The sequence below is a fragment of the Dermochelys coriacea genome, chromosome 2 (assembly GCF_009764565.3).
Source record: "Dermochelys coriacea isolate rDerCor1 chromosome 2, rDerCor1.pri.v4, whole genome shotgun sequence".
Classification (NCBI taxonomy): domain Eukaryota; kingdom Metazoa; phylum Chordata; order Testudines; family Dermochelyidae; genus Dermochelys; species Dermochelys coriacea.
Genome location: NC_050069.1, coordinates 167,963,488 through 168,035,576, shown reverse-complemented (window position 1 = coordinate 168,035,576; position 72,089 = coordinate 167,963,488). Strand labels below are relative to the sequence as shown.

At 40.9% G+C, this 72,089-nt stretch overlaps 1 long non-coding RNA gene across 1 annotated transcript; it reads left to right on the top strand.

Moving 5' to 3' along the window:
- Positions 1-41,292: 41,292 nt before the first annotated feature.
- On the top strand, positions 41,293-57,153 carry LOC122458527. The gene is made up of 3 exons (XR_006278568.1): positions 41,293-41,304; positions 56,539-56,544; positions 57,024-57,153. It is a non-coding gene; the product is annotated as an uncharacterized LOC122458527 (long non-coding RNA).
- Positions 57,154-72,089: the final 14,936 nt, after the last annotated feature.

Here is a 72,089-nt window from a genome sequence, read left to right as displayed (position 1 = left end):
TTAGCAATGAAATATTGTTATCTCCAATACACTTCTGCAACTGGCCTCTCAAGTACTGCAGTACTTAACAAAATACAGTACATGTAAGCCTTGTGAGGTTAAGATGACCTTTGTCTTCCCTTTAAATTAAGATAAAGAGAACATTGTTCAACTTTATGGAAATTTGTGTTTTAATTAGATCAAGGGTAGGATGCTTTGGTCTCTTCCTGTTTTTCAGGTGCTCCTGAGAATGAAGCTGCAAAATAATGCTGCAGCAGAGAACTTTGCTTCCCTCTCCCTGCTCTGACTCTAAGGATTTAGGCTCAGCTCCTCAAAGGTATTTATGCTTCTAATGTCCGTTGAAATCCTATGCAAGTTGGAAGCCTAAATACCTTTTGAGGATATGGCCTGTATATTCCTTGTGTTTCAGGAAATAGTTCATATTTGAAAAATATTAGCTAACACATGTGAATTAACTCAATTTAAAACATGACTTTGTACCTAGTGTAGACACAATACTGTAACTTCTTTAAAAATGTGTTAGCTGAGTGAAGCTGACTCTAGTGCAGTGGTTCTGAAACTTTTGTACTGGTGACCCCTTTCACATAGCAAGCTTCTGAGTGTGACCTCCACCCCAATAAATTATTTTTTTTAAAAATATATTTAACACCATTATAAATGCTGGAGGCAAAGCGGGGGTTGGGGTGGATACTGACAGTTTGCGACCCTCCCCCCATGTAATACCCTCGCGACCCCCTTGGGGTCCCGACACCCAGTTTGAGAATCCCTGCCCTAGCGGAAGAGAAACTACCTCAAGTATAATTCCATCTCTTGGCCCATAGGCTGAAAAGCTTGGCCACCACTGTTCTAAGAAAAAAGAAAAGGAGTACTTCATTTTTCCACTGAATACATCCGATGAAACGAGCTGTAGCTCACGAAAGCTTATGCTCAAATAAATTTGTTAGTCTCTAAGGTGCCACAAATACTCCTTTTCTTTTTGCGAATACAGACTAACATGCTACTCTGAAAACTGTTCTAAGAATTATACGTCCAATCCATAAACAGAAGTGCCATATTGTTCATATGTCCATTACAATTTAATCAACAAGAATATCTAATTTCAGCTAAGAAATATTCACAAGGATCTTTATTGTGAATGAACTACAGAACAAGTCTATTTTCAGAATGTATTCAGGGAATCCATTTTGAATAGTGAATGAATACAAAAAATCATAAGATCCTTTCAGAGTGGATTGATTTAAATTGATATTTAAATCACCAATTTTAATCATGATTTAAACTAGCAGCAGGAAACATTCATGTTTTAGCATTTTTGTACTATTTTGTTATTTTCCTGAAGGAATGTTGATTCTCATTGATTGGTGATGACTAAAATATGTTTGTTTGCAACTAAATGTAGCTTTGACACTAAATTTGGTGCTTATTGATAACCAACAGGATACACTGTACCTACACATATTTATTTAAGTAATTTAAATAGCTGAACATACATTCATTCAGGTTCCTAATTTTTTACAATTTTTATGATAGAAAATGTTGAATGATGCGTTTCTTATTTATAGGATGTTTTACTTGTGATTTGTGTCAAGCTCTACTTGGACAGAAATTCAAATGCACAAATAAAAATGCACATAAACCGTATTTAATTTTTTTTAATTAAATGAAACTACCTTAACTGGGCTGGTTAAATAAAGGAAAAAAAATATTGTTCAAAACATTTTTACTTAACTCAGTTTTAACTGTAAAAGGTGTATCTGTAGTTACTGACTTGAACTGATTGTTTCTGGTCCTATGTCCTTCAAGAGTTTAGAACCAACAGACCACATCTTCTAACACTAGTTTTATGCATCGATTGGAAGAGTAAAGCAAACTTTCCTGCTTTTTCAACTCTCAAATGATTCCCTAACTTTGAATGAACCATTTGTTGAATGGAACTAGTTGATAAACTAAACTGAAGAAAATATTTTTCTGCACCTGTAGAGGAGGCTACGGCTGTCTAAAAGCTCATTTAGCGCTCATTTAGCTAAAAAAATTCTAGTTCCAGGTGCTTAGCCAGTGACTTCCACCAGTTCAGTGGCTTGACTTTCTTTAAAACTTGGCAGCCAACATACTGTTTAATGTTATTTTTATATTTAATAGATCAGAGTTGAGTTAGGCTTTAACATTGGTTGTTGATTTTCAAGTTTAATTTTAAATAGATTTTTTTAAAAAGCTATTGAATTTAAATTTTAAAAATCTGATTTTTTAATTCAATTTTTATTCACCCTGGATGCCTGTAATTAAACTGATCATTTTAACTGTCAACCTTTTCTTTTAGAATGTTTGTTTCAAAAAGAAGAACTTAGAAACTTTACATATCTCCATCTCTTTAAGAACAAGTAATAAGGCAAGAAGAAATCATGCACACAAAATCAGTAACCATCCTTGGAAATAAATATAAACTCTGCCAATAAAACTAGAGATACTAGTTAATTTGTTTCTCCAAAGGATGTGCCTCTTCACTCTTTTTCAACTGATATACTAAAATCAGTCTCAATTTACAGGGCTGTGGTGGTGGCATGTCTCTCCATGTTTTCAACTGCTCTGTTATTCATTACATGAGCTACGCTCTTGGCAGCATACTTCGGGGTATTCACCTCTACTGTAAGTAGACAGCTCAGATTAAAGGGAAGCTACTACATGTGAGCTAGCAGTAATCAAATCCTGCATGTGTCCTAAATGGGGGAAATGAAGTTTTTTTTAAGTACAGATTTAGGTTGGAGGAGATAAAAAGGGAGTGAAAAACATCTGCACTGTCTAAAATTTCAATCTGGCAGTGTTAGAAGCTTCATGAGGGGGTGGAAAAAAAACAGTTAGTATTACATAAAAATGATGCTACTATTGTAAAACTATATGGCACTTCTCATCTGAAGATCCCTGCACATTTTATAATAAATAATTAAGCCTCAAAGCATTCCCATGAAGCAGGATGTGCAACCTGAATTACACTTTTCCCAAATGATCTGAATTTTGGTCTCTCTTTGTGGGGTCTAAAGGTTAATTGGAAAAAATGTGGATCCAAAATATTCAGAGTGATCTATGGTACACATACTTTTATTAAGCCAGAGCAATTTATCCCTACTGTAATCCTCCCACGAAGCTCTCTGCTACCAGTAGGGGGAGGAAATAGATTACAGGTAGAGAATGATGGTGATTAGAATGTGGAGCCAGCTGTAGCTTACTCCCTCTGCCCAGCTTGCTTGTGGGGCAGGTTTCACCAATATCCTTCACACACAGTTCCACATGATGCAAATGCAAAGATCTAGATATTTTTTTCTGGTTTCAGAGTAGCAGCCGTGTTAGTCTGTATTCGCAAAAAGAAAAGGAGTACTTGTGGCACCTTAGAGACTAACAAATTTATTAGAGCATAAGCATCCGATGAAGTGAGCTGTAGCTCACGAAAGCTTATGCTCTAATAAATTTGTTAGTCTCTAAGGTGCCACAAGTACTCCTTTTCTTTTTATATTTTTTTCTGTTGATTCTGCAATTGTTTTCAGTTACATCTATGGATAAGAGAAGTTTGTCTTTCTTCAGTCTGTCCATCAGGATCACAAGTACTTTTCTGGATACTTATGCATCTTTATGAATACAGTCGGCAAGGTTCTGTTTTCACTTATACTACCATAAAGCTAGAATAACCCCACTGACCTCAGGGAAGTTATTTCAGATTACCCTCTGTAACACCAGTGTCAAACTCTGGTTCAGTGGGCCTCTAACTGTACATTGATGGTATCAAAATATTCATGGTCTGTGAGTGAGTATCAGGAACAAATGAAAATGTCTGTGACACTCACATCAGCTCAGGTTGTTCATAAGGCCCCTTTCCTGCGGCTGCTCACTCACTGGGTTTGCTGCTGTCACATATAGCAAAAAACATGTTTAAAATGCTTCCAAGTTCCCTTCATTCTGTTCCAAAACCTTAATTCTGATGATGATTTTAAGAATAGTCCATTCTTACTACTTGCATTGCAGGCATCTTTATTTCCACATGCTTAAAGTTGTGCTGCTGCGTCTCCTTATCCAACCAGGGTTAGTATAGAAACAAAGAAAACCATGCTTACGTTTTTACAAGGTACTTTAAAATGAACAATTTTACATAGAATAAATGCAACATTTGCTCTTTGCTGCCTAGACTGATACAATTGACTTTGAAATTGCAGATGATGCAAAAATTGGAGGAGTGGTAAATAGCAAAGACAGGTCACTAATACAGAGCAATCTGGATCACTTGGTAAGCTGGGCGCAAGCAAAATGAGTTTTAATGCAGCTAAATGTAAATGTATGCATCTAGGAACAAACAATGTAGATCATACTTACATGATGGGGATTCTAGCCTGGGAAGCAGTGACTCTGAGAAAGATTTGGGGGTTGTGGTGAATGATCAGCTGAACATGAGCTCCCAGCGTGATGCTGCAGCCAAAAGGGTCAATGCAATTCTTGGATGCATAAACAGAGGGATCTCAAATAGGAGTAGGAGTAGAGGGGTTATTTTACCTTTGTATTTGGTGCTGATGCAACTGCTGCTAGAATCCTGTGTCTGGTTTTGGTGTCCACACTTGCAGAAGGATGTTGAAAAATTGGAGAGGGTTCAGAGAAGAGCCATGAGCATGATTAAAGAATCAGAAAACCTGTCTTATGGCAATAGACTCAAGGAGCTTGATCTAATTTAACAAAGAGAAGGTGAAGGGTGACTTGATTAATCTAAGTATCTACATGAGGAACGAATATTTGATAATGGGCTCTTTAATCTAGTGGAGTCAGAAACAATTGAAAGTGTCTGTGACCCTCATACCAGCTCAAGCCGTTAAGGCAACTTAACCGTTAAGGCCGCCTCCTTCCACTCACTAATTCTGGATTTGTTGTTGTCACATATAGCAAAAAAACTGTTTTTAAAAAAATGCTTCCCAAATCCTTTATTCTGCCCATAAACCTTAATTCTGGTGATGATTATGAGTAGCCCATTCTTATGACTTGCATTATGTCTAAGGCAGGCATCTGGAATAGTGTTGGCAGTTTGTCAGAACTGTTGTCTAGCAAATTGGTTGCTTAAAGCACTCATCCATTTTACTTACAAGATGAGTTATTCTAATTGTGCTGCTCTCAAATCCTGTTAAGTTGTTCTGTGCCTTTCTGAAAGGAGGATGACAACTTGGGTACAAACCTCCATTCTTTGCACACCAAAAACTCCCATTCATTTTGGAAGGTGATTTGTGTGTGTAAGGAATGCAGGCTTCTGCCTCTTGCTCAATAAACTATTTAATTTAAAAAAACCTGCATTAAAAATAAAAGGCCAAGTTCTGCTCTCATTGACAATAGTGACAGTGTAATAACTTCAGTGAAAGCAGAGTAAGGTCCAAACCATTGCTATCTATCTGAGTTCCTGTATGGGTACCATAGAATCAGACTCTCTCTTAAGGGTAGGAATAACAATCTCTCCCTCTTTCCTGCCAGCAAAAGGAGTAGATTTTATGGTTCATTTTTTCAATTATTATTGCATATAGAAGACTAGGAGAGTTGGTGTGAGCGAGGGAGCTATTGCCAAAAAGCTAACTGTTGTTTCCAGGCCAGTTATGCTCCCCTTCTTTGAGCTTTCTCTCTGACATAAATAAGATCAGGATCAGTCTGCACTGATCTTTCTCACCAAGAAAGTGAGTGCGTCACCACCTCAGGATGGACAATGGTCATTCTGTTGCAATAGTCGCATCCTACATGCATATCTCATTGCTCATTTGCACAAATAGTAACTCAGGCTAATCATCACAGGTCCAAATTCGTCTCTCATTTAATATGCTGCTGCTTACTAGTTTGACTACTTCTCAATTAAATCACCATCTCTACAGGTTTTCCTTGGAGGACTATCAATTACTAGTCAAGTACAATCCTCTTAATTAAGTTGACCAGAAGAATGCATGGTTGCTTTTTTTCTTTTCTTTTTTTTTTTTTACATTAGGCTCATAAAAGTTACAGAGAATGATTTATCCATGCATCTGTCTATAACTAATTAGCTACATGTAGGCCTCGCAATATTGAGACAGATTCAGGTTAACTTAATGCCTATATTCTGATGTTTCCTTCTTTCCAACAAATATACCTATATTCTTTAGGCGACAGAGCACCAGATGGACAGGAAACTCTACTAAGCATTATTTTGGAACCCAATATCCATTGAACAGAATCCTACAGTATTCTTATGCTCCTTCTACTAGAGGCAAAAGTAAATAAACTCAAAAGGCGACATGAAGTAAGCTGTGTAAATAATCTTTTGTTATACAAACAAAAAATTGTATAAGTATTGTCACAAGGAATGTTACCATAATAATGAAAGACTTTCACTGGGCATGACATTTACACATACAAACTTCTTCACAAAGGGTGTCAGCTAGGAAAAAATTGTTGCGTATTCTAAGAAAATATCAGATGTCTGTTTCTTAAATGTCAGCTAAAATAATACATTTAAACACTGCTTCTGCGAGTGAATCAGAACAGGTAAGAGGGAATTCACTTTAACTTAGTCAAAGGAGTTAGACTTACAGTCTGAAAGTTGTGACTGAGACCAAACTGTTGAGAGAGGGGGGTCTAATACCTGACTCATGTAAATCTGTGTAGCTCCACGGACTGCAGTAGAGCTATATAACTTACACCTGTGGAGGATTTAATTCCATGAGCATGTACTATACTTTTCATGTGACCTCTTAATGCAAATATTTTGTGTGGAATTTCTATGTCGTTTTTGTTTGTTTGTTTGTTTGTTTTAAAGATAAAAGACAAATTATTTTATTTTGTATTACTTCTGTTATGGTTGTGCTGAGGGATCCCAACTGGGATGGAGGCACCATGAACTGTACAAACAAAAAGTAGGTATGCACTTCAGGGAAGCGTATCTCTATCTAAATGCACGAGGTCAACAAAGATGTTGGAAAGGGATATAATATACAAGCAGAGTGAACAATATACTGGTCTTCAAATGCCATATTAGGGTTGTGATTTTTTTTGTTGGTTCTCTTTGAATTTTTGGATGGGGTTTTGTTGGGAAGGAATTACTTAAACAGAGACAAAGGAAGGGGCAGGAGACATAGAAATGTGAGGAAGATAGGGAAAGAAGGTTGGTGAGGAAGATAGGGAAAGAAGGTTGGTGAGGGGGCAGGTGGAGTGAGACTGCAAGGGAGGGAGTTAGAGTGAACAGTCAGTCAATGGAGTCAAGGATGTCCAGAGTAAAAACTGGAAAAAAGCAGTTGGACATTGAAGACATCAGCAGCATCCAAAGGTCCCTGCAGCAGCTGCTTGTCTCTGCTGACTATTCTGGAGAGCCCCTTCCTTCATCTTTTCTTCCAGGAGCTCACATGCCTGGAGCTGCATGGGTCATGGTATCCCTAGAAGGGGGCTCTCCCTGCGCCATTCTTGGGCTGGAAATTCTGGACCATAGAAGAGCAGTAGAACGCTGAGTATCTGGATTCCTGGGTTGTGCTCCTGGCTCTCAGAGGGGAATATGGTATAGCAATGAGAACAGGAAACTGAGAATTAGGACTCTCAGGGACTGTTTGTTAGTGATGATTGTACTTGCATAGTGTTTGTTCATTCATCTGGGGGGCTTAAAGTGCTTTGTGGAGATGAACATTCAGGAGTAGCCCTTTTACAGACAGCAAAGTCAAATGTGTAGATTTGGTATATTGTCTCTAAGAGTTTGGCGTAGTGGATGGACTTGGGTTTGTCATATAAGAGACCTAGGTTGCATTTCCAGCTCTGCCAAAGGTGACATTACCCCATCGGCATAATGGTGGGGAATAGTACTTGCATGCTTTCTATAGTAAGGCTATGAGGCTTTGCTCAGTAATAAGGGTTGTGAAGTGCAGAGAATTATTATGGTCTGTCAGTTTTGAAGTGGGGGGCTAGAATGCAAGGAGTCCTGGTTCCCAGCCCAGTGTTCCCAGTGCAAAGGGTATTTCGGTGCAGAAATCATCAGTAGGAAGAGGGGGATCCATTTTGCCTATGTATTCATATTTTGAACTCTCCTGTGTTCAGTTTGAAGCAGTGAGGGAAACTCTGCGCAGCGTGGGAGAATGTGTAATACAGCCTGGCAGGAATTCAAATATTATAATTTGTGTTACCATTGCATCTAGGATCTCTAGTCGTGGACCAGGACCAGTCAGGAAGTTTGAATTCTAGTTCAGACTCTAGTGCCATTTGTGCATACACATTATTCTTTGGTTTATAATTGGGCGAAATCTGAATTGACTTTCATGGGGACCTGAAAGGCACCTCACTGATCTCCAGACTTTCCCTTTTCTGAAATTTTACACCAACTCTCCTGACGTGATAGAGCTATTTAAAAAAAAAAAGGTGCGAACACTTCTAAGATTAACAAAGCTGCATTTCCTCCCGTCCCTTCCCCCCACCCCCCAATAACTTCATTCTTGAATGTGACTGAACAGTATTTGATCAAACTTGGAGAGGTCACCTTGAAATTGAGACCAAGACTGAAAATTTCAGTTCAAGAGATTACACTTTGGAAAAGTTTATAAGCAACTGAAAATGAGTTTATAATGGACAATATTGGGCCATCTTAATATAACTGTTGCTACTAGCTCCAAGCACACCCATGATAAAAAGAAAGAGAGACAGAGAGGTGTTAAAGCCATGCAGGCTTCCCCAAAATTCTCAAAATGCGAATTGAGACTATATATAGAATTAGAAAATAAGGCAATGTGTCACTTATCTGGTCACAGAAACTTTACTCAGTAAAATATATTTTAATTTTAAAAATCAGTTCATTGAACCAGCTTGCCCTGCTGCTGGCAATACTAGAGAAAAAATATATGATGTGTGCACAGTAACTTGTTTTTCTTCTAAAATACATGAGTCAGTTTATTTCTAATGTTAAAACCAAACCAAATGTCTCCCGTTAATAACACTTTTTTTTGGCTGTTTAAAAGAAATTTGTCTTCAGTTTTGCCAGATTTTATAATTGATGCTAACCCTGTAATTCATTCCTAATAGAAATTTTTTAACAATGTAGATTATGATATATCTTGGAACTGTCAACAAGCCATAAGTCTTCATAGTTTTTATGGAAGGCAAGCTGTTTGATTCGAGGTTTAGTATGCTTTGCCTAGCAAGCACAGAGCCCAAAAAGCAATGGTTTATCCATTTGAACACACATACGGCAAGAATGCTGCATAATCTTAATTATGAAATCATGCCTGTAATGATGATCAGTTTTCATAGATTCCAAAAGGGGACCATTGTTATCATCTATTCTGACCTCCTATAGAACACAGGACACAGAAAATCCCCCAAATAATTCTTAGGTTTTTTCCCTAAAAGATATGCTCTATCTTGATTTAAAAATTGTCAGTGATGGAGAATCCACCGTGATCCCTGGAAAATTGTTCCAATGGTTAATTCCCATCCCTGTTAAAAATTGTCACCTTATTTCCAGTCTGAATTTGTCTGACTTCAACTTCTGGCTATTAGATTTTGTTATACTTTTCTCTGCTAGATTGAAGAGAATATTATCAAATATTTGTAGGTACTTACAGACTGTAAGCAAGTCACCCCTTAACTTTAAGTTTGTTAAACTAAATAGGTTGAGCTCTTTGAGTCTATTGCTATAAAACAGAATTTCTAATCCTTTAATCATTCTTTTGCCTCTTCTCTGAACCTTCTCCAATTTCTTCAAATATAGAGAAAATAGGGTTGTTTTTACTGTTTTTAATTGTGTATTTACTCCATGTAAAATTATTCATTTCAAAGTACCTTGCAAAAATTGTAAACATGTTTTGTTTGTTGGTTGGTTTCCATTCTAACCCTGGTTGGATAAGGAGATACAGCAGTACAACATTACCATGTGGAAATACAGGTGCCAGCAATGCAAGTAGTAAGAATGGACTATTGAAAATCATCACCAGAATTAAGGTTTTGGGGCAGAATGAAGTGGTCTTGGAAGTATTTTAAACATGGTGTTTTGCTGTATGTAACAACAACCTAAAAGACATAATAGTATCTGTATTTTTCATCTTATGGAATTTAACATCTTGGTAGCTTTTGGACTCAGCTGTACACTGAGTAGAGGTCTAAACTGAGCTGTCTACGGTGACACCCAGGTACCTTTCTTGAGTGGATTCAGTTATTTTAGAACTGTAAGATCTGTGACTCATCCCCACCCCCACCACCTCCAGTGTGCATTACTTTGCAGATACTGGCATTGTTTCATTTGCTATTGTGTTCCCCATTCACCTACTTTAGGTGTCTAGGTGTCTCTGAAGTTTCTCACCATCCCCTCTGGTGCTTACTCACCTAAGTAACTTTGTTGCACCTGCAAACTTTTAAATCTCACTACTCATCCAGGGTCCTTTCTACTAAACAAAACAGGACCTCATAGGAACCGAGTAAGATTTTGCCAACTGATTTGATTCTAAGGCCAGAAGGGACCATTGTGATCATCTAGCTGACCTCCTGTGCTCCATAGCACAGGCCATAGAACTTCCCCAAAATAATTCCTAGAGCAGATCTTTTAGAAAAACATCCAGTCTTGATTTAAAAATACCAGTGATGGAGAATCCACCATGACCCTTAGTAAATTTGTTCCAATGGTTAATGAACCTCATTGTTGAAAATGTATCCCGTATTTCCAGCCACTGGTCCAACATCTGCAGAAAATGTGCTGGCAGCACCCCTCTGGGTGCCGGCCAGGCTTTGTCTGGAGTCCACCAGAGAGGAGAAGGGCAGGGTGGGTCTGAGAAGGGGGAGGGGAGGGTTTTTCGGTGACTGGGCTTGGGTGGAGTGTTCTTTGGGGTCATGTGGCTGATCTCATTAGGGGATTGTCTCTGGTATTTGGAGATGGTTTGGGGGTGATGGGATGATTGGAGATCGGGGCTGGTAGTTGGGGGTAGGGATGTGTTGCTGTTGGGACTGTTGTAAGGGAAACAGTGATGGAGTCTCACCAGATGATTTATTTATGTTCACTAATAATGCTCCTGGTGGATGCTCCATCACTGACCATTTTTAAATCAAGATCTAAAAGATCTGCTGTGGGAATTTTGGGGAAGTTCCGTGGCTTGTGTTATGTAGGAGGTCAAACTGACTAGATGATCACAATGATCCCTTCTGGCCTTGGAATCTATGAATAAGAATGTAATGCTCCAAAAAGAGCTTCGACTAGTGCATAAGTAACATGTCGAAGTGAGCTGTAGCTCACGAAAGCTTATGCTCTAATAAATTTGTTAGTCTCTAAGGTGCCACAAGTACTCCTTTTCTTTTTGCGAATACAGACTAACACGGCTGCTACTCTGAAACATGTCAAAGAGGGACACACAAACCTTGGGGGATTATCGTGAGAATTGTCAGACCTCCACAGCTGTGGGTTTATAAAGCCCATGAGCGGATAACAGGTAAATGAATCATTATTTAGGTCACTAGTTAATGTTGGGACCCTCCCTCTCCCATATATTAATACTCTGTTTCAGGCAGACTTTTAGTTTGGATTTTCCTTCATGTTCTCGGTGGGAAATTGGCAGAGGGATGGGGATTAGCTGGAACACAATGTCACAATGAATTTGGCTCAGGGAGATTAAATGACTTGCCTAAGGAAACCCAATGAATCAGTGGTACAGACAGAGAGAGAACACAGTGTGCTGCTCTAACCTTTAGGCAACATTATATTAAGTGTTCCCTAAATGTAGGCATAAAGAGCCATATTTTTAAAGGAACCTTAGTTTGGCCTCCTTTTCAGATTGTTGCATCTGCAAATGATTATATGTGCAGAATTGTATGACATAAATGTTGTGTGTTGGGGTTCATTTAGCCATAGGCTTTAGGAATGGGTCAAAAAACTTGACTGCCTTTCAGTGTATTTATTGTCATGTCTTGGAAGTTCATACTTATTTCTGGGAAGAGTTTTTTCACCGAGATGAAGGATGGTCCTGGGGGTACAGCAGTAGGAGCTCTGTGTTCAATTTCCTACCTCCCACAGCTGGAATGTGCAGTAGGGGCAGTGTAGGGCTGCCTATGATGGCACAATTCAGTGCCCATGGCAGGGGAATTCTCTGGCTGCTTGTGGGCTGGTTCTGGTTCGGGGGATGGGGGACAGAATGCCACTGTGGGTAAATCACTTAATCTCTCTGGGCCTCAATTTCCTATCTATAAAATGGTGATAGCAATCCTTCCTTTGTTTGTCTTGTCTGTTTAGATTGTAGTCTCTGTAGGGCAGAGAACTGTCTCCATGAATGTGTATAGAACCCTGCACAATAGGGCCCTGATCTCAGTTAGGACCCATAATACTACTACTGTAATACAAATGCATAAATAATAACAGCTGTAATGGTTCTGCCCTGGGGCCCAGAATTGCTGTCAGCAGGTCTGAGCAGGTCGTAAGCGCAGGAAAACTCTGGCAGGGCAGGTTAAATTGTGAAACTCCAGGATTGTACCATTTCTCCAGCAAGTAAGACAAACAGAGGGGCTATTCCTCTCTGATTGTGCCTAACTCTTTTTTGTCATTAGTATGCATATTCTCCTTCAGCCTGATCTAGTTCCAGAAGTGATGAATCTTTAATACAGGCTGCATTGGGTATGCTTTTAGCGAAAAAGGAAGAGGTCTCTATTACATTTGCAAGGCAATGCGTGTACCAATGGGGAAACCGTGAAACTGCTCAAAGCAGAACGTTGTACAGTAATAGTGTCCTGCATCACTTCATCACAAAGATTTACCAGTTGTAGGGTCATGCTGCCCTCAATCTGTGTGTGAAACTTCCATTGCCACTTTTGTGAAAGTCAAGGGGAGTACATGGGCTCTAGATGTATAACTAAAATCTTTTCAGTCATCCAATAAGAGATTAATCTGGCCATCAAAGCTGTGTGAATGTGTTTGTAAACCAAGTTTCTACTGTCTTCACTTCTTAAATGGACAATAAAAATCAGGCAGTGCTGGACTCAGTGAGTCCCATTTAAATTCATGGGCCTTTTTGCCTGTAAAGGTACTATAGCATTGGCCTCTTAGTTAACAGAGTTTCTGCATTTTTCTTGATTCTTGATTAGACAGGTGATGAAGACTGTCTAATCAAGTGAACTGTGTTGTAATTATAAATCCAACATTTTTAATAAACTTAAGTACAGTAATGAAAATCATACTAAAATGTTAGCGGTGTATCCATAAATGGGTGTCATAAGGAACTTTGTGTATCCTGGGAAAACATTGTCACTGTAATGATTGAAGAATGAGCAGTCTTCCAGAGGCACGTGCATCCAATCCTCTCTCCACATTTCTACAAAGGTGCAGAAGTCAATTGAGGACATGAATTAAGAAGCCACCATAGGAGAATGCACTCTGTTAGGGTGCAGCTACACTGCATGCTTCTTTTGATGGCATATAATTGAGATACTTTTGTAGTGTGGGCATAAATAGCAGTATAGACGGTGAGGCGAGGCTTAAGCGAGTAAAGACAATTCTGAATTGTGTGGGTATCTACATGACTCTTTATTCGCCCAAGATGTGCCTCTCTATCTACACGCTGTTTTTAGTAGAGTAGTGTTCTGCTGCTGGAGCCTTACCCCGCTGCTGAGAGAGACTGCCAGAGCCTTTCATGGACACATGTAGCTATGCACCACAGTGTGAACATGGATGCACTTTTCACTGCAGCATGTAACTACACGTATGCTACAAAAATGGTGTGTAGCGTAGAGGTAGCTTCAGAGATTATTGGAGGAACATATTAAAGGCTTTTAACCCTTTAATTATGGTAGTCTTCATTTGCTGTTTTTTTTTCTATTACTGTCAGTCATAGGGCTTTAAAGGATGTCAGTGCATTTCCATTGTGACTAGTTTTGTTTTGTTTTGTAACTAGTTTTGGCAGAGATCATAGCATCATAGGACTGGAAGGAACCTCAAGAGGTCATCTAGTCCAGTTCCCTGCACTCCTGGCAGGAGGTTTGAGCATTGGCCTGCTAAACCCAGGGTTGTGAGTTCGATCCTTGAGGGTGCCATTTAGGGATCTGGGGCAAAAATTGGGAATTGGTCCTGCTTTGAGCAGGGGTTTGGACTAGACAACCTCCTGAGGTCCCTTCCAACCCTGATATTCTATGATTCTAAGTATTATCTAGATCCTAGAGGGGTTTTGGCTTCCTCTTCAGCATGGGGCATGGATCACTTGCTGTTTTGAACTAGAGTAAATGGTGGATTCTCTGTAACTTGAAATCTTTAAAGTAAGATTTGAGGATGTCAGTAACTCAGCCAGAGGTCATGAATCTATTACATCAGTGGATGAGTGAGGTTCTATGGCCTGCAACATGCAGGAGGTCAAACTAAGTGATTGTGATGGTCCCTTCTGGCCTTAGTCTATGAATCGAGTCTATGAATCTAGCAGGCCTACCTCACTCTTCTCCTCAGAGATGGTACACATTGTAATTGCTCCAGTTTTAAATTACCACACAGTTCTTTCTAAGTAAGCCTTTTTTTATTCTTAAGGTAAAAGCAATGCAGAGAAAACACTAAAAACAATAAAAGAACCTAAATATATGCTAATAAGCTTACTAGAGATCAACCCAACTGCATCTTGGAATCTAGCAGGAAGAGTCCTTCAAAACTGACCCCACCTCAGTGCAGGAGTTTTCCTATGGTTTCAGGATTATTACACCCTTTGCTCTAAACAAGATCAACCATTGACTCTTTGCAAAAAGTTTGAATAGGCCACCAGCCAGAAAATGTCTGTTTAAAATGCAACTTCAAAGAATTTTTGGGGATGATATGTGTGAACTGGATTTCTGAGGAAATACTGGGGAGTGAGGAGAATGACCTACCTGGAAGCCATCCTTTTGAAGTCCCTAGTATCTCCCAGAGATTGCATTAATCCTGTCTTCCTTTTACAGAAGTTCTAATAACCCCACAATAGTATAACTTGTGTTTTCAATACAATGGACTTGCCAAATGCTTAAAACTTAATTCAGTAAGGTTTGTCTTAATTCAGTAAGGTTTGTCCTGGATACTGTCATATCTGTCACTATTTAAATCAATGGAACACTCCCCTGAAATACTGTGTTCAGTTCTGTTCACCCCTTCTCCAAGTAAATGTACCAGAAATAAAGAGAGTCAGAGATAAATGATGAGAATTATTAGGGGTGTGGATAAACCTTCATATGGAGAGAGATTGAAAAGATTGTTACTGTTTATGGTAGAAAGGAAATGAATAAGGGGAAATGTGATAAAAGTATAAAAATAATGAATTGCATAAAGAAGATAATCAGGCACTCCTATTTGTTCTATTTCATAGTGAAAGAACCAGGTGACCATCAATGAAAGGGAGTAATTTTTAAATTAATAAAAGGATTTTTTTTTACATAAAGTACTGTCAGCTTGTGGAACTCATTGGCACAAACTATCATTGAAGCCAAGTGTATAACAGGATTCAAAAAAAGGATTAGACATTTATATTGATAACAAGAACATCCTGAGTTATGTTCATAAGAATTTCCAAAAAAAAAAGTTTGGAAGGGATATAAACCCTCATATTTCTGGGAGCCAACTACAGATTGATAGGAGTTAGGAAGAAAATTTTCTTGAAGGCAGTTTATTTCATAACTGCCGACTGCAGGGTTTCTGAACCTTCTTCTCAGGCACTGGGTAATTGTTACTGTCTAGAAACTAGATACTGGACTACATGAACCACTGCTCTGATATGCTATGTCCAATCCTATGTTAACATTATCAAGCTGTCTGGTTTTTTTCTGAAAAATCTTTATATTTTGCAAATACCCTGCCACTTCTTCTCAATTTTTCTCCATAGAAAGACAGTTTAAAAAGATGTTCTTGCATTGTAACATGCTACAAGATGGGGAAATGTGGGCATTTTCACAAGGCACTTAACTTTAGGAACAATTAATAATAACAGTAAAGAAACCAAACAGAAAATGGTTTCTGAAACTTCCTCCAGAGTTATTCAAGAGAACTGATTCCTCCATTGCAAAGTTCAGCAGGAATGCAGTGGGTTCCAGCTGAACTTTGCAATGGGGATGTCTATTCCCTTGAACAACTCTAGAGGAAGTTTCAGGAACCCTTATCTCTTTGTTTTTATTATTACATACATCAAAAAGTTTGATTGCCTGGGCCAAGTACATCCCCACAACACCTCCATTTTAGTCTTACATTCTCCTCCTGGCCTGGGGGTTATAGTACATGCACAGTTCCTATTAAAATGAATAGAAGACACATGCCTGAATTGCTGTACAGAGCAATGAGACTGTGCCCTGAGGCATCCCTTGTACACTAATCATTGAGCTGGTTAGTTTCCAGGAATAACTATTTGGGAGACCTGCCTGTGGAAAGTGACACTGATGGTTAAATAATTCAGAAGGAATCCCCTTAAACAGAAAGTGGTATACTGGGAGAAGGGGGAGGGCTTTGAAGTCTATATTCAAGAAAGAAAAGGAAGGAAATAGGCAATCCAAACAGCTGAGATGTCTCTAGTGAACTAAGGGTGAGAGAGATGTTTTATTCTACATAGATCACTTACTGCCCTTACAAAACCCTTTAATCCTACATTCGAAGGTCTTATTGCTGCAATCAAGCCTCTACTCTGGCACCATGCCATGCCACACTCCAACAATGTTAGGTCCAGGTGAAATTTTTCAAAATTTGAGGCCTCTGGTTTTGGATGTCTGTTTTGGGGTGCCCACCTTCAGTCATATTTTCAGAGGTGCTGATCCCCCTCAACTCCAGCTGAAATAAATGTTCCTTCATTTTTGGAAGCTCGGCCTAGTAGTCTGCCTATAGGGTGGTGAAGGCTCAACTTGAGATGGGCATTTAGAGAGGGCATTGAGGGACCTTATGTCACATAGCCTGGCAGTCAAGGAGTCCTGGAGAATGTGAGGTTAATGGCGATAATAAAGTTGCAGGTCCTGAGCTTAAACAAATTGCCAATATAATGGTGAAAGGGATCCATCTACTGTAGTCTGGTCATCAGGTTTATTAGAAAGCTCTTACCTGTAAAAGTCACGTGTTGTTCTGACTAACCAACAAATTCAACTGCTCTTATAGTATGCTATGTCTCTTCACATGATCAACAGCCAGCTACCTCCAACAGATCTTGTAGGCCTTGCAACATGCAGTACTAACATTGTCAAATCTATTTAGAATTCATCCTTGTCAACTGGGTGGTCTTAGCCGATGCACAACATGCCTCAGGTGGCTCATGACCAAGGTTAGTCACTGAATTTTGACAGCTGGTTGGACCATTAGCTTCCCCAGCCCGGGCCAAGTACAGACGGGGAGTGCAACATGAATGCTTATCCATGTCCCCCACCCCCAGGTCACTTGATAATCATTGAGTTATGTTGGAAGACTCTATCTTGCCTTGTAATGATAGCCTTGGAAATGTAAACCAATGCAAACTGATCACTGAAAGCATCTTGGGAATTCTTTCTAAAGTTTACAGGTTCTTCGTACTCCCCTTACAAGCCATCCAGGGCTGTGCTTTGGGATCCAGAACAACCATAAACCTTTTTTTTGGGGGGAAGACCCCAGATCAGTTCAGAGCTGTAGATTTCAGCGCCTCTGAGGCTACTGCTGTTAGTTGTAGCACTGCCTCAAACTCCTTACTGAGCAGTCTATGTGACCACTGGCTAAAGGAGGGGCAGTTCATTAGTGTGAGAGGTTGCATGGCCTAGTGTGTAAACAAGGAACAAAGCAAGGTACAAGGGAAGGCGATGACAGATACGGAGGCAGCTGTGGGAGTGACTCCTGTAGTGGAAGATACATTGAGGATGACTGGATGTGAAAGCACTGGTATGTACATGATCCTGAAGGGGGGAACCGGTAAGAGTTTTTTCTGCATGAAATGCCGTCTGATAGAGCTGATGGAGGAAAAGATCCGAGGTTTGGAGATGCAGGTGGAAAGTCTGGTTGAGTTTAGGAAGGGGTTTGAGCAGATGATGGAGCAAAGATATGAGGTATCTGAAGGGAAAAGCTCAGACTCACAGATGGAAGCAGGGCTGGGGAATTTTGAGGGGAGACTGGGTGAGGAAAGTGGTCAGTGGAAGCATGTGACTAAAAGGACCAGGCAGAGGAAAAGACGGGCTAGTGAAGGAGAAATAGAGCTTAGGAACAGGTTTGCAGAGTTGGAAAATGAAGAAGGGGCTCAGCAGGTACTTGTTGAAGGTGGAAGGGTAAGGAAGAAGAGAAGAGAGGCTAGTCCTATAGGAAAAGCAGAAGAGTCAAGGGAGACTACACCAAATATGAGCCCCCGGAGGATACAGGATAGGTTGAAGAGGATTATAAGGGAAAATAGGAATGGAAAGAACTTGCAGCCAGAGGGAACAGGGGAGAGACTGGAGAATAGCACTGTCACCAGGAAAAGGCAGGTGTATGTGATAGGGGACTCTATATTGAGAAGAATAGACAGGTCTGTAACTAGAGCTGATCCAGAGAATAGAAGGGTGTGCTGTCTTCCGGGTGCTAAGATACAGGATGTAGACCTGAGGTTGAAAAGGATCCTAAAGGGAGCGGGAAAGAATCCCCTAATTATCCTTCCTGTGGCAACAAATGATACGGCTAGATTCTTGCTGGAAAGTATTAAGGGAGACTATGCTAGGCTGGGGAAGATGCTTTAGGAAATTGAGGCTCAGGTGATCTTTAGTGGGATCCTTTCTGTTCCTAGAGAAGGGCAACAAAGGTGTGACAAGATTATGACTGTCAACAGATGGCTTAGGCAGTGGTGCTATAAGGAGGGCTTTGGGATGTATGGCCACTGGGAGGCATTCACAGACAGAGGACTGTTCTCTCGGTATGGACTTCATCTGAGTAGGGAAGGAAATAGACTTCTAAGATCAAGGCTGGCACAACTGATAGAGAGCTTTAAACTAGGAATTTGGGGGAGATAGTTGGGAGATGTCCAGGTAATCTCCACGCCAGATTTTAGCATTGAGAGGGAAGAAGACGAAGTAAGAAAGGATACAGCCGTGGGTAGGAGAATGTATATAAGGAGCGAGGGCGGTGTGGATACTAGTCTAATAGGTTATACTGGCTGTAGAATGACTGTGCCTAATTGGGTACAAAATGTGAGCAAGGCCAAACACCAAAAATTAAGATGTTTGTACACCAATGCGAGGAGCCTAGGTAACAAAATGGAGGAACTAGAGCTACTGGTGCAGGAAGTGAAACCAGATATTCTAGGGATAACAGAAACATGGTGGAATAGTAGTCATGACTGGACTACAGGTATTTAAGGGTATGTGCTGTTTAGGAAAGATAGAAACAAAGGTAAAGGTGGTGGAGTAGCATTGTATATCAATGATGAGGTAGAAGAAAGATGTAAATGTAAAGAAATAAGAAGCGATGCAATGGATAAGACAGAGTCCGTCTGGGCAAAAATTACATTGGGGAAGATAACTAGTAAAGCCTCTCCTACGATAGTGCTTGGGGTGTGCTATAGACCTCCGGGATCTAATTTGGATATGGATAGAGCCCTTTTTAATGTTTTTAGTAAAGTAAATACTAATGGAAACTGCGTGATCATGGGAGACTTTAACTTCCCAGATATAGACTGGAGGACCAGTGCTAGTAATAATAATAATAGGGCTCAGATTTTCCTAGATGCGATAGCTGATGGATTCCTTCATCAAGTAGTTGCTGAACCGAATAGGGGGGATGCCATTTTAGATTTAATTTTGGTGAGTAGCGAGGACCTCATAGAAGAAATGGTTGTAGGGGACAATCTTGGCTCAAGTGATCATGAGCTAATTCAGTTCAAACTAAATGCAAGGATTAACAAAAATAAATCTGCAACTAGGGTTTTTGATTTCAAAAGGGCTGAATTTCAAAAATTAAGGAAATTAGTTAGGGAAGTGGATTGGACTGAAGAACTTATGGATCTAAAGGTAGAGGAGGCATGGGATTACTTTAAATCAAAGGTGCAGAAGCTATTGGAAGCCTGTATCCCAAGAAAGGGGAAAAAATTCATAGGCAGGAGTTGTAGACCAAGCTGGATGAGCAAGCATCTTAGAGAGGTGATTAAGAAGAAGCAGAAAGCATACACGGAGTGGAAGATGGGAGGGATCAGCAAGGAAAGCTACCTAATTGAGGTCAGAACATGTAGGGATAAAGTGAGACAGGCTAAAAGTCGAGTCGAGTTGGACCTTGCAAAGGGAATTAAAACCAATAGTAAAAGGTTCTATAGCCATATAAATAAGAAGAAAACGAAGAAGTGGGGCCGCTAAACACTGAGGATGGAGTGGAGGTTAAAGATAATCTAGGCATGGCCCAATATCTAAACAAATATTTTGCCTCAGTCTTTAATAAGGCTAAAGAGGATCTTAGGGATAATGGTAGCATGACAATTGGGAATCAGGATATGGAGGTAGAGATTAACATATCTGAGGTAGAAGCGAAACTGAAACAGCTTAATGGGACTAAATTGGGGGGCCCAGATAATCTTCATCCAAGAATATTAAAGGAATTGGCACCCGAAATTGCAAGCCCATTAGCAAGAATTTTTAATGAATCTGTAAACTCAGGAGTAGTACCGAATGATTGGAGAATTACTAATATAGTTCCTATTTTTAAGAAAGGGAAAAAAAAGTGATCCAGGTAACTACAGGCCAGTTAGTTTGACATCTGTAGTATGCAAGGTCCTGGAAAAAATTTTGAAGGAGAAATTAGTTAAGGACATTGAAGTCAATGGTAAATGGGACAAAATACAAGATGGTTTTACAAAATGTAGATCGTGCCAAACCAACCTGATCTCCTTCTTTGAAAAAGTAACAGATTTTTTAGATAAAGGAAATGCAGTGGATCTAATTTACCCAGATTTCAGTAAGGCATTTGATACCATGCCACATGAGGAATTATTAGTTAAATTGGAGAAGATGGGGATCAATATGAACATCAAAAGGTGGATAAGGAATTGGTTAAAGGAGAGACTGCAACGGGTCCTACTGAAAGGCGAACTGTCAGGTAGGAGGGAAGTTATCAGTGGAGTTCCTCAGGGATCGGTTTTGGGGCCAATCTTATTTAATCTTTTTATTACTGACCTTGGCACAAAAAGTGGGAGTGTGCTAATAAAGTTTGCAGATGATACAAAGCTGGGAGGTATTGCCAATTCAGAGAAGGATCGGGATATTATACAAGAGGATCTGGATGACCTTATAAACTGGAGTAATAGTAATAGGATGAAATTTAATAGTGAGAAGTGTAAGGTTATGCATTTAGGGATTAATAACAAGAATTTTAGTTATAAGTTGGGGACGCATCAATTAGAAGTAACAGAAGAGGAGAAGGACCTTGGAGTACTGGTTGATCATAGGATGACTATGAGCTGCCAATGTGATATGGCTATGAAAAAAGCTAATGCAGTTTTGGGATGCATCAGGAGAGGCATTTCCAGTAGGGATAAGGAAGTTTTAGTACCATTATACAAGCACTGGTGAGACCTCACCTAGAATACTGTGTGCAGTTCTGGTCTCCCATGTTTAAAAAGGATAAATTCAAACTGGAACAGGTACAGAGAAGGGTTACTAGGGTGATCCGAGGAACGGAAAACTTGTCTTATGAAAGGAGACTTAAGGAGCTTGGCTTGTTTAGCCTAACTAAAAGAAGGTTGAGGGGAGATATGATTGCTCTCTATAAATATATCAGAGGGATAAATTCAGGAGAGGGAGAGAAATTATTTCAGCTCAGCACCAATGTGGACACAAGAACAAATGGGTATAAACTGTCCACCAGGAAGTTTAGAATTGAAATTAGATGAAGGTTTCTAACCATCAGAGGAGTGAAGTTTTGGAATAGCCTTCCAAGGGAAGCAGTGGGGGCAAAAGATCTATCTGGTTTTAAGATTCTACTCGATAAGTTTATGGAGGAGATGGTATGATGGGATAATGGGATTTTGGTAAGTAATTGATCTTTAAATATTCAGGGTCAATAGGCCTAATCCCCTGAGATGGGATATTAGATGGATGGGATCTGAGTTACCCAGGAAAGAATTTTCTGTAATATCTGGCTGGTGAATCTTGCCCATATGCTCAGGGTTTAGCTGATCGCCATATTTGGGGTCGGGAAGGAATTTTCCTCCAGGGCAGATTGGAGAGGCCCTGGAGGTTTTTTGCCTTCCTGTGTAGCATGGGGCACGGGTGACTTGAGGGAGGCTTCTCTGCTCCTTGAAGTCTTTAAACCATGATTTGAGGACTTCAATAGCTCAGACATAGATGAGGTTTTTCGTAGGAGTGAGTGGGTGAGATTTTGTGGCCTGCGCTGTGCAGGAGGTCGGACTAGATGATCAGAATGGTCCCTTCTGACCTTAGTATCTATGAATCTATGAATCTACTAATCCCATCTCAGAAATGGACTCCCTGGGGGGCCTTTGTCAAGTCACATAGGCCAAAACTTTTAAACCTGGCTGCCTGAAGGTCAGCATCTAAGCCCAGAGGTGCTGAGCATTCATAGCTCCCATTGATCACAGTGGGAACTACAGCTGCTTGACATTTCTGAAAATCAGGCCAGTTTTATTTAAGAAGCTAAATATGGATTAAGGTTACTCCCTTGATACATCTGAGCTTGAAAATATTGGCCTTAATCTCCCTGGGTATGTCTACACTGCAGCACAGTTAGGCTAAAAATTGTAATGTAGACATTTGGGCTCAGGCTGGAGCCCAGGCTCTGAAACCTGCAAGCCCAAACACCTACCCTGCTAACTTTAGCCCTGCAGTCTGAACCCAGCAAGCATCAGTCAATTGACCCTTCCTCTGACACTCGCTGCAGTGGAGTTTTTATTGCAGTGTAGACATACTCTCTGTGTCTCAGTTCTCACTGAAGTGGAGCTAATAATACTTACCTACCCCGCAGAGGTTTATTGAAAAATTTAGTAATTAATGTTTGTAATGTTCTAAACAGTACTAGTGCTTAAGTTCTACAACTCACCAAGAGTGGGGACCTAGAACTGTCCCTAGAATCAGTTTTATTTGGAAAATTGTCCAAATGTAGCTCACGAAAGCTTATGCTCTAATAAATTTGTTAGTCTCTAAGGTGCCACAAGTACTCCTTTTCTTTTTGCAAATATAGACAGATTCCATTGTAAACAAGGGGGAGAAATTATGAAACCTTTACTCACCAGACATAGAATATTGAATCACATGAGTGGTCCCACTGACTTCATTGAAACTACTCATGGCGTATCATAGTATTCAACATGGAGAAGGGAATCAGAATCTAACTCTAGTGGAAATATAGGTCCCCAATTCAACTCCTCTTAAAGTCATTGGCAGTCTTTCAATTGACTTCAGCTGGGATTGGATCAAGCCTGTAAATCTATATCTAAAGACGCATGTTAATTTTCATACACTTTTATAAGCTTTTTAGTACCCCATTTTTAAATATCTATTTAGTTTGGTCAGCATTTATAGCGGACGGGTCACTGGTGTCTGAGCACATGGCATCTGTATATCCTTATTGGCATTCGTAGTATCAGAAAGTATTTTCAACGCCATAAAAGTCATTGTGCAGTTTGATTGAGTTTAGCATCTGAAGTATTTGGCATATGATGAGCCAGACACACCGCAAGATATGAAAACACTAACGCAATGGTTTCCTTGGCCTTGGTACAGTTAATATGCTCAGCACCTCTGCATGAAAAAGCATCAGTGTTTTAACTGTAAGGCAATAAATTTAGAAAGAAGAAATTAAATTAATTGTGTTGGCTAGAATTGTGAAGCATGCAGTAATTCCATCACCTGGGGAGTTCTTACAAAGGGGCAGACCTTGTAGCTTGCCAGAGCTTCAGACTATCTCAACACATGGTGATGTTTCTAGCAGCAGAAAATCCTTAGAACTGACTCATTAATATGCATGCAAATATTCAATAGAACCTTCATCGAGTAGTGCTTTCTCCTTAAAATATAAACAGTTTGCAGTTACAAGGTGAGCCGTTTAAAAAATAAAACACATGAACATTTATAATAAAGATCTATTGTATCTGAAAATAATTGGGATGGATAATGCTAGTGAAAAAAGGGATGCTTGGTTTGTATATATTTTTATACCTATCCAATTGTAGTTTGCTTACATTCAGGTCAGAGACTATTTATGTCGCCTATTGATACAGCACCATTAGTCGGATTTGAGAAGAAGCTCCTTTATCAGTTTTTAAGACTGTGTTGTGAAATACTGTGTTAAGTTTTATTAGGCCATTTGTGTAACTTGCTATAATTAGATGACAACTTGGCAAAAATCAGCCAGCATGGAAAAAAAAAACCTACTCCTCTAAAAGTGAATTTCATGACCTTAACTTTTTCAGTATATTATATGGCAGAACTTACTAGTAGCCTGTTGAGATCTGCTTATCTCTAATTTAAATAAGGGTCTGGTTCACCCTGGCACAGTTTGTGGTTTACAACTTGTTGACATTGTCAGTGGTGTTGTAAGCATGTAAATGAGCACAGAACTTGACCCACTGTCTCAGAGCTTTCTAGGTTATTAACATAGATTCCTTGTTTATATATATATCACTTTTTGTTTTCACTTACTTTAGCATGTAGCAAATATTTTCTTGGTCTTACAGTGGCCATATTCCACATATGTAATGCATATTCCTTTTGGTAACACTGAAGTAAACCGCATATTTCTTTGCTAACACTGCAGTAGACAGCAAAAAGATTTTTTAATGACCCATGGATGCTATTCTCAGATTTTAAAAATATCTGCCTGTATTTTTGCTGTGTAACTTAGAATTTTCTATAATGTGTAAGACCCTTATCCTACAAAGATTTAAGCACATGCTTAATTTTAAGTATGTGAGTAATCTGATTAAATTCGGTTGAACTATTCAAGTACTCAATGTTAAGCACAAGTTTAAATATTTGCAGGATCAGGACCTAAAGGCTTAATCAAATAGCTAAGAGCCTGATCCTGGAAACATGCAATTATGTGTGTAAAGTTATTTTAAATTAATTGAAAATTCCTAAAATGGTCTTTTGAGGTTGTCATCGTGTACTTCATACAAAGGAAGCAACTGGATTCTTAATAAAATCCAGATTGTTTTATTTATTTTAGAAAAACAACAAAGAACAAACAACTAAACAAAAACAAATAGAAAGTAAAAACAGTACACTTTTGTTATTGATAATCTATAATTTTATAGCAAGGGCTCTGTAATCTGGTAATTTTAGAGCCTGTAAACAGCATCAACCAGAGCTATCTTCCCTGTGACTGATTATAGCTAAACTTTCAGTTTCTCTTCCCCAGCAGTGTCCTTTCCTGGGATACCTTCATAGGAAAACTGGCCCTTTAAACTTGGGATAACCTGCTACCTGCAGTCCACAGAGAGCCATTTTGGACACTGTTAGTGGTTCAGGTTGCAACTCCTTTTCTCTCCAACTAGTAAGTCCTTTGGCTTGTTTTTTGTTTTCTAATGGATTTTACATTTACAATTCATTTTATCTCATCATAGCTGCTTGGATGTTTTGTGGATGAGGGAGTGTTTTCTTAAAGAATTTTTGGTAAATGACTGTGTATAGGAAAAGTTTCAAAATCAAATGAGGGAAAAGAAACCTTTTAATATGTGGAGAGCACAGAGTATGTCATGGACCTGAGAGTGGGTAGATGGTTTCCCTTTTTAGGAAGTATGTAGTTTACTGTTGGTTTAGGCTGAATCTAGGCATGTGTTTCTACAGCCTTAATCCTGCATTAGGATCCTCTTATGTGTATTCCTGTGCCCATAGGCAGTTGATTCTGTACAAGTTTAAGATGAGGGCCTAAAATACATCTACCCTAGATAAGTTATTTGGCAAATTTTGCAGTAATGTTTATAGTTTGACTGCAGGTTATTTTTGAGTAAACTGTTTGTCTGTTTTACAAAAGGAGTGGAATTAATAAACTGTGTTTAGTATAATCCCTTCTTTGCCCTTGATAATATTTCTTTATATTTACTCTTTTAAACTAATAGAGTTTTTCAGACTGATTGCTATTGTAATTGCTCACTTGTGTCTTGATTTGGCAGAATCTATTTTGTTGTCCAAATTCTGTTTGATTGGTTTAGTTTTTGTTTTTAAAGGATTTTAACTGCAAGTATATTATAATAACCTACAATACAGGGAAGTCTCAAGGAAGTTAAAAATAAAACCAACAGGATAGTTAGTAACAAAATTAGCATGTGAATTATCCCTTTCTGTTGTAAATATATTGAGGAACCAATTGTGAATTCTCTGATTAGTAGCAAGGGAAGTGCATGTTTAATAAATGACCGCTGTCTTTAGTAAGCTCCGAGCAGACAAAGGCTACCAAAAAGAATTTTTTTTGAGAGAAAAATTTGATATAATTTTCTATTGTCAAAGTCTGATGAAGAGCAAACACTAACGACATGTGATTTATAAAGGATGGTTGAAGTAGAATAGAAGGGTTCCATTAGCCTGGGGCACGCCTCAGACAAAGTCCATATCTCATTCCTTTTATTAAACTACTAAGTATATAAAGAATTACCTTAGCTGTACATGTGCTTTGTAATTAGGATCTCTTACAAAAGTGCCCCTGTGTGCTGTCTGGTGTCTGACAGTAATGCCGTCACAGAGCCTGTGTTCCATAATGATTCGGGTGATAAGCTTTGGTGTCTGCTCTGGTAATGTCCAGAGTGGGAGGGGGCCTTGTGAGACCCAGGGTCAATTCTCTGCTCTCCCAAATGGTTCCTGTATGACGTTGTGAGAAGTTTCTAGGCCGAGATGATCCTTAAATGATTTCAATGGACATTAGGAGCATAAATACCTTGAGGAGCGTGTCCGCTGGTCCCTGCAGCTCCCCATCAGTAAAAAGGGGACAATAGTACTTTCCTACCTCACGGGGGTATTGTGAGGATAAATATGTAAAAGACTGTGAGGTGCTCAGATACTGTGGTAAAGGGGGCCATATAAGTAGGTAAATATATTTAATAATTTTGCTCTTGAAAGTGACGTCCTGTGCCATGTTGCTCTTGTGGAGCTGTTCAAGAAGGCTTGCTGCAGAGGCTCTGAATAGAATATGCACTGTATCTGATGCTATGTGTACACCGCAGTTAAACAGCTGTGGCTGGCCTGTGTCAGCTGACTTGAGCTTGCGGGGCTTGGGCTGTGGGTAGGGTTGCCAGGCACCATTAAAAGTCCAGTCGGCGGTGCAGTGGGGGCCCAGGGCTAAGGCAGGCTCCCTGTCTGCCCTAGGTCCGCACGGCTCCTGGAAGCGTCTGCCAGGTCCCTGCAGCCCCTAAACGCGTGGACGGCTAGGGAGGCTCCACGTGCTGTCCTCGTGCCCATAGGCGCTGCCCCCGCAGCTCCCATTGGTCTCAGTTCCCCACACTCCAACCCGCTGCCCCAGGCCGAGCCCCCTCCTCACCCGAAACCCATCATCCCCAGCCCCACCCCAGAGCCTGCACCCCCAGCTGGAGTCCTCACCGCCCCCCCCACAGCCCAACCACCTTCCTGGAGCCCTCTCCTGCACCCTGAACCCCTCATTTCTGGCCCCACCCAGAGCCTGCACCCCCAGCCCAGAGCCCATACCCCCTGCAATCCAACCCTCTTGCCCAGCCTGGAGCCCTCTCCTGCACCCCAAACCCCTCATCCCCGGCCCTACCCCAGAGCCTGCATCCCCACTGGAGCCCTCACCCCCACTCCTGTACCCCACCCAGTGAAAGTGAGAGAAGGTGGAGGAGAGTGAGGGATGGAAGGAGGGGCGATGGAGCAAGTGGGCGTGGGGGCCTCAGGGAAGGGGCAGGGCAAGCGTGTTCAGTTTTGTGCCATTAAAAAGTTGGCAACCCTAGCTGTGGGGCTGTAAAATTTCAGTGTAGACAGGGTCCCAGAGTCCAGGCTCCAGTCTAAGCCTAATATTTACACCTCAATTTTACAGCCCAAGCTCCCAAGTCAGCTGACATGGGCCAGCTGAGGGTGTTTAATTGCAGTTTTGTCGTACCCTAAGGCACTAGAGTTACTGCCCTCTGTGGATTTTTCATTGTGAGCAGCTAGTCTTGTAGTGTAGCAGCTATGAATGGTGTATATAATTGGAAAGAAGTAAAAAGAGAAGAAGGGTGGTTTAGTAGTAAAGGCACAGGATTGGAACTCAGGAGAGCTGAGTTCAACTCCTGGCTCTGCCAAAGACTTCCTGTGTCACCCAAGGCAAGTCATTTAATCTTTGTGCCTTATTTCCCCATCTGTGAAGTGGGGATAATAGTGTTTTCCCACCTCAGAATGGCATTTGAGAGGATAAATTCACTGATGTTGGTGAAGCCCTCAGATACTAGTAATGGCCCCCATGTAAATGCCCAGGCAGATTTTACTCTTTCACTTTTTCACTTTTCTGAGAGAGGCAGTGGCAGAGCCACCGCAGAAATCCAAGCTTTTAATCGTGGTTAAGTGCTGACCTAGCCGTTTAAGCACATGTTAGTGATTTCCTGAATTAGGGCTGGTGACGCAGACTAAAGATTAAATTTTGCTGCAAAAAAAGGTGTGTTTCTTTTCACATTGAGATAGTTAACTCAATGTAAAATCCTAAAGGAGACAAGTGATTTTTACCTTGACGTAGCTGTTCAAGGTCAACCTATTATCCCACCTGGGATTTACCTTGACTAGCTAGATCAAGCTAAAAACTATCTGAGCCTTGTCTTCACTAGGATTTTACACTGTTAGCTATCTTGATGTAAAAATGTATCTTTTATTTCAATTAAGACATAACCTAAATAATTGAGGCCCTGATTTAGCAAAGCACTTAAGAAGGTGCTTAATTTAAACTTCTGCTTAAGTCTATACCAGTTCAGCAAAGCACCTATGTATATAATTAAGTAAAATTGAGATGTGTGGGACTTAAGCATGTGCCTTAACCTCACTTTACCCACCTTTAAAATGGGTATAATACTTACCTACCTCTCAAGGGTGTTGTGACAACTAATGTTCAGAAATTGCTTGGTGAACTTTTGATTAACCAAGTTTTATTTTAATCTGATCAAATTCTTTCATGGTATCACTTCCCTTTCAAACAGTATGCTGCATGACTCTCTGCTTTTGGACACAGGCTGGTCTAAGTGACTATTAGTGAGGATTATTGAAAGACTTTTTTTTCTCATTTTCTTTCTACATTTATAATTGCTGGTTTGGGGGCACATCTACTGTTTTAGCCTAACTCTTGTAATAAATTAAGTCAGAGACAGCTTTAAAAGTATTGCTTAGATTAGAGAAGACCATTGGGGAAAAATGTTACGGTCCTTTTTTTAGATCATTGGCATCGTTATATAAAAATGCAGCTGAATTATATTGTGAAGTAGAGGCATTGCACTGATGACTGTTAGATTTATGTATTAAGAGACAAGTGTATTATGGAATCTCATGAGAAGAGAAGGTCTAACATTGTTTCAAGAAAACCCCTTCAAGCCATGGTCATAGTGTAAGCCTGAAAGGGAGAAGTGGGCATTGTAACACTCTGTACCTCAAAGTAGCACCTTGGGACCCCCATATTTACCATTTTGATATGATATGTTTTGAACAAAGAATGCCTTGTGAGGTATCGTTTTTTAAATCTTGATTTGTTGAACAATAATAATCTGTTGGATTGTATGTGCTATCATTGTATGTGAAGTTATGAAGCATTGTTATATGTGTCGCTGAAATATGTTGAGGTTGGGAGATTCCCACAGCCAACCTTTCAATTGCAACAAAGGACCAGCCAGAGATGTGCTGATGGCCCATTAGAGGGAATCCACTCTCCCAACAGCCATCCCTGAGATGTGTCAGAGGGAGCACCTAGGCAATGGAGACTGCCTAACCAATGGGAGCTGCCTGATCCCCACATCAAAGCAAAGATCTTTCCAGCAAGCTGGAAGAATATATAAAAGAGGGGAAATGACATCGTCACTTGGCCTTTCTCCTCCCCCAACTTAACATCTGGAATAATGTCTGGAGGAGAAAAACTTTGAAATGGTGAAGGATAGTCCCAGGCTGGACAGGGAGTCCAGTCCATATATTGAGGAATAGTAACCTGCTTACCATCTGCCAGGGTGAGAAAAGCTGTTCAATTCAACTATTGCTTAGACTAAAAGTTTAGGATTTAGAAAGTGTTTACTCTTTATTTTCTTTAAGTAACTATCACTGATCTTTATGCCTACCAGGTATAATCACTTAAAATCTCTCTTTCTGTAGTTAATCAATCTGGTTTATATTTTGCCTAAAACAGAGTGTTTTGGTTGAAGTGCTTGGGAAATCTCAGCTCAGGTTAACAAGGGCTGTTGCCAGACTATCCTGTTGTCAGAGTGGCAAACTAGTAATACTATAATAAAACTAGTTGTGGATTTACACTGGCCAGGCTTCTGACCAGTGCAAGACGGGTACAGTTCTGGGGTGCAAGGCTAGGGAGCTGGGGGGAATTGGCTGGAGCCTCTCTCTTGATGGTTCATGAGTGACTGGAAAGTCATTCATGTAACTCAGCTGGGTGTATCCCTGCCTGTGGATGTTTGTGTCATTCCAGTGCTTGCCAGAGGTTTGCAGCTTGACATTAATACACAGTGTGAGGGTTTGGTTGGACAGAGGGCTCAGCAATCCCACAGTCCAGGTTGCACCCTAGGAATGCCATCCCAGGCAGTAATGCTTAGATGATGGAATGTATCAATCCTTATCCCTCACAAAATGGTAACATTTTAATTCACTGTCTCTTTAGCATCATACCCTATGCTGCATTGCTCTTCTGCTTCAGAGATGTGACTAAGTATCTTTGTTCCTGGCTGCTTAAAAACCCCATCAACATGACTTCTCTTACTGCAGAAATACAGTGAAAGTCTTAATAGTGGCACAATATATTCCACAGACCCCTGAGCCATTTTTACTGCTATGCTTCATGGAATCTTCACTAATTCGTGAATTTATGGCCATGTCAGCTTTTTCACTGTTCCACTACAAAATATTGTATATTAAATCTATAATTTCACATCATGAAAAAATGAAACAAACCTGATATCATGAATCTCACAAACTAGATTGTCCTACTGTGTTTGGATTCATATTTTAGGCATCTCTGTCTCCATTGTACTTTCCTTTCTCAGAGCAAGCATGAGTAATTTTAGTAAAGCACACTCTAAACTGCATGCTTCAGACTAGCAGTCAGATTTGCTTGTTTTGAGGTATTAAAAAAATACATCCTATCTCTGTTGTTTAAAGAACGAATGCCTTCTTTTAGTCCCATTCCCATCCCTTCATTTCTGTGTGTTGCTTTCCTATTCCCCTGACTCCAAAGAAATAATCTTTAAAGCAACCTTGCAGAATTAATATGAAAATTAAACAGCCCAGGCACAAAATTCACCTGTTTTTTACCATGACAATTGTTTCCATTATCAGTGTATATTTTACACGCACTTTAAACCGTGGCTGAGTGGGTGAGTTGAAAATGTTGCCATTCTGCTCTAAAGTCTGCAGATAGATGGTTAATAGTCTGAAGGAGTTCATGTGCCAGGAAATACAAGAGAAGTACCTGATAGGGCATGTGTCTGAACAGACTCTGAGACAGTATGGCTATGGGGAGGATGGGCCAGGTGACACCAAGGTGGCACCAAGTATCCTCTCTTTCAGGTGCTTAGCTGGCTCAGGATCTAACTGATTGCCATAGCTGGGGTCAGGAAGGAATTTGCTCCCAGGTCAGATTGGCAATGACCTTGCAAGTTTTTCACCTTCTTCTGCAGTATGTGGGTGCAGGCCACCTGCCAGTATTATCTGGGTGTATCTCACTTAATCATTTCCCTGCCATTACGGAGTGCTCAATCATTGGTGCCCCTCGATCCCTCCTATTCTCTGCATGTCACACATAATCGCTTATTTTCCTGTGGGCTGTAATACTTTGGTCTCATTTTCGTTGTTGGATTTAGTGTGCAGGGGCTGGGAGAGGTGTTGGTGTCCTGTGATACACAGGAGGTCAGACTAGAGGATCTGGTGGCTCCTTCTAGCCTTAAACTCTGACTCTATGATAACCAGAGTTGTTATAACAACAATTTTGGAAGGGTTTAAATGTTAGGCTTCAGGGCTTAAGCCAGTCTCTAACTAATAGAGAGGAGGATCAGAAATAATGTGGTGGGGTAGATTATCCGACAGCTCCCTCCTGCAGAATTCTTATATCTTCCTCTGAAATTTCTAGTGCTGGTCAGTGCTGAAGGCAGGAAATGGGACTAGATGGACCTTGAGTCTGATCCAGTGTGGCAGTTCCTGTATTCCTAGAGTCATAAAATATTTGGCCAATTTATATTTAAATGGGACGGGGTGCATGCACATATTATATACATATACATATATATTCACACACACATGCACGTATATAACCATATGTTGTTTTCAGTTTTTTAATCTAGTCATGTAACTTTCCAGATATCACATTCATTTACCTTTTGTATATTTACTGATTGTTAGCCTTTGAACACCTACAATCCAGTACAGCAAGGCAAAGTCTTTATTGTATCAATTAGCTTTAGCCACTGTTCTATGTTTTAGGGGGGAAATCTTGCATAGTAGCTTTAAAAAATTAAGCAAATCATGTGGCCTTTAGGTAAGGGTGGTCAGTTCAGTTAAAATGAGGACTGGTCTGTAACTTCACCCAAAACTAAATTTCAAGCTGAAATTTCAAAGAAAGTTTAACTTGGGGTGGGGGCAGTAAAAATCCACACCTCTGCACAGGGAGGGGAGCAAGGGGGAGAGAATGTACACATCAAAGGGGGGGATTAGACGGTGAGAGGCTTGGGGGTGTGATATGAAACAGGGAAAGAAGCAAGAAAAGCAGAGAGAAGAAAGGGAAAGAAAACCATGTGGAAGAGAAGCAAGATAAAGGGACATTGAAGAGCTGAGGAGCAGTGAACAGTATGGGCGTATATGAGTGAAAGGCAAAGAAAAGAAGAGGTAGGAGAGAGGATTAGCTTTAGCCACAATATATGTGAGCAAAGTCAGTATGGTCTTATGCTTAAGGACCAGGAGCCAGACCATGAGTGGTAATGGTGCTGTTTAGAGTCTCTGAGTGTGACGTGTGTACGTCACTTGGGTACTTGTGCAAATTATGCCCACAATCCCTACCCAGAAGAGTTTACAATCTAAACCCTATTCCATCTTGTGTTCCAATACTGATGCTGTCACAGACTATGACCCTGGGAAAATGTTTAATACTTCTCCATGCCTCAGTTTCCTCATCTGTAAAAATAAGGGTAATGATATTTAACTGCTTTGCAGTGGTGTGGTAAAACTAAATTCAATAAAGTTGGTGTGAGAGAGAACAGGTGGACCAACTTCTGTTGGTGGAAGGGATGAGCTTTAGAGCTTCACAGAGTTGTTCCCGAGGTCTGGGGAAGATAACCGGAGTTTTCAAGCTAAATACAAGGTGCGACAGACTATTAAGCATGAGAGATTCACACGTAAAAAGAAAAGAAGTACTTGTGGCACCTTAGAGACTAACAAATTTATTAGAGCATAAGTTTTCGTGAGCTACAGCTCACTTCATTGGATGGAAGTGAGCTGTAGCTCACGAAAGCTTATGCTCTAATAAATTCGTTAGTCTCTAAGGTGCCACAAGTACTCCTTTTCTTTTTGCGAATACAGACTAACACGGCTGCTATTCTGAAACACATGTTGTAGGAGACTATTTAAAATAAGTGACAATTAACACCTTTGCAGTCACAGGAAAAAGTAGGTTTCAGAGTAGCAGCCGTGTTAGTCTGTATTCGCAAAAAGAAAAGGAGTACTTGTGGCACCTTAGAGACTAACAAATTTATTAGAGCATAAGCTTTCGTGAGCTACAGCTCACTTCATCGGAAAAAGTAGTTTATGATGTGCATTACAAATTGTCATAATGAGCCATAAAACCAATATTTCTGTGAAGTCCGTGGTTTATCATCTCCACGAAGTTATGAATGTAAGTTCCTAGACTTGTCTTGTGAAGGTATTGTTCAGGTTTTCTTTCAGGACAAGGACTGAGGTCAGATATGGAGAGATTGCTTTGTGAAAAGTGTTTGCCCTCCAGTGATAGGGGTATTTGTCTTTTATCATTTTTCTGTCAGAGTTCATTCAAGAGTGTAGTGCCTGTCTGGTTTCACCCACACTTAATTGTTATTGGGGCATGTGATGCACTGGATAAGGTACACCACATGTTGTGATAAGCATACTTAGTACCCACGGAACTTAGAAGGTGACTTGGGTGGTGAGGTGTTGATCATTGTAGTAGTAGAGAGATGTCTACAGGGTTTGCATCTGTTATGGCAGGGTCTAGTGCTCCTTTGAGTTGTTGAGTTACACCCAGGGCCGGTGTAACCACTAGGCAAACGAGGTGGCTGTGTAGGGGCCAAGATTTGGGGGTGCCAAAAAGTGGTGCCTCCCAATTTTTTTTTTTTACAGTATTGCTCAGGGGCAGGTAAATGTGAGTCTCCAGCACTCGGGCCATAACAGGGCCAGCAGCCTCTTCACCTCGGAGTCTCCCCCACTTGCCCAGGGGCCACTCCTCCTCTCAGCTCCCCGGCCACTGCCGCCGTGGAGGACAGAGGCGGGGGGCGCCACTTCAGAGGAGATGCAAGGGACCAAGCTCTGCTGGGGCCCCACACCTGCCGACCAAGAGCAGTAGGAACCAGGCACCACTCGGGGGGAGCTGGGCGGCCCGAACCCAGGGTGGCGGCAGCCTCCACAGCAACAGGGGCAGTTGGGGAGTGTAGGTGCCCTGGGTTCACGCCGTCCGGCTGCCCCCAAGCAGTGGCTGCTTTCTGCTGCTCTCGGCCAGCAGATGTAGGGCCCCAACCGAGACAGGCCCCTTGCGTCTCCTCCACAGTGGTGCCGCCTGCCCGCATCATGCTGGGTGGCCGCGGCAGCAGCAGCCGGGGAGCCTGAGAGGAGGAGTGGCCCCCAGACAAGCAGAGGAGGCTCCGAGGTGAAGAGGCTGCTGGCCCTGGCACTGCCCGAGCACTGGAGACTGACAGGTACCTGCCCCTGCCCCATCCCAGCATCACCAGCCTCAGTGCCCTGCCCCATACTGTCAGCCACCCCAAGCTCACTGTGACACCAGCACCCCCTGATCTTCACAAACAGCTGTCACCGCAGGCCTGACAAACTCACTACACCCCACACATGTCTTACAGGGCACTTACCCACAAAGAGGAACGTGGAAGGGATCTACACAAGGCTGGTAACTTGTCAAGAGTGAGAATCTTTGTGAGATGTGTGCATGGGTAATATTGAAGGAATAATGTATTTATCTTAAAAGTCTGCTTTACAGACTTGGAGTAGAAATTAGTCACCAGGGAGTAATGGCCCTTTGGGGCAAGGGGGATTTGTCACCCTGCCTAACCTGGCTGGTGATGCAATGCAAGGCTCAATCGTTTAGCTTTGCACAATAGTAAGACTTGGAATGGGACACCATCAGAGGCAATGGCAAACAATTGAAACGCCTTAAAGGTAAAAAAGAAACATTACAACAGCCTTTACACATTCTGACAGGCTGTTTATAATGCTAAGTTTACTAGTTTTCGGAGGTTGTCCGGAGGGAGGAGGAGAGGGGACGCAAGGCGGAAGTTTCGCCTAGGGCGCAAAATATCCTGGCACCGGCCCTGGTGATATCTATATAAGTTCCAGAGTGGGGTAGTAGGTGACAACTAGGGATGTGCAGTCAATGAGGGGCTTTTTTCCTGTATTGAAGCAGGTTCTCTCAGAGTGTTTGGATGACCCATTCCATGATGCAAACTTATTTCTAGCCTGAATCTGTCTACTTCAACTTCCAGCTATCGGATCATGTTCTACTTTTTTTTTTTTTTGCTGGACTGAAGAGCCCATTACCCATTGTTTATTCTCCATGGAGGTACTTATGGAGTGTGGTCAAGTCACCCCTTAACCTTCTCTTCATTAAACTAAACAGATTGAGCTCCTGGAGTCTAGCACTATAAGACATGTTTTCCAATACTTTAATCATTCTTGTGTGTCTTCTCCAAACCCTCTCCAATTTATTAACATCTGTTTTGAATTCTGGATACAAGAACTGGATGCATTATTCTAATATTCTTAGACAACGGTTTGAATCAGAACACTAGATCCAACATTCTTGTCCTAAACCTTGTGGAAATTTAGCTCTAAATCCAAATCTACATCCGAACCTTGGTTTGGATCCATTTCGAGATTACTTTTAGCACTTATACTTTGCTTTTCAGTGATCTATCTCAATGTTTTATGAAGATGGGTATGTATCCTCTCCATTTTATAGATGAGAGGAGACAGACACACAGAGGGGTGAAATGACTTGCTCAGGTGTACACAGCCAGCATGTTCCCGAGGCTGTACTAGAAGACCGGTCTCCTGGTGCCCTGTCCTTTGTTCTATCCATTAGATGAGAAAGGAATATAGTTATAAGGTGAAAATAGACAAGGGGTGAAATAAATAAGGCTTCTTTGCAGAAATCTAAAGAGACGGAAGCCTTGAAAGACGTTAAATGGGGATTTTTTTAATATTGAAAAATGTTTTATGTTAGAATTCTGTAATAATATAGACTCAGGCCCATACCCTAGTTGTCAGAATTTTATTCAGACCATTCAGCCACATTGTCACAACACTAGTCAAACTCCTCCTGCTGAACACTCACCAGGCTGCCATGTTTAGGTCCCACATGCTGGGCTCATGTGCTTCTAAGCATCCCTTGGTCTGAGTAGGCTCCAGAATCATCTCGTTCTTTGTCCTCTCTGGCACACTTCCTGGGCATAGACTAGCAGTTACCCCTTCACCAAAGTAGGACTTTGCAGTCCAGCTGCCCTAGTAGTCCCCCATGACCAGTGCTGACCTCCCCCCCCCATGAAACCCCAATATCTCAAGCACACACTTTCCCAGAGTTCCTACTTTGTCGGCACTCAGGTTTGCAGTTTATCTCCCCAGAGACAAGTGATAGTCTAAGCATTTAACACAAACTTTGCAAAAGGAATTCTAAAAGAATTACTCTTTATCTTAGACAGCACAAGAGACCTACAGATATAGACAAAATAAAACTGCTATATGCTCCTCCCTTCCTTGCTTTCCTCATCACTCTGGAGCATTCTTTGGGCTTAGGTCAGAGTCCTGTCTGGTATCGATGATCTTCTCCAAAACAGCCTTGCTTTTGGTTTCTGCCTTCAGTCTCTTCTTCATGTCTCTAAAATGGCTGGTGAGATTGTTCAAAATAGGAGATCAGTTGCTTAGTTACCGGTCCATCTGAGTGGATTGGTTTTCTTGGACTGGCCATCTTCTTTGTCCAAGTGGGCTTCCATTTTAATAGAAGATTATAATGATTTAGCATTCTTATTACTGGTACAGAGATAACAATATCTCCTCTTGGGTGTTCCAGCACAGCATGGAGCCAACAGAACAGCTTTACAATTAAAATGATACAAAAACCAAAATGGAGGATGTACGATATAGAAATATACAGACATACATTAATCATCACACGGCTACTTTAAATTCAGTTGTAAAAGTATCTTTTTTTCCACCTCAGCAGAAATGTTCAGGGGATTTCATCTTCAGAAAAACAAGGATTTTATTTTTGTAATACTTGAATAACACATGTTGATATTAATGAAATATCCCAAGGATATCTAGAGCATGCATTATGTAACAATCACCTGCAAAGGAAGCAAACTGAGCAAAGTGGGTTCACTGCGATGTTTTAATCATGCCTTTCTATAGGCTTTGGTATGTTACCTTTCAGCAAAATAATCAGATTATAAGGTTATATTGAAAAGTCTGTCAGAAGGGCTTCTAAAGAGCATTGAGCTCTTTACATATGAAATAATTGTATAAGATTCATAACAGATGAGTGATCCTGTGTGTAATTTTATTTTTTGTCCATTGTAAGTAGGTACGTTAAATTGATGCACAGGATTCTTACCGCATGATTCCTTTTAATGCTAATGAGCTAGCTATAGCAAGTTGAGTCTTCAGACATAATTGAGGTGAGTTGGTGATCCCTGTTTCCATTTTCAGGAGGATTTTGTGTTTTAAATAGGAATGGGCAAAATGATTTAGATGAAATAAGAATCAACCCCAGCTTTAACCCAAACCTAAACTATAACTAAAGTTCAGTATACTTTTTTAAATTGCACACCTGCGTATTTGACCTGGTTTGGGCCAAAATACTTTAAAGAGAGACTGCAGTAATGGTGTTTCTTGCCTGCCTGGAACCAGAAAGCACTGGAGATGTCATGAGAAGACCAGCCCTCAGTCAGGATGCAAGAACCAAAAATGGATCTGCAGGATAGACAACCGTGGTTTAATCAGATCAGACTCTACACTTTTATTGTGATTTTTCACTCCACCAGTGCCAAATGGTTGGTATCACTGTAAGGGAGACACTGCCTATGCATATGTCTATTTGCATATGCAAATCTGGGACTTTGCACGCTTAGCTTGGGGTGACACCTTTACGGCGTGGCTTAGTGGAAAGTGTTGTGCATTGTATGAATTGCTGGGTCAGCTGCCTCCAAAGCACGCACACACATCCCTAGGGTTGCCAATTTTGCTTGGATATATTCCTGGAGATTTCATCACATGATATAATTTTTAATTAAAGATAAATCTTTCATTCCTGAAGACTCCAGGCCAATCCTGGAAGGTTGGCAACCCTACCTCCACCCCATCCCCGTGACCTCAGTTTGCTCTACTGATAGCCTGCCTCACTGCTTCTCGAAGAAACTCCACACACCTTTTTTGTCCATTCACAACACCTGTTCTTGAGGCCTGGGTTTATTCATGTAAAATAAATCTCAGAGCCTCAAAACAAAGTCCATTTGTCTATTACCCTCTTATCAGGTCACTCCCAGGACTTTACTACTTGTAGTCTCTCTTCCCAGATCTCTGTCAGACACTACCCAGCAGCCTCTGCACTCCACTCCCGTCTCCCTAAGCGTCATCCTCCCCCCACAGCTTCCTGATGCCCTTTATAGGGAATCAACTCCTCCGTACTCAGCTGATTCTAATTAAACCCACATTTCATCCCAGGTGTGGCAGGCAGAGCTAATTGTAAGAGGTTGGCCAGGCTTGTGGCCCTTAAAGGGGCAGGCCACCCTATCACAATGTACAAGTGATTGCACGTTCAAATCCCACTTCGTCTGTTGCAGAGGACTCAAGCTTATGAAAATGTAAGCCTGATTATTTACTTTATATTTAGAAGGTTAGCAGATAGAGGGCCAGATACTGACTGCTGCTGCTGCATCTACCTTGGTCAGTCTGCTGTGGGGGCTTATCGGAATTGTTCACCGTTTCTCCCAGCTAAGTGTTTGTTTACTCCAACAGTATATGCAGTGATGAGCTGCCAAAAGTTGAAGAACCGGTTCCTTCACTCACTCCAGGTCTTTGGCAAGTGAGTGAAGGAACGCCACCGAAAACCCGAAGTGAGTGAAGGACCTGCCGCTGAAGACCCGGAGCACCGCCAGGTGAGTAAAAATTAAAAAAGGTTTCTCAAGGGAGCCTCCCCAGCCAAGAACTCAGGCGGGCCGGACAAGATGGAGTTTGCCCACCCCTTTAACAATCGGTTCTAAACTGGCTTCAAAATTTAACAACCGCTTTGCGCGAACCGGCTCCAGCTCACCACTGAGTATATGTGATGTGCTGCACTGCAATGGTTTACTTACTATGGCAACCGCAGGCCCAGTGCTGAACTCTTTCCACAGCCCTTTCAAATATAGTCAGTGAATGGACTGCAAGATTCAGCCCTGTATTTCTATTCTACTCTATCCTATATAGGTTCTTACAGTGCTCAAATCACTGTAGCATGTGAGTACCTTCCGATAATGCATTAAGTGACGTGACTAATATCTGTCACATGTGGTTTATCTCATTCTTTTCCCAAGGGAAGTCATCCTATTTGAAATCTGTGTTGTTTCCTCCTTGCATACTTTGCAATATGAAGACTTTGATATCCGTAGTTAAACATATTTGTGACCCTTTTAAATTTATAATTATTAGTCAATGAAAATATGTAAATAGATATGCCAAAAAGAGCAATATTTAAAGCTTTTTCCAATATCTTCTGCACAATTCATGATTTCCCAAAACCTTTTATAAAAAAAATAGTCATAAAAATCAAAATGTTTTAACACTGAGGCTGGAAACCAGTAATGCAGTTTACAAAATCTAAAACTGAAACAAGCAGTGTGTTTTCAGGGGAGGGGGGGAATGCATTTGGATCCATTTGAGAAGGACTCATTTGAGAGAAAAGTCAACTGCAAAGCCTGCAGTCACTTGACCTCATATTATGACTATAAAACCAAACCTTCTAACTTAACTCTCCCCTAGCCCCCATTAAGTGTCTTGTTCAGCTGCTCTATGGTTATATAGAAAATATGCACCCTGCTTCTTTTTGGTTCAATTTAAATTATTTACTGTGATATTTTTACTTATTCATAATGGAGAGAAAGCCCTTTCCTTAAAGTCTGAGCACTAGATCTATTCTTTAAATCAGAAGAAGGGATGAGGTGGTTGAGCTGGGGATTTGCGTATTCAGTTTTTGTACTGGGGGAGAATGCATGATCCTATGTAGAGTAAGGTTAGATGCAGTTTGCTTCAAATTAGGTCGGTGTGCATACACACACACAAGATCAGAATTCAGGCTCAGCTTTATTATGCTCTTTTAGAATCAGTACTTGCTGGGACTTGCCACTCCTAAATTGAAGGCTCTAAGAAGGGCATCTTAAGAGCTGTTGTCCCACTTATTGGACAGTTCACAAATTCTGAACTTGCTAATTCAGAAAATATGCTTGATCAGTGTGTATTATACAGTGTGGCAAAGGCAGCAGTAAAGGATGACAACAGTTTGGCTAAAATTCATCCCTCATGTAATTCCATTGAAGCAAAGAATTACAGGGATGGAATTTGTATAGTGACACCAATGACAGGTCAAGAAGATTGACATTAGGAAGGAAATGAACAAGACCTGATGGAAATCTTGACATATGCAGAAGAAGACAGCCACAGGGGAGAGGTATAGATAATCTCTTTGAACTAATGACACCAGGATTTGGGGACAAGGATTAAAATTAAAGAAATAACAGACAAAATCAGAATGGAAGCAAAATGTTAACACATAGAAGGTGGTGAACTCATACACTGGGCAGCAGATCTAATTAATATAGCCGTAATAAAAATGTAAAGCAAGACAGCAACTTCACATGAAAGTCTTCTGGGTCATTACTGGATAAATGTAGTGAGTTACTCTTAGTACCTGGATTGCACACAGCAAGTTTCTGCTCCCATTTTTCTATTAGGTTTTTGTAACAATTCTGTACAAAATACTACACTATAAGAGAATGTTAAGGTTGCATGGTTACACATTTGAAAGTCAAAGAAATATCAAAGCTAAGGTTGCACTGCAACTTTGACTCTGCCCATTTGTGCCTATGCATTACAATGCAATCTTCAATTACATACATGTATATCATTTGAGAAATAATATACTATATTTATAACGTTAAATACACACTTGGAGCATCATATTTTCCCCCTTGTTGTATTTGTTCATATATACTAATTTTGTTGTTAAAATGGTCTACTGTATTTTCATTGATTTTTGGTTCTGATCGGCTCAGTGACCATTACTTTGTTTAGAAGTTAATTGGCCCTGCCAGGTCAAATTCTGACAGGTGCTGAGCATCTGCAACTTCCACTGAGTTCAAAAAGAGATAAAAATGCTCACCCATGTCTCAGGATTTGGCTCTTACACTCTTCACACGTGACGTTCTCTTTTCTTCAAGGTCTGCATTTTAATAATTTTCTCAGCCCTCACACTCATATTGAAGACGATATTTTAATACAAATATACCTTTTAGGATTGCCACCTCTGAGGTACAAAGAAATGGTGTGCCTGAGAGGGCCCTGAGCCCTACAGCTGGCAAGCTGGTAGTGTGTATGAGCACCCTTAGAGATTTCCTGGAACAGCTACCTCAAAAAAGGGATAATCCTGGGAAAACCTGGACAGGTGACAACCTGACTGAAGTGTAGTTCAGTATTAGCAGTTCTGACATTGTTTCTCAGTGAAATACACACATGGGTGAATGAACTTGAAAAATATTTTCTGTTTTGCCAGTTTCTACTTGGTCCAGGCATATTTCCCTATTACTGATGTAGTCCAAAGCCAAGTGAAGTCACTGAGCGTCTCCCTTGGCTTCCAGGAGTTTTGGATCAGGCCCCATGCAAATGGGGAATATCTCTCAAATTGGTAGAATCTGTCAAAATTCATCCATGTTTTTCTTATTTTTATTAGCAATATATTTTTGTTTGACTGGTCTTTTGTAGCAGTGTAACTCTTGTATTTTTCATGTGGTTTAGCATCATAATTCCTTTCTCTTGTTAATAGATTTACTTTCCTTAGTATATTGCAAAATTTCTCCTTTAGGCCCTGATTCAGGAAAGTATATAAACATGAGGCTAGACTATTCATTAAAGCCCCAATTCAATGAAAAGTGAGTAACTTGTTTACAAAATTTTATAGTCAATTAAATTAAAAGGCCAGCACATTTAAATTGATAAAATAATATACTTTTGAAACACATACATTAAAGTGTGGTACTCATTGCTACAAGATGCCATCCAGGCCAAGAGATTAGAAGGAATTTAAAATGATTAAACATTTCCATGGATAATGAAAACATCCACAGTCATTTTAAATAGGATATTAGATATAGCTCCCTACTATACTAATAATAGAAGATAATGTTGAGACAAACCCCACCCTAAATATAACTGTTCGGAAAAGGAGGAAATAGCATCAATCTCAAAGATTTACCTACTAGCCAGTGTTTACTTGCATTTTTTATGCTTCTGTGTTTAGAAAGAAACCAACAAAACCTTAGAGCATTGAAGTGCTATGCTGTGAAATATCTTCAAGGGCTGGATTTGGGCAAAGGGAACAAGAATCTGGAAGAGACTAAAATGTGAAGAAAGTCATAGTAGGCAGGGTAATTCAAAGACAGATGGAACAGAATTGACAAGAACAAGCTAAGAAGGGTTAGATTGAAGAGAGAGAGTGAAAAAGCAAAAAAAAAAAAAAAAAAAAAAAAAAGGCAGGGGCAGGATGGAGGATACCCAAGAGCTGGTTAGACAGATGGAGTGCCAAAGGCAGCAGGGAATCTTCCTGAGAAAAGCAAGCACCCTAGCAGAAAGAATAGTTGACACATACAACATGTTAGTCGTCATCCTGATTCAGACAATGTCTTTATTACTTTTTTTTAAAAAATGATTTTTTGCTAAATGTGCAAGAACAGTTATGCAAATCCAGAATAGCAGGTAGGGTAACATTCAGCTCGATGATTTAAAAAAATCAGTATTGACAATAGCTGTGTTGCTAACGCACTCTAATTTTGCCACATTATCTATTTTTTCCCCTTCTGCTTTAAACCTACATCAACTGGCTTAGCAGTATCGTAAGGGTTGGATCACATTAGAAGAAGGAATACATGATGATTGCTCTTTTAAATCTTTCTTTACCAACCCTTTTCTCGTTGCTTGAAAATGTAATTCTAGCCAAAGATCTTCCATAATTAAAGAGTAAACCTGTCCAACTAATTAGAAGTTTTCTCATGCCCTAACTATAGCTATGGGCATTGAAATAGAGTTTAAGGCAAACCACACAGCAGCGGAAGCAGTTGAATTATTTAAAATGAATGTCTGTTTTCCAAACCATATGCAGTGGAAAAAAATAAACAGTGAGATCAGAAACAACAACAAAAAGATAGGGATTTTCCTTGGCCAGGTCAGCAACCCAAAGAGCTATAGAAGCCTTCCACAAATATTATTGATAACGTGGGAATGTGTCAAAAATACTGAATGTCATGCCATTCTGACTCCTGGCCTTGATTATGTAATTGCTTTGTATACATGACTTGCTGCCAACTGTGACTTACGTAGGAACACCCTAAGGAAAAGTACTACAGTGAAACCCTAGTAAAGAGTTTTTAATGTAAAGGGATACTGTCAACTAGGGATGCACAGGGATTCTGATGTTCTTATTTGTTTTCTGCTGACTGAGGGAGGAAGAGAGAAAAGAGCCTGTTTATTTTGTCTAATTATATATACTTCATCCAAGATTCCCTCTTGAATACCTCCACAGTCTCTTAAAATGAGGTGTTCTCACTCCCTCTTCAGGACTGAGTAGGCTGCAACCACAACACTTTCAGCTTCTGATGGTCCAAGAACAAGGGATACTGAACTCAGAACTCCAAATTTAATTCCCTACTCTGTACTGCAACCCTACAAAATTTACTCACCCAGTTCCCTGAGTTGATAGTATTTTTGATGAGTGTGTAAAATGTCATTAGCTTTTCCAATATCATTGACACTGACCAGTTTGAACTTTTCAGGTTGCATGGCTTCATTTCTAGAAAGTATTTTTAAAAATCAATTCTACAGGCCATCATGCATGGATCGCCATCACGGGGGTTGACAGGATGCAGTGTGATCTTTTTCCAGTCAAAGATTAAAGTGTGCATTTTTCTGCCACCATAGTTATTTGGACAGCCAAAGTTATGTTTGATCTTGCAGTCTTTACTGAAGTCAAATAGATTTTTGCCTAAGAACTACAAAATTGGGCCCACAGACATTTCCATCCTCTGTACAAGATAAGGTGGTAAGTACAGCATTCTTGGGTCATCCCTCCAATGCATTTTAGCTCTGAAAATGGGGATGTTGCCTGATCTTTAGATTGTGTATTAAATATATTGATTACTTAAGAATCCTCAGTTATCACTTTGAGGGTTGCCAAGTTCTTGCCCCAAGATCAGGCCCAGTTTTATTCAAATTATTATATAGTTGGGAATCCTGATGTGCGCAGTTGCAACACTCAAACTGTAGGAGCTCATTTATATTTACAAATATAGTTTATTAGTATACTTAGTACAGTATAGTAAGTAATATATTTAGTACAGTATATCCCCAACTTAGTAAGATGGAGATACTACAGAATGTACATCTGCACATCCATATACTCTCACCATCTCCTGTAGAACAACCTGAAATGTTAGTCATCATCACCAGTGGCCATCTGGTACCTCCCAGGGACTACATCTCCTCCTCCTATCGCTCTTATGCTGGGATGCCACTTTTATAATATGTTACGCTGATGCCGCTATGTTTGATGCATATTCAACAGGGGATTTTCCACCTTTTCCTTATTTGTACTTCCTCACCTTACTAATGTTGGAGTGTCTTTTCCCTATAGGTTAGTATATCAGTGATCTCAACTTATTATCATATACGTCCATTTGTTACCATTGCCCTTTTGTGGTTAGTATCACATTTTTTATTTATGTTCTAATTGGTTATTTTGGTTCTTTCCAAGTTGTGGTGTACCTGTTAATCTGCTTTAACGCATCCTCAATGTTAAAGGTGGCAGCCATATACGGACCTTATGCTTTAGCTCATCACCATCTATCTAGGTCAGTGGTTCTCAGCTGTGGTCCACCGCTTCTTCAGGGAAAGCCTCTGGCGGGCTGGGCCAGTTTGTTTACCTGCCACATCCACCGGTTCAGCCACTCTCAGCTCCCACTGGCCACAGTTTGCTGCTCCAGGCCAATGGGGCCTGTGGGATGCGGTGGAGAGCACATCCCATGACCCGTGCCGCATCCCGCAGCCCCCATTGGCCTGGAGCAGCGAACCGCAGCCAGTGGGAGCCGCGACCGGCCGAACCTGCGGATGCAGCAGGTAAACAAACCAGCCCAGCGTGCCAGGGGCTTTCCCTGAAGAAGCAGTGGACCACAGTTGAGAACCACTGATCTAGGTGAAAGGTCTCAAACATATGTATGTGAACTTTGCCTTAGTTCAACATAGAGGATGTGGCCTGCAGGTCCCTTGTATTATAGCCAAAATATACTCTAAAATAGACCTCTAAATCTATTATAATAAAAACAAATAATCAAATCCATAAGAAAATAAGAAACTTTACAAGAAAAGATATATAGGCAAGCAAGCAGGCTAGCCTTAAATGTATCTCATGTACCTGTTATGTATGTCAGTTCATTGCAGGACATGTCTCTGGTTGACTCATATACGTGTGGTAAGAAATTCCCCTTAAACTCTATTTTCAACTCCCCAAATACTTGGGGTTTTCCGTTGGATCATTTATCTGTGCAAAGTTTATCTGTTCAAAGTTCATAGGCCTCAAGCCTTATGCTAACTTGCTGAAGCTAATGTCTTACAAGATATACAGGCCTGTAGGTTTCTTGCATTACTGCTGAATATAATGCAAAGCAGAATATAATCCAAAGCAGTAAATATAATAAAGGCAAGCTAGCCCACTGGGCTACAGTAACAGTTAATATAACAAAGCCCATTGGGCTACAGGGAGGAGAAGATAATGAGTTAATGTTCCATGTGGGGAAGGGGAAGGGGGAATTTTCTGGTTCTTGGTCTTGCTTGTAGCTATCTTGATTAGGGAGTGAAAAGGAGCCCATGTTCCCAAGGAACTGGGAGTGAAGGTATGGGACCAACTCCCTAGAATGATCAAGTATTAGAAGGGAAGCCATGTCTGTCTGTATCCACAAAAACAATGAGGAGTCTGGTGGCAACTTAAAGACTAACAGATTTATTTGGGCAAAACTTTCGTGGGTAAAAAACCCACTTCTTTGGATGCATGGAGTGAAAATTACAGATGCTGACACATGAAGGGGAGGGAGTTACGTTAAAAGTGGAGAACCAGTGTTCACAGGGCCAACTCAATTGGGGTGGATGTGGTCCACTCCCTATAATTGATGAGGTGTCAATACCAAGAGAGGGAAAATTGCTTTTGTAGTGAGATGTACATCAGTGGAACTTCATCAATATACAGTAGGTGAAGATCTTGCCCATGGTCTTCAAGAAGGTCTCCCCAACCCACCTCAAAAAAGTTTAGAGCTCCCTTTTCATCTTCAACAGGTGAAGAGGCTACCACCAAGTAAAGAGGTATCTTTTGCCAAGGCGGGCCTTCTCCTGTTACAGTGAAACTCCCCATAGACTGAAAAAGCAGTTGTCTCTACAAGAGGAGTCCCATGAAAAAAAATGCTCACACTAGATCTTGGATCGCTGCTGGCTTCTTGGATTGCTGTGTACAAACACCATCAGCAGCCAGTTACTCACATGCAGTATGAAGGACAGAATGCTAATATCTGGGACCAACAATAAAAGCCTGACATACAATGCACTGAAGAAGCAATTCAAACTAAATCATGTTGCTAGTGGTTTCATAAGTCTGCGTCCAAAATAAATTCACTGCAATGTGCACTGTGGTCCTGCACATTTAACTGATACGAGGTTAGATTTAAGCATCTATTTCTTTTTTCCTTTAAAAAATAGACTGGAAATGGGACCGTGGAACTGACAAATGTTAGAGAGACTAGGTGGGCGAGATAGTATCTTTTATTGGACCAACTTCTTTTGGTGAAAGAGACAAGCTTTTGAGCATCAAGAAGAGCTCTATGTAAGCTGGATCTTTCACCAACAGAAGTTGGTCCAGTAAAAGATATTAGCTCACCCATGTTGTCTCTCTAATATCCTGGGACCAATGCAGTTACAACACTGCAAACAACAAATGCTAGAGAGACTTTCTGCCTGTTTCTCAAGGAACCCAAGAAAACTGACCTGTAATGTACAGTGTATTGGAACTGTGTTAACACCTAGAAAATCCTAGATGGGCTCCTATTTATAAATCCTTCAAACTCAGTTTGTGCTCTCTTATCACTCCTAACAAAGGAGAAAGCAATATGTGCCTCCCCATTGTTGGCAGTGAAATACATAGTAATAAAACAAACAGTATAAAAATTAAGGATGGGATGGACCGAATGAGGAAACAACAAAAGGGAATGTGTGTTTCTTCTCAGAGTAATTCAACTATCAGAAACGGCTGTGTGAAAGAAAAGGTTATGGTCTAAATTTTCAAAAATGACTAGTAATTTTTGGAGACATCTTAAAGGGGCCTGACTCTTCAGAGTACAAGTGCTCAGCACTGTTTGAAACTCAAGGTCCTTTTAATGTGTTTCAAATTGGGCGTCCAGATAGTGAGGCACCCCAAATCACTTGTTATGTCTGAAAATGTAGGCATATGTCTGTTCAGTGAATGTCTGTTCAATAGGTTTCGTTTACGATTGATTGGCTATAGTCATGTGATACAAAACAATTTTGAGTTCTTTAAACAATCTCAGCCTGTTGTAGCCAGCACATTAGAGCTCAGATGTATACTCTGAGAACCAATCTGCCATGTTGCTCAAAGAATCATGCTAAAATAGATTACACGTTGCACAGTGGTGGGGAAAAGGAACACTGTGGCGAAGGACAAACGTTTACTATTAGGAAAAATGCTATGGGTTTTTAATGTCCTTGCTGAGCTGATTTGTTTTGTTTGTTTGCTGTGGTGAAAATCTTGTGGGAGAAAGGATGGTCTTGTTGGTAAGGCTCTAACTGGGACTCTGGCTCTGTTCCAGACTGTGTGAACCTTGGACAAGTTATTTGATCTCTATGTCTAAGATCCCCATGTTAAATGGATCTTTCCCATCTCCTTTCTTCCTTGTCTGTTTAGATTGTAAGGTCTTCAGGGCAAAGACTGTCTCTTACAAGTGTTTCTCAGTGCCTAGCACAATGCAGCTACAAACCGCACTCCTGTCCCTGATGTTCATTAGTTGTCCCCCGTAATTATTTGGTTTTCCAGGTCCTGTGGACCCCCCTCTTAGGCTGTGGGGGGATCCTTTGCCCGCCCACTTCCTGGATCCCAATAAGACAATGCAGCTCCAAACTCAGTTGGGTCCACTAGGCCCTAATGCAAACTGCCTAGTGGATGAAGGTTTGAATTAACCAGGCCAGGATTTGAACATGTTCACGTGTAGTCTAGGTATTTCATTTCTGACAATTGTGCCATTGCTTCATGTCAGAAAATGTCACGTTGAGGGCATGGGCAAAGTAAAATACAGATGTAATATTGTTGAGTTGCTACTTATTTTTATACCACACTATGCTGCTACTTATACTTATTATGTTCCACATTGAAATTCAGCCAAGGTATATATGTACTTAATTTTTTTTCCTGGAGAACATGATGGTTTTTGGCACCAACCCATATGATAGTCTCATAAACAAACTAAGGAAATGTAGTCTAGATTAAATTACTATAAGGTGGGTGCAAAACTGATTGAAAAACAATGCTCAAAGAGTAGTTATCAATGGTTCACTGTAGAACTGAAGGGAGACATCTTGTGGGGTCCTGCAAGGGTTTGTCCTGGGTCCAGGATGTATCTTCATTAATGATTTGGATAATGGATTGAAGAGTGTGCTTATAAAATTAGCAAATGATGCCAAGCTGGGAGTGGTTTCTCGCACTTTGGGGGACAGGATTTGAATTAAAAATGACCTTGACAAATTGGAGAACTGGTCTGAAATCAACAAGATGTAATTCAGTAAAAAAGAACTACCCCTAAAAAAGGGAAATCAAATGCACAATTACAACATGGGGAATAACTAGCTAGGCAGTAGTACTGCAGTAAAAGATCTGGGGTCTTAATGGATCACAAATTCAATACAAGTCAACAGCATGATACAGTTGCTAAAAAGGCTAATATCATTCTGGGGTGTATTAACAGTATGTTAATAGCTTTATATGTAAGACACAGGTGGTAATTGTCCCACTCTACTCAGCACTAGTGAGGCATCAGCTGCAGTGCTGTGTCCAGTTCTGGGTGCCACACTTCAGGGAAGATGTGGACAATGTGAAGAGAGTCCAGAGGAGAGGAACAAAAATGAAAAATGGTATAAAAAACCTGACATATGAGGAAATGTTAAAAAAAAAAAAAACACTGGGCATGGTTAGTCTTGAGAAAAGAAGACTGAGGGGGAACCTGATAAGTCTTCAAATATGTTAAGGACTGTTATAAAGAGGATGATGATCAGTTGTTCACCATGTTCACTAGGTAAGATAAGAAGTAATGGGCTTAACCTGCAGCAAAGGAAATTTAGGTTAGCTATTAGGAAAACCTAACTATAAGATAGTTAAGCACTAGATCAGGCTTCCAAGGGAGGTTGTGGAATCCCTGTCACTAGAGGTTTTTGAGAACAGGTTAGACAAACATCTCTTCTGGGTGGTCTGAATATTCTTGGTCCTGCCTTAGTGAAGGGGGCTGGACTATATGATCCTTTGAGGTCCCTTCCTGCCCTACATTTCTATAATTCTGTGGCTGTGTGTAGTTGTCATAGTATAATTATCCAGTTGCTGCTAACAGCAAACTCCGTTTACACAATATATCTTACGGTCGTCAATTTTTAAATGTATTTAATAAACTACATCTGAATGATTTGTTCCTGTGATTGTTCCATAATTACTCTGTAACTATTGTATAGTAAAAAGAAAAGGAGTACTTGTGGCACCTTAGAGACTAACAAATTTATTAGAGCATAAGCTTTCGTGAGCTACAGCTCACGAAAGCTTATGCTCTAATAAATTTGTTAGTCTCTAAGGTGCCACAAATACTCCTTTTCTTTTTGCGAATACAGACTAACACGGCTGCTACTCTGAAACCTATTGTATAGTAGTATTTTATTCTGTATAGGTTTTTACTGCATTCATCACTGTTGTGTCTGAGCACCTACTATGATAAGTATAATACTAATGATGTGTTACATTTAAAAATTAGGATTAAAATGTAAAGATGTAACTCTGAATTGTGTTAAAGTTGATTAGCAAAATTAGTTTACTTTCTGCCAGTCAAATTCGAGAGATTGGGAGAAGCCCAAAGACTGTGTCAGATATTTCTCATGTTCTGTGGGGTTCCTGTAACATGGTCAACAATAATGTAAGGAGACATGGATTTCAACTTGCTAATAATAGTCTTTGACCTGATAGAGTATTTCTCATGGCAGAGCTCAATGGACTTTACAGAGGAAGGTAAGTATCTCAATCCCACTTTACGAATAAGGAAGCTAGATACAGAGGTGAATTGACTCAGCCAGTGTCACAGAACAGGTCAGTTGCTTAGCCAAGAATGGAACCAAGGTCTCTCTGATTCTCTCTAGTGCCGTATCTACTGAGCATGCTGCTTCCACAAGAAAAGTGGGTGTGGAACAGAACAAAATGGCAAAAAATCATTCTGCAGCTTCTAAAACTCTCTGCAGAGTGAGTGTGGAGAGGCTTGAGAAGCACAGAGTCTGATGTCTGCTGAACTGAGCCCATTATTTCTATATCTGACTTAGGCTCTTTTCTATAGAGTGAACAGACATTATTTCCCAAATGAAAAAGGGCATTTGTCACTATAATCAGAGCCATTCTTCCAACATTGAAGACCATGAAATGAATCAAAGTGCTGCAGCCCCACAATGCTCCAACTCCTGAAAGAATTTCACATACAGCACATTTCCCAGCTTAATACATTTCAAACTACAGACACTGCTAATAAGATAAAAGGCAGCAAGAGGCAATGACAAATCAGAGACTCTTGCCTCCAACAATCATGCATGATTTACCATGGCAAACAAGTGCACTATAAGGAAAGTGAAAGCCCAGCACTCTTTCAGGCCTCCTGCTGCAGCCTTTTATGGTTTTATTATTATTTTTTTATCCTGTTTGTCAAAATAATGGTCCTTTATCAGCACTGATTGCAGGGATTTTGACTCCTTGCCTGCTGGGTTTCCCCTCCGCTCTGTATGTGTCTCCTAATTGAATATTTTTCCATTAGTAGAAAGGTTTCAAATAACAACTGGGAAAAAGATATAGCAAGACAGAATTGAGACCTCCCACCTCTCCTCCAGAAACAGGAAATATTCTCTTCTCACTGTACAGCCCCAATGCTCACTAGAATAGACAATGACATTTGTAAGCAAACTACAGTAAAATCCTAATGTGGACGTTATAAGTGATGATTATAACTAGACGAATCACCCGAACCTCATTTCCCATCTCAGTGAGTTCGGAGCAAAGAATAAAATTGCTACCTGTGGTGTGATCTTGTATTAGCCATTCCTGCCTGTCTCTTGATATCCTGTTGGCAAGTGATCATTTCATAATTAAAAGGGTGAATTATTAAATGTTCCCCTTTTGTACTATCATTTCTGCTGAAGCACCAGCAGGCTGTACGCTGCAGATTCTGTAAGTGGCACCAGTGAATTGTGTTTCAGTCCTCTGTGAGCAATGTACTGTAAGTGCGGTGGGCTTGCATGTGGACAGGGAAGGGAGAGTACTTGTCAAGTTCTTATCCTGAAGGCTTGGATACTGCAAACAATCATTTTGTCTCCTTCTTTGTGAAATATTGGTGCCCGTGTGGTCCCACTGCGTCTCCGAGCAGAGAAGGCATGATCGGCCTGATTTTAAAAGCTGGATGTACAAAATTGCATCTGCCTAGCTTCTGTGCAAAAATATGTGCCAGTTATGCAATTGCATCCCCCTGACTTTTCAAATTGGGTGCTACCTGTTTCTAAATGGGATTCCTGCAGGTTCCTTAACTATGCAGTGTTGTTCACTTGCATTTCTTTGGTTAATGAAGATTTCAGGGCTGCTCAGAAAGCTCCCAAATGGGACTTTTAAAATAAAAACGGGGAGAGTAGGCACATATGGGAGAGATTTCCCCCACATATCAAGTCCCTGCTTTCTCTTCTTGAATCCCTTTGCTATTCTTTAAATTGTGGTTTTATTATCAGAATGCTTGTGGAAACTGCATCACATAGGGGAGATACATCAATACTGATAAAAATAATACTAATAAAACTATTATAACTTAATTTTCATGAGTTGTCACAAGCTTGTTTGCACCTTTACTGATTTATTAAGATATAACTACACATATATTATAGCCAGGATGCTTCGAAATATAACAATACATATGTTTTGCTAGTTATGTTTCAAAATATTAAAGCTAATTTAAAGGACAAGAATCCAGACAGTTTCTTCTTTTATCTTCTAAGGACAAGCAGACAAACCACTTTTAGGAAGAAACTGATAAAATCCTACATCCTTTTTTACAATTCAGAGCCAGAAATCTAGGTTATAAAGTGGGCTTTACCAATCCCACCCTCTTGCAAGAAAACCTTATGTGACAGGGTCGGGCCAGATGGCTATAGGAGAGTAATAGAAGGCAGATATATTAGCCCCAGGCTAAGTAGTTCCCTTTTCCCTGGGTAAGGTAGCAGGGAAGGTTCCAGAACAATCAGGAACCTTCTGGAGACAATTAAGACAGGCTGATTAGAACACCTGCAGCCAATCAAGAAGCTGCTAGAATCAATTAAGGAAGGCTAATCAGGGCACCTGGGTTTTAAAAAGGAGCTCACTTCAGTTTGTGGTGTGTGTGTGAGGAGGTGGGGCAAGAGGCAGTAGGAGTTGAGAGTGAGAACACAGACTGTTGGAGGCCTGAGGAGTACAAGCATTATCAGACACCAGGAGGAAGGTCCTTTGGTGAGGATAAAGAAGGTGTTGGGAGGAGACCATGGGGAAGTAGCCAAGGGAGTTGTAGCTGTCACACAGCTGTTCCAGGAGGCACTCTAGATAGCTGCATTCCACAGGGCCCTGGGCTGGAATCCGGAGTAGAGGGCAGACCCAGGTTCCCCCCAAATCCTCCCAACTCCTGGTCAGACACAGGAGAAGTTGACCTGGACTGTGGGTTCAGAAAAACGGCCAAGATGAGGGCTTCTGTGAAGCTCCAAGGCGAGCAAATCCGCCAATAAGTGCAAGACCCACCAAGGTAGAGCAGGAACTTTGTCACACTTAGTAGAACATAACGGCCATTCTGGGTCACACCAAAGGTGTGTGATGTGTTCCCTGTCGCCCATTACCAGCTTTTGGAAAATAGAGGCTAGTGACACCATCTCTGCCCATCCTGGCTAATAGACATTGATGGACTCCATGAATTTATCTAGTACTTTTTTTAAACCCTGTTGTAGTCTTGGCCTTCACAACATCCTCTGGCAAAGAGTTCCACAGGTTGACTGTGCGTTGTTCGAAAAAATATTTCCTTTTGTTTGTTTTAATTTAATTTGGTGACCCCTAGTTCTTGTATTATGAGAGGGAGTAAATAATTCTTTATTTACTTTCTCCATACCAATCATGATTTTATACACCTCTATCATATCCCCCCTTAGTTGTCTCTTTTCCAAGATGAAAAGTCCCAGACTTATTAATCTCTCCTTATATGGCAGCCATTCTATACCCCTAATCATTTTGTTACCCTTTTCTGAACCTTTTCCAATTCCAATATATCTTTTTTGAGATGGGGTGACCACATCTTCACGCAGTATTCAAGATGTGGGCGTACCATGGATTTATATAGAAATAGTAAGATATTTTCTGTCTTATTATCTATCCCTTTCTTAATTATTCCCACATTCTGTTAGCTTTTTTGACTGCTGCTGCACATTGAGTGGATATTTTCAGAGAACTATCCACAGTGACTCCAAGATCGTTCTTGAGTGGTAACAGCTAATTTAGACCTCTCATTTTATATGTGCAGTTGGGATTATGTTTTCCAATGTGCACTACTTTGCATTTATCAACACTGAATTTCATCTGCCGTTGTTTTGCCAAACAATGCCAAAGGTTGTGCTCTTAAAAACTTTAAAGAAAAATGTGTAGCTGGAGATGTTTTAAACTTTTTTGTTTATTTCTTAAATGTTGAAATGACAAATTCCTTTGTGCAGTGCATAATTGCAAATTTATTAGCTAACTGCAAAGTTCCGAATATCATTGCTCTGTAAACTTTATGTATCAACATGGAATCTAATGGCCTTGCTAAACTATTGTCAGAAGCCATTTAATATTTATATTAATTGAAATTAATTAATTTCTGGCAGTGCTCAAACCATTCTCAATCCACTCAAGAAGTGGAGAAAAATCGTTTTTCCCAAAATGGTCATATGGAAGCAACAACGTAAGAACTTTTGAAGAGTTATTTCATTTTAAAAGGCTCTTTTGAGAACTGAAAACTTGTATAAAAAACAGGAGTGTCTGGATAGTTTGAAATAACTATTTTATTTCCTGTCTCACTCTAAAGCAGTGTTTCCCAAACTTGGGATGCCGCTTGTTCAGGAACAGCCCCTGGCACGCCAGGCCGGCAACCCCCATTGGCCGGGCACAGCGAACCGCGGCCAGTGGGAACCGCAATCAGTCGAACCTGCGGATGCGGCAGTTAAACAAACCATCCCGGCTCGCCAGGGGCTTTCCCTGAACAAGCGGCATCCCAAGTTTGGGAAACACTGGTCTAAAGAATATCTCAGAGAATGCACTGATAAAAAAGAATGTGTTAAAATGTCCTTGGAAATTGTATGGTGCTTTCCTGCCTAAATAAGATCAAGAACAACTAAATGTTGCATATTCGTTAATAAACTACATATTTACAAGATGAAGTGTCTCTTAAAGACAACCCATGAAAGCATGAAACTAACCATCTTGAATCTAAAGAAGCCTGAAAGAGGTGTGTTCCAAGGTGTGTGGTCCTATAATTTCATGAAAATAGGAAGAAAGAGGGTATAAAAGATCTGAAGTGAGCCACCCACATCCTTCTGCTACCTTGCTTACACAGCAAACACTCCACAACTTATCCCACCCACCTTTCAAGCAAGCTGCCACAAACAGAGAAGACTCGAGCAGAGACCAGCTCAAGGAAAACCTTCCCAAAGCTTCAACCTGGATTGGTGAGAGAGAGTCAATTAAGACAGTGCCAAGATTTAAACTCTTGTAATAATTTTATTAGGATATGAAAATGCTGTTGTAACTTAAATTACTAATAGTTTCTCCTGATAATCATCCTTGGTTAGGCCAAGTATTTCTAGAGTGGAGATGGGCTAAACATAGATAAACAGAGAAAGAGTGGTCTGAAGATTCTTAATAATCATAATTGATTTGACTTAAGACAGCTCTTTAAATGGCTTGTTCTAAGTAACTCGACTAAATTCTATGAAATTGAAAAAGATATTTAAGTAAGATTACATACTTTAAACTTTATGGCCCAACTATAAATTGTTTAGGTTATTATTAACTAGACAGGCTTCACTTGTCCGTAAAAAGTTATTTTTCCCATGCATAAACAATTGTAAGTATCTGCTAAAATACTAAAACTTAATTTACAGTAATTTTGGGAAACAATATACTCTGGTCCTAATTTACCAGAGAAAAGACCCCCAGAAATGGTCCACTTTCAAAAGTGTAAATGTGACAGACTTTCCTGGGGTGCAACCTGGAACTGGGTACCACTGAGCCCTCTGACATACTCATCTGGGCCCCCTCTAACACTGTGAGGCTGTGACAAGCTGAAGACCTCACCCAGTCCTGCACTCCCACAAACCATCTACACAGGCAGGGACACACCTAGTTGCAGTTACATGAATGCTTCGCCTCAGCCACTCATGAACTAGCAATAGAGAGGCTCCAGCCAATTCCCCCTCAGCTCCACAGCCTAGGACTCCAGAGCTGTACCATCTTGCCCTGGTCAAAAGCCGGACCTGTATAAATGGTCTCAATGTGGAGAGGACAGTGCACCAGTTTTTGTTCCTGAGCAGATTCTCCAAGCACTTATACAAAACACGGTACTTTAGTTAAAAAATATAAAATACATGTATTAACTATAGAAAGATAACTTAAGTGATAAGTAGTGAGTGTACAGATCAAAGCAGATTACCTAAGAAATAAAACAAAATGCAATCTAAGCTTTATAAACTAGATAGGATTTCAATCAAACAGTGTCTTGCCCTGCTAGCTATTACAAGCAGGTTACAACTTTTGCATACACAGGCTGGAATTCTTCTGTCCTGCCTGGGACCCCCTTCCTTCATTCAGTCTTTGTTCCTCAGGTGTGTTGTAGGGGGAGTCAGGCCAAGTGATGTCACTTCCCCTCTTTTATATCTTCCAGCTTGCTGGAAAGGTCTTTGCTCATGACATGGGTGTCTGCCCCCTCTGGTCAAGCATTTTCCATTGCCTACGTGCTCCCTCTGGGAAGCCTCCATTGTAGACAATTCCTGAGAGAGTCTCTGGGCATGAGGATTCCCTTTAATGGGGCCATTAGCACTGTCTAACTTCTTCATTGTTGTACCTGAAGGCTAGTTGTGGGTGTTTCCAACTTCACAACATATTTCAGTAACACACACATAGCAAAACTTCATAATTTCACACACAATGACAACACATCCAACAGAATATTGATGTTCAACAGATCAAGACTTTTAGAATGATACCTCACAAGGCATACTTTGTACAAAACATATAATTATATGACAGTGGTGAATATGGGGGTTCCAGGGTCTTGCTTTGGGGCACAGAGTATCTCAGTCATAATCTTTGTTTTAGCTCACTTAACAGATGGATACAGAAGAGATTGTAACAGAAGTAACCAGTTTGCCATGTGTGCTGTTTTGTTTAATGTTTCCCTTTCCTTTCTTTAATAATAAAATAACCACACAAAATAATCACAGTCCTGGTATCACTTAGGGCAGTGGTTCTCAACCAGGGTACTCATAGGTCTTCCAGGGGCTACTCAACTCATCTACATTAGTGTTTCTCAACATAGGGGTTGCGACCCTCTGGGGGGGGTCACGAGACAGGTTTAGGGGGGCTGTAAGTGCAGGGCCAGCATTAGGGGGTGAAAAGCAAGGCAATTGCCAGGGACCCCACACCTCAGGGGGCCCCTCAAAGTTAATTTACATGCTTCAGCTGCATCGCCCGGGGCTTGGGTTTCAGACAAGGCTCACAAATGAAAAACAGGTTCAAGTATCACACTGAAATGTAAGTACAATATTTAATATTCCAATCAATTTTTTTATAGTTATATGGTTAAAATGAGAAAGTAAGCAATTTTTCAGTAACAGTGTGCTGTGACACATTTTTGTATTTTACGTCTGATTTTGTAAGCAAGTAGTTTTTAAGTGAGGTGAAACTTGGGGTACACAAGGCAAATCAGACTCCTGAAAGGGGTGCAGTCGTCTGGAAAGGTTGAGAACCACTGCCCTAAGATGTGTAAAAGAAACTCTCTAACCAAATAGTGGGAGCCAGACCTGGGGATTGGCAGGAAGAGAAAATAGAATAGAGGTAGCATGCTATTTCTTGTTTCTCCAAACTAAACATTTTTAGTAATTGTTAAAATAAAATTAGTTTGTGTCTAACAATTTAAAACTACCCTCTTACACAACAGATCTTTCCATGTGTCATTTTAATGACAGAAATACATTTCCCTGCTTTTTTCCCTCCTGTTAGCCCTGCAGAGCCAACACAGCTATTAGAGAGTGAGCTGGATTCTATTCTTCCTTGTGCATCATCAGCAGAATAGTTTACTAAATTCTAATTACTTGCGCACACCACTTGAAGACAGTGGAATAACACAGATGGCACTGAAGGCATACTTCGGCTTGCAGGACATTTATTTACCATTGCTGATTCTCAAAAAGGAAAAATCCTGACCTGGCTGAGAGCCCAGGCTGATTTTGCAGTTAGAAAAAATATATCCTTTTTTTACTTGTAAACAAAACAAATTTGATATGGAATTATTAACAAAGAATAAATGTGAACCCTCCCACTATGCCATTTTTACAGTCACTTTTTAGCGTAGAATTGCACTTTTACAAGGCTCCATCAGATCCATGGAGCAGCATGGGAAATAAGTTTTTCTCCACATATCTGACCTGTTACATAGCAACAAAATGGTTAAAGGCCAGAGCAAAATAATCTGTAGCACTACATTGCTAAATTCCTTCAGGTTTCTACAACCTGTCCAATAAATGCAGCACAGAGGAGTGACTATTAACAGTGCCAGTCATCATGGTCACACAATGAAACATCATAGCCATAGTGTGAGGGGGAAAGTGCAAGCACCAGGAAACAAAGCAAAAGCTTTGGGCACAGAAAAAAGCCAGAAAACCATATTAGTATTAACATAAGAGGATCAATATATATTTATCTGGAGAAATGCATGGTTAAAAGGGGAAACCCATTAAAAAAATTCCTCTGTATTAAAGCAAACAAAATGTGAAAGATTTGCACCTGAATCTGAGGGTAGAACTGGCCTTGTCTAATTTGGTGGTATTAAAGCTTGCACTTTCAAACTTAATAGATAATCTTCTGTATAGTAATGCTAAAACATATGTGGTACATAGTTCTGTATTATGTAACATGCAAGTGCTTGCATAATTATATAGGTACTTGCATATTACAGGCCACATTTTCATTAAAGTGCATGTGTGTTTGTGTGTGTATGACCTGATCCTGCAAAAGGTACCACGAGTCTACATGAAGCACTGGGGGGGGGGGGGGGAAACAAGCCTCAACTTCCATTGAAGGTTGTGTTCATAACTCACATATGTGCTCACTATAAATGTGTGCTCAAATAAGCATTTGGATCAGACATGTCAAACCCACGAAAAAAATGCAGAAATTGGGCTTGTTTTTGGCTTAATTGGCTTGTGAGTTACTTGTTAGCTAGTTTTTTTGCTTGTTTGGCTTGTTGCTATTTTTTTTTAATTGGATCCCGGCAAGCACGGGTAAGGGGCAAGCAGGGGCAAGGTGGGGAGCGAGTCAGGGATGTACAGCGGGCCCACCACAGTCCCAGACTGCACACCAGGGGGATCTAGTCACATAGAGTGTTGGGGTTCTTAGGGATTGACTTGTTTTCACCTTGTTTTGAAATGGGATTAGCTTGATTTTTGGTTTATTGTGAAAGTGAGGGTGCTTATTTACCGCATGAAAGCTGGCAAACTGTGATTTGGATGTGTAACTGGTACTTTGCATGTGCATTCTGCAATAAGCTTGTATAATATTTCTGCAATCAGATCACAAACACAGATGCACACACATTAATGTGTGTGCTCATTTTCCTGAGAGTCTGAGCCTACAGTATATTAATCCAGTGCAGTTAAAGAGCCTTATTCCCAAATAAACAATGAAAGATAAAGAACACCTTATTTAGTATATTCCAGGAGAAGAAAATTGAGATGGAATGTATTTTAGAATAATAATTAATACTGGAGATCTTAGAGGTGATTACTAGTCTTTTTCACATTAAATTAGAAATGTATGTACTGGGGGGAGGGGGGAGTATAATATTTCTAAAGCAACCTTTTCTTTTAAATATTTGCAGCTTGATTAAAACTTGTGAAAATTGTCCAGTACATTTCTAGGCATCTCTATTATTACTTTACATCATTTTTGGATCACTTGTGTCCTAAAGCTGTACAAATGGCTTCAGATGAGTCTTCCTTTAGTTGGTAGATCTGGCAAATACAAAGCCTGGGGGCATTCTTCTCATCAGAACACATTAGTTTTATCATCTAAATTATGACTGTACTTTTCTCTAAAAACAGTTTACTTGATATGCTGAGCACTCAGATTTAGAATAAATAGATAAGTAATTTTTACTACTAATAATACGTTGCACTATGTAGCCTCTTTAATCTCAGGATTCTTAAAATCATTAGGTTTCTCTGTACACTACAAAAGCAAATAAGTTTAAGAATGTTGGTTAAGCTTGGTTCTGGCCCACCCATTTTCCAATATGGTGTGGTCCAATGTTTGTTATCAGAGCCAAATATTATAACCATGCTTAAAAATATATACTTTAATATTAAAGGTAAAGATAAAGGCTGTAGCCTGGTACTTTAATTGAGTTATATGTTTTGCCTCTGGTGGCAACAGACCATCTAAAACAACATATTAACTTGGCTGGGCCACAACCATTGTTGAGCTCATTTGCTTTTGTAGTGGAAGTTTGCAATTGACAGTAAGCTCCCTTGGGTCAGATTTATCAAGAAAGAAGTCACGGGGGTTTTGTTGTTTTGTTTTATTTTATTTTATTTATTATTAAGGCTTGCACAAGTATTCAGATCATTCTGAGTTTGTGCAGGCTTCAGGATTTGGTTCATTCACAACGAGCCATTCAAGAGACTTAACACAGGGATTTGCAAGTTCACTTTAATACTAATATTACATCGTCTTATTTGGATCCTCGCTGCCATACTGTAACTTGACATACCCATCCTTTCCAACAGGTTCCAGATAATTAAGCCACTTGTGTGATAGATACTATACATGGATTTTATGTATTGTAATACCTACCTACTTCTGTTTGCTACAACTCAAATACAATTTTGAATAAGCCAAACGGAGGTTGGTTGGCTTGCCCAAAGTCGCACAGTGAGTTGGCAGCAGAGTGGGGAATAGAACACAGGGTTCATGATTTCAGTTCCTTGCTAACCGCTGTGTTGCATTTTAAGGCTCACTTAAGTAACAGGAAACATCATAAGAAGGGTATAGTTTTACACTGAAATTGGGGTACAATCTCTCTTCTGTAGGCCAATTTCATGAACAAGAAGTATTATATTGATATTAAAATATCCAGAGATCTTGGGAATTGCTTTCGTAGAAAGCTGCGTGTGTTTTTTCTAAACATTAGTAATATGGAATTCTTCTTTGAGGTATCATCCCTCTAACTGCCACGTTAGTTGTGTGCATGCACCCATGTGCCTTTGATTGGTGATTTGTCTTCAGCAGTGTCCATGGTTCTGCCCCTGCACCCTTTGCATTCTTCAGACTGAGCATATATAGAGAGGGGCAGACCTGCCACCCCTCCAGTTCTTTTTTAACAGCCTGTGACTAGAGACAGAGTGTTGCGGTGTCAGTTAGCTTGTCTTCAACTTATCCATGTTTCTTTGTTTACTTTTTTTTTATTTTTTATTGTAGTATTTTATTTTCCCTTGGCACAAGTTTGTGCCTTCCCCCCACCTGCCCTGCTTTTTTGTTGGCTGTTGGCCGTGGCTAAGGCCTCTGCTATCCTAGGCCTTTCCTTCCCTGTGGCCTTCCTTCTGTAGGTTATGCCCCAAACTCTGAGCTTCAAACCCTGCCACACCTGCCCAAGGTCTTTTCCCCTCAGTGAAGGGTATTCTAGCTGTCTCTGCTGCCTCAGAGTCCCACATCCCCTTGGAGTGAAAAGTCTGCACCCGAGTCAAGAATAGATTGAGGAAACGGAGGGAGGACAGTCTCAAGCTGCTCACTAAAATCTGCAGGGTCTGATTTCTTCCCCTTACCTCCACCCTCCAGTATATAGCCTCAGCCTGTCAGCTTCCAGTGACCTCTTTGGCTTCAGAGGGCAAAGATCACCTCAGAGTAGCCAATAACCCAGTGGTTAAGGCCTTTACCTTGGAAGTAGCAGACCTAAGTTCAACTCCCTGATGGGTTTCATTGCAATGTAAAACAGAAATTTTCAGGGGAGAGATAGCTCAGTGGTTTGAGCATTGGCCTGCTAAACCCAGGGTTGTGAGCTCAATCCTTGAGGGGGCCATTTACGGATCTGGGGCAAAAATTGGGGATTTGTCCTGCTTTGAGCAGGGGATTGGACTAGATGACCTCCTGAGGTCCCTTCCAACCCTGATATTCTATAATTCTATGATCAAGAAGCAACTTCAGAGACCTCCAAATGCTCTAAGAGATCTAAGTCTGCTGACATGTCCTGCTCTGAGATGCCTGGTTCATTGAGTGCCACCAAAAAAAACCTTCTAGAATTCTGTGCACTGAGAAATCTCTTGGCCAACAATTCCTGCTCAGCAGCAGCCTCAGTACATTCGGAGCCCTCCAGACACAGGGACTCCTTAAAGAAACCACTGGCACCCTGTGGGGCCATGGGCATAAGGCGCATGAAGATCATTCATGTGTAACATGCCTAGTATCACTTGACTCAGCTCAGCTCAAGGAGTACTTTTGGGATCACAAATACCGACGCCATTCCTTTCCCATGAGGACCTCCATGTTACAGAGGATCCTGATTCCTCTCTTCTGAGAGACGTGGAGAAGATTCCCTTCCTGATACACACACATTCTCGTGCACCAACCTATAAATCAGAAACCAATAAATCCTCATCATCCTCTAATGAAGGTGTCATGCCCCATCCACCATCCTACACAATTGATTTTTAAAGGTATTTCAGGACTTCATGAAGCGGTGGCCAAAACACTACAAATTCCCCTTGAGGAAGTCCAGGATCCCCAGCATTCCACAGTGAACATCTTTCACACTCCAGGCAAGCTGGCTATTAATGATGCCCTCTTGTCACCAGCCATTAACATCTGGCAGACACCCACCATCTTTCCACCCACATGCCAGAGGGCTGACAAAAAAAAATCTATTTTCTGGCCAAGGGCTTCAAATAGCTTTTTTTTTCCTCATCCCACATCCAACACTGTGGTGGTCGACGTGGTCACCAAGATGAATAGGCAACACCAATACAGGTCTATCTCTCATGACAAAGAGTTCAGGTGCATATATCTTCTCTCCACAAGAGCTTACCCTCACCTGTGTTACAATTCTGAGTTACTAACTATCGTTAAGGCTATGATTTAGTCATGGAAGTCACTGGAAGTCACAGATTCGTGACTTCACCCTGCGGTGGTCAGAGATCCAAGCCACCATGGGCGGCGAGGAACCCCTGAGGACCTCTGAAGCTGCTGGAGGTGGAGGAACCTCCAAGCTCCTGGCCAGCATGGGCAGTGGGGACCCCGGGAGCTGCCAGTGGTGGGGGAACCCCCAAGTTTGCAGGTGGCTGCAGCAGGGGAAGCCCCAAGCTCCCAGCATTGTTGGCGGCAGGGGAACCCCCAAGCTGCTGGCCGCTATGGGTGGCAGGGATTCCTGCAGCTCCTGGCTGCTGCGGGGGAACCCCATACTCCCATCCAACGTGGGCCCCCAGAGCTGCAGGCGGCAGGGACACCGCACAGCTCCCGGTCCCTGTGGGCAGCAGGGGCACCCCACAGCTCCCAGCCGCCACAGGCCCCTGGACCTGTGGGCAGCAGGGGTACCCCACAGCTCCTGGATGACATGGAAGGTAGTGCCTCCCCCCAGCTCCTGGCCCCCATGGGCAGTGGGAGACCCCCAAAGCTGCAGGCGGGAGGGTTCCCCACAGCCCCCAGATGCTGCAGGCAGCTTCTAGCTCCTATGCATCTGCCCCACTTCAGGCAACATGGTGACCTGCAGATCCCCATTTTGTCAGGGATATTTTTAGCAAAAGTCGCGCATGAATTTTTCTTTTTTGTCTGTGACCTGTCTGTGAATTTTACTGAAAATATCCATGACAAATCTTAGCCTTAACTATCGTGCCCCATTGATAAAATATGATTACATTAACTATCAAGGTTTTCACTATGTATTGACCATCTGTAACAAAAATGGATCTTGGAAATCTCTCTTGATGTAGCTCACAAATTGTGGCTCAATTTTTCATCTCCCAGAAACTGATTGAACCACCAAGAAAGAGTTCCTGGGACCTCACGAAGCGATTATCTTCTACCACCACACCTCATCCAAGCAGCCATTTTGACCATTAGGTTGAGGGCCACAATTTGCCTCACTCCATGGATTTTAAGCTTCATTATCCTGCCCTCCATTCAACTTATGGGAATTGCATCTCCCATTTCACACCTTCTTAGAAGCTCATCACATTAGACAGATGGATATTGGAAGTAACTGTGACAGGTTGGATCACAGAAACCCCCTTGGGGCTGCCAACTGATTTGCCAAGACTACTTCTGCCCCCTGCTTTCCTGCCCTGGCAGCTTAGGACTTCAGTGCCCTGCCGGGTTTGAGCTAGACCCGCTAGTCTACTGCAAACCCAGACCCAGGTCTGAACCACATCCCCTAATAGCTGTAGGCTTAAACTGAAAGCAGCTTAAGAAGTGTTCCTGTCTTTAATACTCGTATGCCCAACTCCCAATGGGGTCCAAACCCCAAATAAATCCATTTTACCCTATATAAAGCTTATAATTGTTTACCCTATATAAAGCTTATAAATTGTTCACCCTCTATAACACTGATAGAGATGCACAGCTGTTTCCCCCTCCCCTCCCCTCAGGTATTAATACATAGTCAGGGTTAATTAATAAGTAAAAAGTGATTTTATTAAATACAGAAAGTAGGATTTAAGTGGTTCTAAGTAATAGCAGACAGAATAAAGTGAATTACCAAGCAAAATAAAATAGAACACGCAAGCCTATGTCTAAGAAAACTGAATACAGATAAAAACCTCACCCTTAGAGGAATTCCGGTAAACTTCCTTTTACAAATAGTCTCCTTCTAGTCTGGGTCCAGCAATCACTCATGCCCCTGTAGTTACTGTCCTTTCTTCCAGTTTCTTTCAGGTACCCTTCGGGGTAAAGAGGCTATCTCTTTAGCCAGCCGAAGACAAAATGGAAGGGTCTCCCACAGGCTTAAATAGACTTTCTCTTGTGGGTGGAAACCACTTCCTCTCTTTTATGCAAAGTCCAGCTACAAGATGGAGTTTTGGAGTGACATGGGCAAGTCACATGTTCACGCATGACTCAGAAGTTACAGGTAGCAGCCATAGCTCACATGCTAGCTTGAATGGCCTCATGTAGACTTCTTATGTGGATTGGAGCCTTCCAAGATCCATTGTCCATTCATTGCTTCTTGATTGGGCACTTAACTTGCACATTCCTTTCTCAAGACGCTGACCAAATGCTTTACTAAAGCTACTTAAAAATCAAGCAAGTACACAGCCAATATTCCTAACTTCGAATACAAAAACGATACATGCATACAAATAGGATGAATAGATTCAGTAGATCACAGTAGATCATAACCTTTACAGAGATATGTTACATGGCATAGGTAGCATAAAACATATTCCAGTTATGTCATTATATATATATATATATATATATATATATATATATATATATAAGCATATTTCCATAAAGCCTTATGGGGTGCACAGTCACAGTAACTTCATCAGACTGCATTATTCCCTTCAACTCCTTTCTCCCCCTCATCCGGGTCCCACTTCAGGGGCCCTTCTCACAAAGGTCTCTTGTGGCAGGAAGTCCAATATCTCTCCCACTTCGGGGTCTATCTAAGCGGTTGCTCCTGAATTCACTGCAAGGGAATTCTATAGCAGGTGCTTCCTAGCTCCAGAAAAAAGGGGCTTGGAGGCCAATCCTGGACCTCAGGACTCTGAACAGACACAGAGATTCAAGCTGAACTTTCGTACAGACACAGAGATTCAAGCTGGTCATGCTGGTAGTGTTTATACCCTTATTAGATCAAGGGGACTGGTTTGTTCCCTCAATGTCCAGGATGCATACTTCCAGATAGCCACCCATCATGCTCACAGACGCATCCTATGGTTCATTGTCGGAGATGACCATTACCAATATCTGGTCCTTCTCTTCACACTTTCAGCTGCTCAAAAAGTCTTTAAAAAGTCCTCACAGTGCTTGTGGTCCAGCTTTGCCAGGTGAGAATAGTTGTCATCCACCTACCTGGACAACTGGCTTCTCAAGGGTTACTCCTTCTCCAAAGTTCAGTCCACCACCACCAAGGCACTAGCTCTCTTCTACTTCCTGGGCCTTTGACTCAATACAGAGAAATCTGATCTAATACCTGTTTGATGTTCTAGACTTCATCAGAGCCCCCTCACCTCTGTAACTGGCAGGGCATACTTACCCAAAGACAGGTTCAGCATGATGTTCAATCTCATCTCCACTCTATAGCAGAGAGCTCAAACCACAGTGAGATCTTGTCTGTAACTCCTCCATGACATGACAGCCTGCACATTAGTAACACTCCATGCCCAGCTGTGCTCCAGATGCCTCCAAGCTTGGCTCAAAAGTGTTTATAGACTCAACAAGCACAGTCTGTCCAAATGAATGTCCATTCTCAAGAGGGGGAAAGTAAACCACAGTGTCTGTGTTGTGACACCTTTCTTGTGTTCACTTCCCACAAAGATCATCACCACAGACGCATGCATACTGGGTTGAGGAGAGCACCTTCAGGACTTCACAGCACAACTCAAATAGACCGCCCCAGGAATCATTGTTACACATCAATGTTCTCGAGCTACAGGCAGTCTGATACACGTGCTTTCACTTCTTACCCAATTTCAAGGGACATTCTGTAAAGATCATGGCAGACAACAGGGTGACAATGTATTACATCAACTCCCAAGGAAATGCAAAATGCCAGTCCTTATAAGCAGAAGTTATAAAATTCTGGAATTGGTGTCTAACCCATCATATTGAGATCTCAAAAGCACATCTACCAGGTTTGTAGAACACCATAATAAACACTCTGAGCAGGCATTTCCATAAGGATCGTTAATGGGAACTGAGTGATCATATCTTCTGGAATGTCTGTCTCACCTGGGACTTCCTATAGGTAGAGCTGTTCACAACACCAACTAACCACAAAATGCCATCACTTCTGCCTGAGAGGCAGTTGCAACTCCTTGAGATGTGCTCTCATCACTCCTTGCCCTTTCATGCTGCTATACACCTACCTTCCAATACATTTACTCCTCAGAGCTCTGAACAAGATGAAACAAGAGAAGTAGTAGTTATCCCTATAGCTCCAGCAAGGCTGAGACAGGTATGTTTCCCGCACCCGATTCATCTAGTTCTGAGACCACCTTTCCTCTTCCCACTAATAGCAGATCTCCTGACCCAGGAGTCAGGCCATCTTACCCATACCAGCCTTTCCCCGTGACATGTTCAGGCATGGCTCCTCAATAGCTCTCAGGCCTAGAACGCAATTATTCTTCTGAGGGGCAATCTGAGCTGCTGAGTAGTAGGATGGCCACCATGAAGAAGACCTCCCTGAAAAAGTGCAAGCAATTGCTGCTTTAAGGTGCACAGCGGAGTGGTTTTCACCATCTCAGTCTCCCCTCTCTCCTGTACTTGACTACCTGCAGAATTTAAAAACCCTCTGATTATCTTTCAGCTCTATTAAAATTCACCTTGCTGACATTAGTCTTTCACCAGCCAAGATTCCTTAAGGGTTTGACCAACCTCTTCTCTCACATAAGGCATCCCACTCCTCCCTGGGACCTTAAATTAGTTTTCAGTACCCTGAGAAAACCCCATTTGACCCATGAGAGTTGTTCTTCAACATTTATCCTTTAAAACCACATTATTTATTATCTTAGCCTCTGCCAAAAGAAAAGGCTGTTGGGAGCTCTTATGGCTGATCTGCCTTACATTGTGTTTTACTGGGACAAAGTGACCCTTCATCCTCATCCTTATTTCCTACCTAACATTTTGTTGGACTTCCACATCAATCAGGACATCCTATTACCAGCCTTTTACGTCATGCTTCATTGGAAGAGGCCAGCCAACATACTGTAAATGTGAGAAGCGACCTTGCATTCTATCTCAACAGGACTGAACCTTTCAAATCCTCCCCCAGCTTCTTTGTCTCTGTTGCCAAAAGAATCAATGGAGCTCCTCTTTCCACACAAAGGTTAACCAAATGAGTCTGAGGATGCCTCTTGAAATGTTCAGAGGTCTCTGGGGTGATGACTCATTCCACAAGAGCCATCTCTCTAGCCCTGCTTAAGAACATAAGCATTGCAGACATTTGCAAAGCTGCCACTTCATTGTCAATTCACACCTTATTCCTGGTACGATGGCGTTCATGGCTCTAGATCAGATGCAGCTTTTGGAGAGGACATTCTTTGAATGGTTATTGACTCATCTCTTCAGCACCCTCCTCCATAATTGAGGCATTGCTTGTGGAGCACACAGAGGGACAGTAACTCAAAGGAGAGGTTACTTATCTGTACAGAAACTGGAGTTCTTTAAAATATTTTGTTCCTATGGGTGCTCCACTACCTGCCCTCCTTTCCCCTCTGCTTCAGAGTTCTTGCCTTTTGGACTTCATGGTTGAGAAGTAACTGGAGGGTGTTTGGTCTGCCCCTTTCTTTGTACCCTTGATTTGGAGCAGGATGATGTGTAGGATGCAGGTGTGGACCTGTGGACACTACTAAAGAAAAATCTGTGACCAAAGGTGTGTGCGTGCGTGCACCTAAATTGGAACACCCATAGGGACAAAATATCTAGAAGAACTCCAGTTACTGTACAGGTAAGTAACCTCTCCTTTCTTTCTTTCTTTCTTTCTTTCTTTCTTTCTTTCTTTCTTTCTTTCTTTCTTTCTTTTATGTGAGAACATCTCCTTTGCAGGGTAAAACTGTGGGCTGCAACTCCAAAAAGGGTTCAAGGGAAGATAAATCAGTCTGTGAATTCATGTCAAAATACTTTTACAGCATGTGGGATTATGATGAAACCCAAAAACACAGATAACTTAAATTGTGACAATTCACACACAATTCAGTTATATGCTTTCCTATATAGTACCATCTTGTGGACATTTAAGTTTATTGTAATTCATTAAAATAGAGACCATGCAATAGTCCAAAAACACATGAAATATGAAATAGTATGGCAGCTCAGAAAGCGTGTTGACTCAGGACATCTCTTTTGATATTCCATAGTGCTGTCTCTGTACTGTTTCTGAGAAAGAGTTTTCTTAAATATGCACGCAAACACATATTAGATGCTACCGTTTCTTCTCCATTGGGAGGACTCTTTGATGAGAGATGGAAGCTCCTTGGTGAAATCCAATGCAGAAGGGCTCATCACTGAAGTCACAAAAGACAACAGAAGAGCTGGGCAAACTCCAGTGAGGCCCCTCCTACTCAGCATCAATAAAGCTGAAATTGCTATAGCTGATTTAGGTGGTGTTGCCTCAGGTCAGGCCAAGCAGCACTTTCCCAAGGGATGAAAAAAAGGCCTGCCTGAGTGCCCCTCAGGTCTCTGGAACTGTTAACCACTAACATCAAACTGTAAGTGGCGTTTGGTGTGTGGAGAAGAGGGAAATGACATGGTATAGGGACGCTTACCTATTGGATGTTCACACCGATGTATGGAGAACTGAGTTGACTGACTACTGCCAAAGTTACCAGTGGGAGAGTGTTCATGTAGATCTATTGTTCCCCTCGCCCAAGATGACGCTGTGTTCTCTTTCCTCCAATAAAGTTTTCCTCATTAAGACTCAGTGTTTGTCAGTGGGGAACTAATACCTGTTAGGAGGCTCAGGGAAGATATTTAGTGATCCCAGAAATTCTGCTTGAGACTTGTGCATGTGATAATTGTAAAGGGATCTCCAGCAATTTGAACCCAGTCCCTGTTGCTGCTGATACCACCTGGCAGAAGGTTTACGTAAAGAACTGGTTACTATGTATACCTATCGTTGCCATCTACTGGATGCAATCAAGAACTACTCAACTGTGTGTCATAGACCTTAAACTGCAGAGACATAAAGGAGATTATCCATTGGCATGTAAGGGCTTGCATTTTGGAACAGGGCAATTCCTATTGTCCTAAGAAATTCCAAAGGGCTGCAGGCTATAGCATAGTCACAACTGTGAAGTCGCAGTTGATTATAGATTCGTTTCTATACATTGCATAGGGAGACAAGCAATACAGCAATCGGCTTCCTTGCATTATAATGCCATGTGCACCCACTGGTATAGCAATAAGTAGTCATTAGCGCATAGGTACTATGATGATCAGTGGTTTATAAATAGATTAGATTGTTTTATTCCATATGAGATTGGCATCTATGTGATACAGTGCTGCAACATGGCTAGTATTGCATAAAATAAGGTTCACTATTTTATGCTGGTTCAGAATTGGAACATATTTCCTCATTCATTTGTTTTAAATAAGTAAAATGTTTTTGTATAGCAAAGCAGTCACTGGAGATGAAACATTATTTAAGGGCAGGAGGACTAAAAAAGATAAGATAACCATAGAAAAGAGGAGATATATATGTGTATATCTTCATTCCATATACATATTTAAATATAAATATTCAGCAATGAGATAATTTCAGTTCAAACAACATGAGAATATTAAATCTGAATGCACAAACAAAATCTAAATATATTTGGTGTCATCAAACCTGACAGAAGATTCCAAATTAAAGAGGGCACAAGAAGTTAAAGATTTCAATATTTTGAGAAATAACAAAATACAGTAGCTAACTTGCACTGGGCAAATGAGATCTTGAGCAATGAGTAGTATTTCCTAATGGATAGGACCTCTCCCTGGAGTAAATTATCCTCTTTAAAACAGACAAAATACATGTTTAGATAGGGGAAAGGAAAAATTTGTTGATTACAAAAATGTATTTTTCTGTTAAAATAACCTCTGAAGTGCTCATGATGAGGCTTTGCTTTACTTAACCTCTATGATATCCCTGTACTCAGAATTCTGTTGCCCTCTATATTCATAATGTATGTCTTCTGGTACGTTGAAAGATATGAGCTAACTAGTGCTTTTTCACACTCATCGGTCTCTAGTTCCCATGACTCAGATGCTCAGTGAAATTCTTAGCACAGAGGTTGCTAAAGCGGCATGAGTCTGTATGTGCAGTTTTTAATCTACTGTAGAGGAAATAAAATTTAGACAAATTGGAATAAAACAAAAGCAGACTTGGCAATGTGTTCAGAACTGAAGCAGATCTGCAATAATATGTTCAGAGTTTTGTATCTATACTCTGAGTGAGTGTATTATAGGCATACACATATATGTTGAACTATATGCATATTCCACATGGTAGTCAACTTAAGAGACCATTATGGTTACATAATGAAGCACTCAAAAATAAGGAAATGCAACCTTTGCTCTTCCCCCTTGAAGGCAGAAAAAAGGAAGTATAAAAAGGAATTTCATTCTCCATGACTTCAAAGCTCTGCTGTCTAGTGGGCAAATAAAATAAAATAAAGGCAACCAAGTGCTCAGTTGCATAATCCTTTGACTGGACACCACAAGAATGCCCTTTCCCACACGCATTAGGTCTTTAGGAGGGAGACCTTTTCCTGGAGCCTTTGGAGATCCTCATAGGTAGCCCCAATCCTATAGATCTTTTAGGAACTCTGTACCTTCCCCAGGTGCAGTATTTCTAAGGTGGACCAGAGTGGGATTCCCCTTTTTAGTACCTTAACATAGTGTGCAAGAACCTCTCTTCCTGTTCCTTCACACCTCACAAAGGGTTAATCCAGGACACTCCTCCATACCTCACCTTAGAAAGAAAGCCTTTCCTCAAACCCTTTGCACATCACTTTTTTTTTTAAATGAGTTTGTGAGAGTGGCTATATCTCTATAGGGCCACAGTATGGTCTGTTTTACCAACATAAACCCAGAGTAACTCTTCTGAAGACAGCAGAATTACTCTGGATGTTTGAGAGAAGAAGGGAATCCTGAAACTGAGAAGTGGGTTGATGTCTAATCATTTCTTCACTGGGCCTATAGTTATGTACAGCAGAAGAATTCTGCCAGTTAGCATATAAAGCTTTGTGTGTTAACATTGCACATTTTTCAA